Source organism: Oncorhynchus tshawytscha, linkage group LG19, assembly GCF_018296145.1.
Source record: "Oncorhynchus tshawytscha isolate Ot180627B linkage group LG19, Otsh_v2.0, whole genome shotgun sequence".
NCBI classification, from domain to species: Eukaryota; Metazoa; Chordata; class Actinopteri; order Salmoniformes; family Salmonidae; genus Oncorhynchus; species Oncorhynchus tshawytscha.
Genome location: NC_056447.1, coordinates 43,208,386 through 43,263,478, shown reverse-complemented (window position 1 = coordinate 43,263,478; position 55,093 = coordinate 43,208,386). Strand labels below are relative to the sequence as shown.

The 55,093-nt window shown below is 40.9% G+C and overlaps 1 protein-coding gene across 4 annotated transcripts; it reads left to right on the top strand.

Moving 5' to 3' along the window:
- Window positions 1-4,082: 4,082 nt before the first annotated feature.
- kiaa1549la (KIAA1549-like a) lies at window positions 4,083-49,434 on the top strand. Of its 4 annotated transcripts, none has more exons than XM_042301713.1 (23): window positions 4,083-4,655; window positions 13,362-13,709; window positions 14,066-14,692; window positions 14,876-14,991; window positions 17,670-17,892; window positions 18,030-18,163; window positions 18,268-18,436; window positions 21,460-21,519; window positions 21,986-22,146; window positions 22,622-22,793; window positions 23,436-23,596; window positions 23,815-23,850; window positions 27,079-27,269; window positions 31,117-31,244; window positions 33,012-33,139; window positions 33,423-33,637; window positions 35,997-36,135; window positions 37,508-37,879; window positions 38,072-38,169; window positions 40,258-40,400; window positions 46,613-46,764; window positions 46,888-46,961; window positions 47,062-49,434. In XM_042301713.1, the coding sequence occupies exons 1-22, from the start codon at window positions 4,433-4,435 to the stop codon at window positions 46,915-46,917; spliced, it is 4,026 nt and encodes a 1,341-aa protein (XP_042157647.1). In that variant the 5' UTR covers window positions 4,083-4,432; the 3' UTR covers window positions 46,918-46,961; window positions 47,062-49,434. The 4 variants fall into 4 exon arrangements, with proteins under 4 accessions (XP_042157647.1, XP_042157645.1, XP_042157648.1 ...); XM_042301711.1 differs by having other exon boundaries at window positions 4,084-4,655; window positions 46,613-46,773; XM_042301712.1 differs by having other exon boundaries at window positions 4,085-4,655; window positions 33,015-33,139; window positions 46,613-46,773.
- The last annotated feature ends 5,659 nt before the right edge of the window (window positions 49,435-55,093 follow it).

Below are 55,093 nucleotides of genomic sequence, written 5' to 3'. Positions count from 1 at the left end.
TTAGATGTCACTCCTGTGTACTGTGAGACTTACTACATCGTAACCTGTTCCCACACCTACTAGTGCCTTCAATATCTGAGGTTGTTAATGTTACTTCTGGTGTTTATAGATGTATCATGTACTGGACTGCAGCACTTGAATATCTGATTATTTTCACTCATATGCTTTTGCCTATCAGATAATCAAATAAGTAATACTTATTTGGGCTCATTGTATTTTGGGGGTAAAGATTCACTATGCAGAAATGACTCTGCCATTTCCTGGTTGCAAAAATTCGAATGGTTCGGCAAATTTCAGTTTGTGACAAAACAAGCAAGTATAGTGTAGAGAATCATTGTACCATCTAAACCGCTGTGAAATATCTTTTCCATAACCAAAAATATTGTATTTTTAGCTGTTTGAAGCTGGTGTACAAAAACTAAACTTAAGAATGGGAAGCATAGAAATAGCGCACATAGCTACTGATTCTTAGACTTGCTTTCAATGAGAAGGACCGATCTAGAACACACATTTCTATATGTGAATTTTGTCCGGTAGCCCAAAAAGATACATTGCAGCTTTAAGCTTATTTTATGCTTTAGGCAAATGTTTATTTGGTTTTGGACTTTTCCTGAATGAACTAATGCACAAACAAAAGGTGAATTATTTAACATTTGATCATCAATTTCTAGTCACTAAGTACTTAATTACTAACAGTATTGACACTGTTTATTGGAACTGCAATACAATCTACATATAGCCGCTGGTTTTCTGCGTTATTGTATTTACAGCCTTTTTCTTAGCGTAATACTGATGTGGGGCATGGCATTGACTATAAACAAACATGCAAATAGTTGGTTGATTCTTTGTATGATCTCATATATCTTCAGAAAACTGTAGTGTTTTGATATATCGTTTATTAACCTAGTGTATCATTGCTGGACTATGTAGTGCTTGACAAGGTGTATTGGTTAAGTGCAATTTCCGCATTAGACTTATACTTTATTTTATTGTTCCATTTGTTGAGGTTTGTTAATGTGTCAACTGCTTATTTTATACATTCTGTCAGGGAGGAAATATAATTTTGTGTGAATTGTTTTTAATTGCTAGTGTGTGAATTTAGGTTTTTGTTTTTTCTTACTTACAAATGAAAATGCTTTTTCAGCACCAAAGACTGTAATTCATCCCAAGCAAGGTAGCTACTCTTTCTTTTCCTGTTGTCTTCAAGTATACTGTAGTCATGAAGATGGAATATATTGAGAAAAATATATATTTTTAAAAGGTTTGTTTTAAGCAGTTTGGGCAAGTTATATCATATATCTTGAATGCATCATAGATGAGCTGCTATGTACTGATTACCACTTCAAAATAGCTGTGAATTTAGGGGATTATCTTAGTTCTTACTATGCATTCTTACTTTTGTATAGTTCTAATTACCATATACTAGAAGTGGGTTTTATTTGAGTATAGTGACTGGCATAAAGACTTGTTAGTGCCTCTGTATGTATATTTGCTTTGATGTTTGAAGTGTGATTGGAACTACTGTATTACAAGTAATGGAATTAAGTGTTTTGTTGTTTTTGTGTGCATATAGCATCAGTATTTTATATTTTTAATCATAGGTTGGGTTCATCATTGCATACAGTAGTTGTGTTGACAATTTTGCTTATCGATTTTAGTTATTGATCTGTTAACATCCTGAAAAGCCTAAAGATGATTCACATTATTGATTGACAGTTCTATATTACCATGCAGATATATTTACTGCAACACCTCTATTTGGTCCCCACCTTTACATTGGGTTGTAGAGATGCCTTCACGTGTGTAATATTTGTTATGAAACGCATCAGTAAGCACTTGTTAAACTTTCAATAAGCTCATCAGGTTTGGGTTGTGGCAAAATCCCACAGTTTTCATGAAATTGCTGTGGTCAATGAAGTGCTTGACTAATATGGATTTTTCTAGCCATCTATTTTAATTAAGACTATTAATTATTATTTTTGTATCTAAAGTGAATTGTGAAAGATTTTCTACAGATTATTCTTATCTATTCATAATGGATCGATTTGAGGCAGATGGGTGTGAATTATTAAACATTTTTCTGTCATAACTCATTAATCCAAACAAGGGCAACTGTCAAATGATGACAGACTATATTTTCTAATCTTGCTAGCCCTTTTGTAGTCTTTCAATACATTGTGGACTGTGAAAGATTGAATATGTTTACTCACTAGCCCCCCAACTCCAGACACACACATAGCATTTTTCTCACTCTAACAGTGTCTACAACTAGTGCCTTTTCAAATGTTGCTCAAGAGAACTGTTGGTTGATAACTCCATGGCCCCTAGCCAGTCCCTCTCCTGCAGAGTCCAGTGTGGCAGTAGAGTGAAACGTGGACGCTCCTCAACAGAGCGGAGTATTTTCCACCAGAGTGGTAGGATGTTAGGATTATGCAGCCTCATATTTTATCAGGACTTCTGCAGCCTGTTCAAATCCTCATGTTTCTCACATTTGCTACGAAGTGAGAAAGCACTCTGCTTTTGGACTCAAGTGTACAATTTAGTAGAGCTGACAAACACAATGCATTCTCCTTTCTGAGGAGCTCTTCTGGGTGCTGGCTGTTATCTTAAGATCACTCAATCCCAATGCTCAACCTTAACCATATGGTCTGAATCTATATAGCTTTTCTACAGAACATAAAAAGACAATTATTCTTAGTCGGGGAATATTTTATACATATAACACTCAACACAGTTTTGTCTTTTCTATTGAACATGACAAATGCAAAGCTTTACATACACTGTGAATGTATTTGTGGAGTTGAATTTTTGGGGGCTTTGCAGACATGACAATGTTTTTGTTGCATTTTTTGATGACTACAGCTATTTCTATTCTGTAAATGATAAACATCCATATAGCAGCATCTGTTTTGATTGATCACTTATTGGTATTTGCTTTAACAACCCACATACACACAGATTAGGTCCAAAGTTGTCACTTTTTAAGCCTATACTGCAACTAATGTATTATGTTATGTTATGCTATTATAATTAATTCAGGGTATTTGTATTGTCCAATATGCCACTGCATTAATCTTCAATCCTTTCCACTTGGTTTGATTGCTTTGGATCTTGTTTGCAGTTATTTCACCTGTTAGTATAAGTTGTATTACACTTCAAGTGATAGGGTAATACATGTAGTAAACACAGCATATAGACTTTATTGCTAAATTGGAAGTGTTAACTGTTTTATTGTGTAGTTTCTGTGGCTTTATTTTAATATGCTTTTGGTTTTATGCTACACTAGTTTGCCATGTAGCAACTGCACTGTGCAATATAATATGAGAACTGGGAAAATGTATTATTTTGGATGTAATGTCTCTTACAGTTTGCGGTCGTATTTCTCTCTAGTTCTCAGTGATTTCAATGTGACCAAGCCTTATTTACTTTGTCACAAAAAGCGGGTTTTCCTAGTGACTGTTGGTGTGTCAAATTTAAGAATTGATGGTGTACTATTGTAAAAATTCACTTTGAATAAAAAAAATATTGCTTCACCCTTCTTGTTTGTGACTTGTATTTTATGAGTAGTACAATACATTAAGTTGTTGATGATACTGGGGTCCAAGCCATTAGCACCACCCAGTGCAAGCAAAGTAGAAATGCAGTACCGATATTTTAACTTACTGAAAATGTGCATAGGGTAGGCTACACACATCACATTTGATTTACTTGACAACGTTCCTCAGCTGATGCCTGGAGTGTTCTGAATGGTAGCAGACGTTAATGTAGGCTGCCATTTCGAAACCAGAATGTTTAAAAAAAAAATGACATGTAGTTTATGTAATGCTCTTCTCAACCCTGATCTCAATGTCTCATCACTAATGTATGCGATGCCATTGGCTAACCCTGGCCCCAGCTGGTGAAGCTGTCCTTTGACGCTCAATATACATTTACAGATATTTATGCAAATCAAATTGGTAATCGAATTACGATCAATTAAAATGGGAACTATTTTGGGTCGGTTTAGGTTTACCGTCTATACCCACAAGAGGTCGTCTGTTACCGTGAGGAGATTGCGGTCAACTCTCGCGTCAAGCCGCGACGTGATATTTTTTCTAATGAAATGACGGGTTCGACTTGTAAATATTCCAACAAGGTAGCATAATTGATCACTTCTGCGTTTTGAACGGGAGCCGTTTTCCGTCCGAATCATTAAATGTACTTCTATGGTTATGAGTGCATCTTAGATTGTTCGTAAATAATAGCTTATTACGCGCTAGCAGGTCGACGTGGTGCATGGACTGTTACCTCCAGACGCATCACACACAAGGTTCAATGCTGCTGCTTTCTGTCAACCTCGGGGAGAGGCTTTCGGAGAACATCGTCCGCAGTGAAGGATTTATCAAATGTATTTGTCAATATTAAGACAGTTAGATGTATCAAGGATAAACAAATGGCTTCAAAACATGTGCATAACAGCCTCGATGATTTAATTGTCAGCGGAATAAACAATGCTCCCGCGATTGGCTCGATTGAATGGATAGGTGTGGGAATGGGAGCCACCTTATGTTTCCAGAAAAACGGAAAGACATTGGGACTGGATCGAATGTGGACTAAATATATTTTATCAGTTGGAATGGTTTTGCTTTTAATGCAGTCTGTCCTAGCTGCTGATGGTAAGACTTATTATTTGGTTGTTGACAACCTGTTCGAGTAGTATTTGTCTTGCTTGGTAGGACTAACTAATTGGTCTTCATCGAGATGTTAGGCTGTATATGACCTGCGGGTGGATGGGGATTGTATTGTATAAATATCTCAAATTGGTTGCACTTTTCTGGTGGAACTCTCCCTGTCCCTATAGTATGACCATCGCTGCACATACGCGGATAATGACCGCGGAGAAAGTAGCAGATCTTATGGTTATTTTTGTCAAAATAGGAAATTGTGATTTATTACAACAATCAAGATTCTTAGGAGACCACTGAATTTCGCATATTTGCAATGTAGTTAGTATATGTGGAGGGGACATTCTAAAATATTACGCACAATAATCTGATTGCGCCTATTTTAGCTTTAAGCAAACACATTCAGACAATTAGACATGCTAAATCAATATAATTGTTGATTTTGTAATGTGGCCTCACAGCCTCTTGTGTTTTTCGAAGGAAGAGAATCGCTGGTGTGGCCTTTGTGCCTGGAGTGGCCTGTGTTCAGCAGTCAAGACTGCAACGCTGACAATTATAATTACGCTTCTTGCTTATTTGATCGACAGTGATGGCAGCATTTGTGGAGGTCACTTACCTTCTTGAAATAACATAACGTGTCATCATTTTTAAATAATGGATTATGTTGTCATACGAAGCAAAATGCAACTAATGAGATATGTGTTTTTCTTTTCTGCCTTGGACCTGGTGTTTAAAAGGCTTAAGCCTATAATTTGACCATGGGTAGCAGTTTTCACCTAATTTTAGCTTTCCAATGTGTATTTTTTTTCTACATTCAAGTAGGAAAAACATATTGTGATTCAGCCATAGGCCTGCCTTAGCCTTTATATTTTCAAGTCCTCTCAGATTGCTATTATATCCCTCTTTTCCTCCATTCATGAAACCATATTTGAATACCTTGCCATTTGGCCGTGGGCATGGGCCAGATCCACTTGTGGATGTGAGGATGAGGTGTTTTGTCTTTAATGAGCCCACAGAGCTGTTGCATTGTCAACATGGAGCCAAATATGCTGTGTTGCCATGGGAACCGATCTGCCTAACATGAATTGTTTTCTGACAGGGAAATATATAGCCTGCCCTATAGCATATGAATAACCAGTACAAACTACAATTTGGTCTGCTTTTAGACAATAGTGTAAGATTGAAATGCTGTGTGATTTGAATAGTGCATGCAAATGAAATGCTTCTTCTTGTAAATTATGGCAGAAAGGATTTCACACTGCTCAACAGCAAACAGACATGTTTGAGGTAGAGTAAAATGCATGCCTAGGCCTATACCCTTTAATTAGCAAGAAAACACTATTTTGTGCTCCATTTAATGTCCAATATTTTTCTACCAATTACACACAAATACACATTTCTTTAACCAGGTTTTCCAAGCTGTGGTCACGACATGCAAAATCAACATTGGTGTGGAGAAAAGAGCAGCAAACTGCATTCTGGTGTGCTCATAAGAGTATGCTACTGGTTAAGTAGGTTGTATTCAGATGAAAAGCCCGTGTATTTATTTATCACTAATTATGACCACGGCTGCTGCTGGTCACAAGGCAATGAATGCCCAATAATAATGAATCTGTCTTCAATTACTGATCAATTATGCTAACCAGGATTCCCATTCTGCTGATAATGGCTTTCAGTGTTTCTGTGTTTTATGCATGCTGCTCCAGTCGGATTTCTCCTTGGTATCCTTTATAAAGAATTTGCTGCTCAAAGGATGGTGGGAAAATGTGGGCCCCTTTGTTATGTCCTGCTTGTTAGCCCCTTAAACAATCCCATAATAAGATGCCAACAATTAGGATTATGCCGCAATCAAATATTAACAGTTGGGTTGCTTGGGAACTCTTTTAAGAGAGTGGCCAAAACATGGCCTGTACAGCACCTTTCCCCATACACTCTTCTGTGCTTCATTAGGGTGATTGCCTGAGCTGTGGAAGTTAATTATGCATTGCTAGATCTTAAATAGATATTTCCCTTTTACATTAAATACATTATGCATGGAAAGCCTCTATAAAGCATGTGGGTAGGATGAGCTTGTTGGCTAATTTGATTTCTAATCCCGATTTAGGTATAGTACTTATTTATTTAGTACTTATTTATTCCTGATCTTTGGGGGAGGTTATCTATTGATCTGAACAGGACAGTGTTTGAAACACAGTTTGTTTATTTTTTTGAAAATTATGTGCTAACACCTTGATACAGAATACTTCATTTTATATGCACAGTACATTATACTGTATGCTTATGTAATGCATGTTAGTATATTATACTATGTGTGTGTGTGTGTGTTTTTCCAAACTTGGTCCTGGGGCTTTGGTTTTTGCCCTAGCACTACACAGCTGATTCAAATAATCAAGCTTGAAAAAGCAAAACGTGCACCCATGTGAGGCCCCAGGACAGAGTTTGGGAAACCCTGTAGATGCCTACTACTCTGCTGCATAGTCCAGTAACTGTGTGTTTATGTTCCCTTTTTAACATTGTAATTCTATCACAGGGACACAAATGTTTCTTTAACACTGTAATTCTATCACAGGGACATAAAAGTTTCTCAAAACTGTATGACAAGCTTAATGTCCCCGGAGATTGTCCATCAAAACGTTATGTTTTTTAAATGTAATTTCTGTCATCAGGGAATAACGTTGACCCCAAACCAACACATTAGGTAACAGGGATTTTACAGTAAGTCTTTCATGAAAATGTAATCAATCTTTTTAAGATTAAATTACGAATATCCAGATGGATTTATGTCTCCGTCTCCTTGAGCAGTTCTGAACTCACAATGTATTAGAACGCCCTTTCGTCATCGCTCACAGTGACTGCTGTGTGACGGCCTTGATAGTTGCTGCCTGCTGTGTAGCAGCAGTTGTTCAATTTGTGTTGGCCTGGGAGGCCTCAGTACTGACTGAAGAGAAAAACACAAAGAGAAGGGCTGGCTGTCTGGCCTCATTGTAGACCTGAGCAGACCAGGAGATCAAACTGAAAGATACTGAAACAGGAACAGACAAAAATAATCAATCAATCAATCAAATATATTTCTAAAGCCCTTCTTACATCAGCTGATGTCACAAAGGGCTGTACAGAAACCCGGCCTTAAACCCCAAACAGCAAGCAATGCAGGTGTAGAAGCACAGTGGCTAGGAAAAACTCCCTAGATAAGCCAGAACCTAGGAGGAAACCTAGAGAGGAACCAGGCTATGAGGGAGAAATAACTGCTTTCATTCATTTCAGCACTACCTTACAGTAGCTGTGTGTAGTTATTTATTTGGCACAACTTAATTAGAGGGCTTTGCAATAGTGCTGGATACCGTGACGCTAACGCAAACTAAACCTGTCTGGAACAACCCCATTTACATTTTAGTTTGCATCTTTAGTGTCCGTTTAGAAGCCACTTGTGTCCTCAACCTGCGGAGAGCTGCAAAGATGCTTCTCACTGTATGACTGTCTATTATGTCATGGGAAAGGAGAGCCAAGTGAGTTCTGGCCTTTTAGCTCATCTAATGAATACTATATTCCATGGAATCAGTGACACTGACCATAAGAGCCATTTAACAAATGTGTTTCCTATGAGAGTCACAGGATCATGGGTGACCTCTATCAGATGAATGCTTCTGATTCCCGAGACGATAATGAAATGGCTTCTGTGCTCACGCCATATGCACCTGCAAATCTCCCACTACAGTAGCTTATGAAACAGCTTTGAGCCACAGCAGGGGACGAGAAAGGGCAAAAAGCATGGCCAGTGGTTCGTTATTGGACCTGTGGAGTCACATTGGTTTGTGCAGCAGTTTTGGCATTTATTAAATAAAAAAATCAATGCATACTTTTATGTTCAAAGTCTATCAATCGAAGTGCTCACGCTTCCCTGGGATAGACTATAGCTAGGGGCTTCGTGATTTACTGTTTGGCCGCTTGAGTCGATATGAATTCATCATAAAAAATACCATTTGTAGGGCCTCCCGAGTGGCGCAGAGGTCTAAGGCATTGTATCGCAGTGCTAGAGGCGTCACTATGTTTCAGAGGACGCATGACGCGACCTTCGCCTCCCGAGCTTGTTGGGGAGTTTATACAATTTGTATACATGCCTGCCAGTGTGCTGTATGTGAGTGTGTGTGCATGCATTTAACACGTAGCTACACAAGGTCAGGTGACTGACTGTGTCCTAAATTCTTTCTAACTTTAGTGCCAGTTCTGACAGTTGATCGTAGTGACAACTGTGAATTCCTCACACGCCATCTGCATTTGAAAGAAGCTATTAGAAATGGATTGAAAAAACATTCTGATAATTACAATTTTGGTTTTAGGGCTACTGTATGCAAGTCAAATGTACACTTGCATTTTCTGTTGAATTATGTACATTTCTTTATGAAAATGTTGACAAAGTCTATATTTTTGAATGATCTTTAAGGCATATGCCCTACACTAATTGTAATTAAGGTCAATCATGTCAGTATCTTGTTTTGCCAAAAGGCCATACGCTGCTTCTAATTCATTGAGCTTTTAGTGTTGGTCTTGTATGTTTGACTTGCTCACATGGGACATGATATTGTCTGTCTCTGGATCAGTAGGCTACAGAGAACAATTCAACAACAACTAATGCAGAGTGAAACGAACTTTCCCAGTGCTTAGGTCTTATTTCTGGTCCCCTGAGGTCAGTTTCGACTCCTCAGATATGAGAAATACATTTTCTCACTGCTCTTTTGGAGGGTGGTGCTGGAAAAGCAAGACGCTCATCTACTTTTAATATGGTTGAGATTACCTGCTGCACCCCTGGGACTTTAAGCTGCTGCTGCGAGGCAAATGCAAGTGCATCATAAGGTGTTTCTTAGGATGCACTGAGGTGAAAATCTCACATGCTCTCCCTTGCAGGAGCTTAGAAAACTCTCAATATTTCAGTCCCTGGTAGCTGTGATGCTCACCAGAAGAGAAGGCTACATAGCCAAACTGAGCCTGACAGAATACAAAATAAACAAGGCCTGTTGAAATCCATGCTCCATCCATTGTTGTTATTCATTATCACTGTCACACAAGCCATCAGGTTTGTTGTGGAAGTGATCATGGCAGGATCAGTGTTTGTTTGTTTGCCAAAGTGGATTCAGGGTGATGTAATGGTATTTGCTGTGTCCCCTTTCTGTGTTGCTTTTCATGGGCTCCAGTGTTAGACTAGAGCTCCCCCAGCAACATCACATGACTGTCTTTCTTCTTCAAATCAAAGGCATGCAGCAGAAAGACCAAAGAGCCTCCTCAGTGCCCCTTACAGAGAGGATTATTGGTCACTGCCTGCCTGCCTGCCTCACCACAATATGCCCAGATTGTCAACTGCATAATTTTCCACTCTCTGCGCATGTCCTTATGTGGCCGATTTTAAAATTGTTGTGGCTCAGAATGTCACACTCTCGCTTTGTTTTTGCTAGACTGCCTGACCTACCCCGAGCCAGAAAAATGGTCACATGACTGTCTTATCTAGTCACATGGGACATGAGCTGCTAACCTTCTGCATCAGTGACATCACAACCAAGTTTTATTTATCACATTGGGAAAGCATCCTTCACTTGCAATGTGCTAGTTACCTTGTTCAGTCCTCCAATGGTATGCATTAACACCACACCTTGTTACTTTGTGGTTTAACTAGGCTTATTATTATTATTCTTTGTGTTATGATAATTCAGTTGTACTAATGCTTTTATAAAAAATCTTCAAAAATATTTTGGGTACTACCAATGTATGTATCATGAAATGACCTTTAGGAAATATGGCAGACTGTGGCTTTAAGTGTGTGACAACTGAAGTGCCAGAGTATGTCCATCATATTCTCCCAGGACCCAGGAGTGTGACCACTGCAATATAGGTCACACACAGAGCCTGGGCTCCAACAACACAGGAAACAGAATATGGCACTTTGTTTGTTCTGAATCTATTTTACAGCTGTCTTTACCAGCCTGTATGCAGCACTGTCACGTCATTGGCTTCTTTCAACCCTCTAAAAATGTTTAATACCCTCCTTAATCGTAAGCTGTGCAAAGCTCAGGCTCTGGTTTGACTTTTAGTTTAGCATTTATATGAGTTAGCGTGCAGTAAATGGAAAGGGTTTACTGCGATAACGTAATACCGTGCTCCTATAAGTCTGTCTTCAGCTCTTCATTTCTGGTAATGTCTTACCTGGGAGACAGTGCCACTGTCTTTCAATCACTGTAGCCTATGTGGTTTAATGCTTTTACATTTTATATTCATTACATTTTATATTCTACTGTAATATTTCATGACTACTAATTACAGTACTATTTAATTACTGTAAATATAATTCCATTGACTCTATGGATGGAATGACACCTCTTAGAAAGCAGTGTTGTTGCTATGCTGTGTCTACAGATGCGTGCTGAGATGCAGTGTGACCTCACTTAGCAGGTGTTTGTGCAGTACCGGTCAGTGTAAATGGAAGCCATTTCTGTTATTCTGTTGTGTTTGACAAACAAAACAGTGAAATATTAGCTGAACTTTCATATAACTCAGAGCACAAATCTGCCAGCCATAGTGTCACTGCTGTATGCCCTCTGTCCATACTTTATGATGACATTTCCTTATCTGCCTTATCTTCAAGTAAGAGGACATTACTGTGATAAAACATTTCCAAACATACTCCTTAGACTAGGTGAAAAATAAATGTGTCTTAAATTGGTGTTGCTTCGCTAAATGCAATACAATATGGTACATATTTTGACATTTTTCATATTCACGTTTCCTAGGTTTTGCTTGTGGAATAAATGGCTCTAATCAGCATTTAAGGTGAATATTTAATTGTTGCTTTTGGGCCCTGTAGTCTTCCTGAAAAACACTGTAAAAGTGTTATTTACTCTGTACTGTAGATGCACTATTTCACCCAGCGAGACAGATGGACACTATGAATAGTTTCAGGAAGTGTGTATCTGTCCATCCTGTTGGAAAGATGTCACTCCATGGAAAGCACACCACATTGTCTCAATGGGTTTCATTTCACTTGGACACTTCCCCAGCGCCCCCTCCTCACCACCTGCGCCTAGGATGGTGATGCACCACGTTTCCTACCCGAACGGATCAGTGTTCTGAATGGGCAGAGCTTTTTCATGAACCCCAGGATGGCTGGAGCAGTCGTGTTGTCAAATGAACCCAATTGCTGTCCACTGCCATGGCTCATACCTCTCAGTGAACTCTCAGTGCTTCTGATGGAGGGCCCCATATGTTGCACCCTGTCAGAGCAGGTGGCTTTCTGTGGGGGTTAGGATAGATATGGAAGAGGTCTTCAGTGTGTCCTGTCTTGAAGACACCAAATGCTGTCACACTCACACTTCTGATCTTATAGGGTATTTTAGAATGAATATCTACTGGTAGGGTTGGCAATAAAGAATGTGCAAGCTCATTGTCATATATATTCATGGAGTTCTTTTGATTATTGGTTTATCAGAGCTTTTTATAGGATTAATTGCTGCTAGTTATTGGTAGATCCATTGTTTGAGATGAACAGTTCAGTGGGTAGAGTCAATGGGAGACAGAGGGATTGCATCCTGGGAAATTTAGGCACAGGCCTGGTTGTACAAAGCCCGCCTGATTTGGAAATCCTTCTTTTTAAATGAAACAATCCTCCGATGAATAAGTTGAGAATGTGGGGGATGTTCAGAATGGAAGTACTGTACAAATGCGCTCTGGAGATTTGCCAGTATTTCACCGGCTGCCTTCCAGAAGACAATAAACCCTGCTAGCTGCCCAATCCTCATCGTTCGCTTGTACTGAGGAAAGGGGCCTTTTAAAACACCACCACTGTATCAGCACAGAATCCCAAGCTATAGCTTTCACTCGTAGGTTGAGATATGTTTTTAAATGACAGCAGCTGCTTACGTGTGTCCCAGATATGTACTTAACATCTAAATCTATTCCCTATGCTTATCCTGAACAAAACATAAGTGACCTACTTTAAAAAAAAAAATGTTTACCTTTATTTAACTAGGCAAGTCAGTTAAGAAAAAAATATTATTTTCAATGATGGCCTGGGAACAGTGGGTTAACTGCCTTGTTCAGGGGCAGAACGACAGATTTGTACCTTGTCAGCTCGGGTATTTGAACTTGCAACCTTTTGTTTACTAGTCCAACGCTCTAACCACTAGGCTACCCTGCCGCTCTAACCACTAGGCTACCCTGCCGCTCTAACCACTAGGCTACCCTGCCGCTCTAACCACTAGGCTACCCTGCCGCTCTAACCACTAGGCTACCCTGCCGCTCTAACCACTAGGCTACCCTGCCGCTCTAACCACTAGGCTACCCTGCCGCTCTAACCACTAGGCTACCCTGCCGCTCTAACCACTAGGCTACCCTGCCGCTCTAACCACTAGGCTACCCTGTTTCATAATGATACTCCTGGATGACTAAGAAGTGTTTGTGTACTCACATGTTCTGCTCCTTGGTGTGAAGTCTGTTTCTCCCTCCCTCATGTTGTTGACAGGAGGGCACGGCCAGGCTTCGTTTTGAATAAGAATATTTCATATTTTCAAGATGTAGTTATAGATTGAGGCGATGTTGATGAGAAACATGAGAGACAGTCAAGACGTCATCATCAGGCCTCTGGGATTGATGAGTCAAATAGAGAATAAATGCGTTCCTCCCTTGTTAAGCCCCATCTCTCTCTTTGTTTTTCAGATGAAGGGCACTACAATGGGTCATCAGGACATGCAGCTCTGCCTCAGGACCCAGCTGTGCCCTCTAACCTCTCTGCCAGGGCAATGCCAGTGAAGGATTGGCTCCTGGGCGCTCTAGCCGTGCCCACAGACCCATCAGGGGCGACAGCAGAGAGCACCAGAGAGCAGCCAGGTTTCTCCTCTGTACTGACCCTGCTGGCTAGCTCAGACCAAGAGCCACAGGCCCCAGTGCAACCATCAGTACTAGCTAATGCCTCCTCAGCCATCAACAATGACAATCAAACAGCAGGAACAACAGACCCTTTGTCGTTAGCCCCTGTAGCCAACAGCACCTCAAACACCAGCTCAGGTAGGACCCATGTTCAAACAGTCATCCACACCATCTAATAGAAGAATAAACATATCATACGTACAGCCTCCTGACTGTGGTTAATGTCTACAGACTAGATATTTTGTTTCCTTATCCATCATCATGCTCTGCACATTCATTCCCTCAAAATCCACCATTTAATTTTATTTTGGTCCAGCTCAGTTCACATCATCCTGCCCCACCCCCTCCATCGTCTACCTCCCCGGTGCCTGCTGCCTCTCCCGGTCTGACATCATCCTCACAGTATGAGACATCATCAAAATGGGGACATTATTCACCTGATATGAATTACCTGATGTGACATCATTCAAACGCTGTTTGTTGTCTCATTGCAGAGGAGGCGGTCAGCAGTTTGCCTGCAAACCCAGATTTACCAACAGTCCCAGTGTCCTCTCTGGCCACCCTGGGGGAGGGCGACTCCACCCTCCCAGACAATGTGACTAGTCCTTTCTCTACTCACACATGGAACACCACCAAACCTGCAAGGGCTGACAACTACACCACTATACCATCCACCACAGCGGCACACACCAACCCAACACCAGACACTGTGACTAATGACAGTCTACAGCTCACGACTGTGACCACCACGACCGTCACGCCCCTGACCGTGACCACCACAACTGTGACACCCCAGACCACGACAGCTTTGACCACAGAGGCGTTTACAACCATAACCCGGACCACTACGACCACACAGGAAGTGACCACCTTCCAAGAAACTACATTGATGACAACCACAACTGACCCACCCACCACGGCGACGACAACCACAAGTGCTCCCACTACCACAAACGCTCCCACTACAAGTACAACTACCACTGCACCGACCACCACTTTGACTGTCCCCACCACCACCACAGAAACCACCCATGGACCAACCACAACTGAATCTCCTCCCATCAGTGCTGAAGAGGAACGTCAACCATGTAACATCACTGAGAAGACCTGGGTCAAAACGGGTATGGGCTCACCGTTTACAGCTCAGTTTGAACATCCTTTCACTAACATACACTGTGTTGTTTCTTTGAGTTGTTACAGTATCTTTACAACCATAATACAAGTCCTCTGGTTCATTCCAAAGGATGTCCCATCCTTCACATCCAGAAGACTGACACACCTCATGTATGTGTTTTCCTCCACAGTGTTGTCTATGCAGTTGAGGAGGAACAGGCTTGATATCATTGTGAGGCAGAATCTGTCTAAAGGACTCACCCATGCTCTACAGAGGGCCTTCAATGACACCAATGTTTATGTCCAGGTCAGTATTTTACTGTACTCTGTGTTTGGATGCTGTTACTGCTGTACTGTACCTGGAGAACAACGTGTACACGACCATTCAAAAGTTTGGGCTCACTTAGAAATTTCCTTGTTTTTGAAAGAAAATCATTTTTTTAGTCCTTTAAATTAACATCAAATTGATCAGAAATACAGTGTAGATATTGTTAATGTTGTAAATGACTATTGTATCTGGAAATGGCATATTTTCTATGGAATATCTACGTAGGCGTACAGAGGCCCATTATCAGCAACCATCACTCATGTGTTCCAATGGCACGTTGTGTTAGCTAATCCAAGTTTATCACAAGACTAATTGATCATTAGAAAACACTTTTGCAATTATGTTAGCACAACTGAAAACTGGCCTTTTTTAGACTAGTTGAGTATCTGGAGCATCATCGTTTCTGGGTTCGATTACAGACTCAAAATGGCCAGAAACAAAGAACTTTCTTCTGAAACTCGTCAGTCTATTCTTGTTCTGAGAAATGAAGGCTATTCCAAAGTGAGAAATTTCCAAGAAACTGAAGATCCCGTACAACGCTGTGCACTACTCCTTTCACAGAACAGAACAAACGGTCTCTAACCAGAATAGAAAGAGGAGTGGGAGGCCCCAGTGAAAAACTGAGCAAGAGGACAAGTACATTAGAGTGTCTAGTTTGAGAAACAGACACCTCACAAGTCCTCAACTGACAGCTTCATTAAATAGTACCCGCAAAACACCAGTCTGAATGTCAACAGTGAAGAGGCGACTCCGTATGCTGGCCTTCTAGGCAGAGTTCCTCTGTACAGTGTCTGTGTTCTTTTTCCCATCTTAATCTTTTCTTTTTATTGGCCATTCTGACATATGGCTTTTTCTTTGCAACTCTGCCTAGAAGACCAGCATCCCGGAGTCGGACTTCATTGTTGCTGTTGAGACTGGTGTTTTGCGGGTACTATTTAATGAAGCTGCCAGTTGAGGATTGTGAGGTGCCTGTTTCTCAAATACAACATTAACAATGTCTGCACTGTATTTCTGATCAATTTGATGTTATTTTGATCTTTCAAAAACAAGGACATTTCTAAGTGACCCCAAACTTTTGAACGGTAGTGTACATCAAATATAGTATGTGCCATAGTCCCGTTCAAATATTGCATCATCCATCTTTGCGCTGTTGGAAAAGCATTTGGTATTAGTTCTAATTATTATTTTTGCATATCCCACTCCTCCTGAGACACCCTTGGAGTGTGGGGTCACGGCCAGGAGTCAGCTATTATTAAAGGCGACCCTGGAGCAATTAGGGTGAACTGCCTTGCTCAAGGGCACTTCAACAACAAAAAAATTCACCTAGTCGTCTCGGGGATTCGAAACCAGCGACCTTTTGGTTACTGGCCCAACGCTCTTAACTGTTACGAATGTTGAGATGGCCACTTCTAAAGGAACCATAGTGAGTGTGTTGACTTATTCTTCCTCTCCTCTTCACCCTATTATTCATGGAGTCCAATCTCTCACTGTGATAGCAGAGACTGAAGTGACTAATGATAAAAGGATTTCAATAAGATAATAAATGGTCTCTTGAATTGTGGATAGGCTTTGCATTATAGAGGCTGTTAAGAGTATGTGAAGAGAAAGACTCTTATGGACCCTACCAGCTGAATGACTACAACTCATTATTACCAGCGTTTCCTCTTCGGAAATGTCCATTATTCAGCTCTCGTTCTCTCTGTTTCTCTCTGTCTGTTCCTCTCTGTCTGATTCTGTGTGTCTGTCATATTCTCTCTGTATGTTTCTCTCTGTCTGATTCTCTTTGTCTGATTCTGTGTGTCTCTGTCATATTCTCTCTCTGTTTCTCCCTGTGTGTTTCTCTCTGTGTTTTATTCTATGTTTCTCTCTGTGTTTTATTCTCTGTTTCTCTCTGTGTTTTATTCTCTGTTTCTCTCTGTGTTTTTCTCTGTTTCTCCCTGTGTTTTATTCTCTGTTTCTATCTGTGTTTTATTCTCTGTTTCTATCTGTGTTTCTCCCTGTGTTTTATTCTCTGTTTCTATCTGTGTTTTATTCTCTGTTTCGCTCTGTGTTTCTCTCTGTTTCTCCCTGTGTTTTATTCTCTGTTTCGCTCTGTGTGTTTCTCTCTGTTTCTCCCTGTGTTTTATTCTCTGTTTCGCTCTGTGTGTTTCTCTCTGTTTCTCCCTGTGTTTTATTCTCTGTGTGTTTCTCTCTGTTTGTCCCTGTGTTTTATTCTCTGTGTGTTTCTCTCTGTTTCTCTCTGACTCTCAGTCCTCTGTCTCATCTCTCCCTGTCTTGGTCTCTCTTTCTCTCTCTCTCTGTCTAACTGATGGCTGACTCAAGTTTAAGTCCATTGATTTCCTGCCTGTGCTGTCTGTCTATCTGTCAGTCTGTCTGGGGTGTGATTCAGTGGCTGCTACTCTATCCAAGGCCTCTTCTCCTCTCCCCATCAGAACCCATGTATTATTAGTGAGCCTGGAGGTGATCAGCGGGAGACATCACAAACACCAGCTGTATAGTTAGTGTGTCTGTGGATAGCTACCTAACACATACTGGTAGAGACTGATGAGGAGTGGGTGGTACTACAAAGGACCAGAGACGCTAGCCTTGACCATTGCCATCGTATTGTCTGTTAACGATAGCGATCAAGATATTAACTACATGTTTTCACTTCTCAGATTGAACGGGATCTCTGCAGCCCTCATAATGTCACCCTTGGGTACTATGTAGCCAGTGGGAAAATGGTCTACATCGCATCTGTGGTGGTGGAGACAGTGAAGGCTTATGGTTTTGACAAAGTGCTAGCAGACATCCGGCAGCACAGTCCTCTGGTGATGGCTGTTCTGCTCCCTGTGGCCCCCTGGGCCCCTAGCCTCAGTGTCCATCTGCAGCTCAAAACAGGTATGGCGCATCAGGAACAACACAGTGACACTGCTGGATGATGTGACCATGATTGTAGACAATGTTGTACTGTGCTGTTGTGTACTGTAACTGAATGTGCTGTGCTGGTATATTGATTGGTGCTCTGCTGTTTTTAGTTCTCAGGTTCGTAGGTCCAGCGGACCGCATCAACTCCTGCAGTTTTGTTCAGATGATGGAACAACGGCTGGAGAATGCGTTTGAGGAAGCTCAGGACAAAGTGATGGAATCTTACAGCGGGCTTTCTGTTGAGGTACATTTATGACTTGGGATCATATTCAATAACACACAATTAGCATAGTTGTTTAGAGCGTTGTATTTACTTCAACATGTCTGGTTTTGTCTGTGTTTGTTCAGATCCAGAGCACCTCCCAAGTGATTGGCTCTCCTGCCGTATCTCTGGTCTATGTGGTCAAGAACCAGGCCGCGATCCTGAATGGAACCGTCTCCAGCGGTCTCCTGAATCAGCTGACCGCAGAGCTGGTGGGCTACTTCCTCTTCTTCCCGCCCCTCATCATTGCTGAGCGTAAGTGCCCCACTGCATCATGGGAAGGGTTTGAGTGGCATGTTTTGCCTGGCTTTTTCTCCTTATTTATTCATTTTCTGATACATGAATATTGATGTCATATCCTTCAGCGATATTGTCCTTCAACGATAGCTAGGGTTGAGGTTAATTCCACAAATTAAATTATAAATCAATTCGCTCTACCTGTAAATTCCATTTAATTCAACTCAAATTCCAGGTCAGTATTTTAATTCAGAGATAATTCAATTAGTCTCAATTATAATGTTAGTTAAATTCCAAGATTTCAATTCCATGTTCAATATTATCTCCAACAATTCCTCAATTTCCAATCTAATTGAATTCCCTCAGGCTTTTCTGGCTGTCCATGTCGCTGTTCAGACTATCTAGCTATACTGGAAATATAGAAATACAAATTGAAATGATTTCAAACTAATCCTGCGGTCCATTTTTAAACCAAGTGCATTAATTCCATTAACCCGGGAAATGTACAAATATTGAATTCCAATTAAATTCCAAATATTTATATATGTTTTTACATTTATATTATAATTCAAACAGTCCAAACTAGAGGTCGACCGATTCTGATTTTTCAACGCCGATACCGATTATTGGAGGACCAAAAAAAGCCGATACCGATTAATCAGACTTGTTTTTAATATTTTTTATTTGTAATAATGACAATTACAACAATACTGAATGAACACTTATTTTAACTTAATATAATACATCAATCTATTTAGCCTCAAATAAATAATTAAACATGTTCAATTTGGTTTAAATAATGCAAAAACACAGTGTTGGGGAAGTAAAAGAGCAATATGTGCCATGTAAAAAAGCTAACGTTTGAGTTCCTTGCTCAGAACATGAGAACATATGAAAGTTGGTGGTTCCTTTTAACATGAGTCTTCAATATTCTCAGGGAAGAAGTTTTAGGTTGTAGTTAATATAGTATTTATAGGACTATTTCTCTCTATACCATTTGTATTTCATATACCTTTGACTATTGGATGTTCTTATAGGCACTTTAGTATTGCCAGTGTAACAGTATAGCTTCCGTCCCTCTCCTCACCCCTACCTGGGCTCGAACTAGGAACACATCGACAACAGCCACACTCGAAGCAGCATTACCCATCGCTCCACAAAAGCCGCGGCCCTTGCAGAGCAAGGGGAACAACCACTCCAAGTCTCAGAGCGAGTGACGTTTGAAACGCTATTAGCGCACACCTCGCTAACTAGCTAGCCATTTCACATCGGTTACACCAGCCATTAGGCTGATAGGCTTGAAGTCATAAACAGCGCTGTGCTTGCGAAGAGCTGCTGGCAAAACGCACTAAAGTGCTGTTTGAATGAATGATTACGAGCCTGCTGCTGCCTACCATCGCTCTGTCAGACTGCTCTATCAAATATCAAATCATAGACTTAATTATAACATAATAACACACAGAAATACGAGCCTTTGGTCATTAATATGGTCGAATCCGGAAACTATAATTTCGAAAACAAAAAGTTTATTATTTCAGTGAAATACGGAACAGTTCGGTATGTTATCTAACGGGTGGCATCCCTAAGTCTAAATATTCTTGTTACAATGTACAACCTTCAATGTTATGTCATAATTACGTAAAATTCTGGCAAATTAGTTCGCAATGAGCCAGGTTGCCCAAACTGTTGCATATACCCTGACTCTGCGTGCAATGAACGCAAGAGAAGTGACACAATTTCACCTGGTTAATATTGCCTGCTAACCTGGATTTCTTTTAGCTAAATATGCAGGTTTAAAAATATATACTTCTGTGTATTGATTTTAAGAAAGGCATCAGTGTTTATGGTTAGATAGTCGTGCAACGATTGTGCTTTTTTCGATAATGCGCTTTTGTTAAATCACCCCCCTGCGTTGCATCGATTACATGCAACACAGGACACGCTAGATAAACTAGTAATATCATCAACCATGTGCAGTTAACTCGTGATTATGATTGATTGATTGATTGTTTTTTTATAAGATAAGTTTAATGCTAGCTAGCAACTTACCTTGGCTTCTACTGCATTCGTGTAACAGGCAGTCTCCTTGTGTAGTGCAATGAGAGGCAGGTGGTTAGAGTGTTGGACTAGTTAACCGTAAGGTTGCAAGATTGAATCCCAGAGCTGAGAAGGTACAAATCTGTCGTTCTGCCCCTGAACAAGGTAGTTAACCCACTGTTCCTAGGCCGTCATTGAAAATAAGAATGTGTTCTTGACTGACTTGCCTAGTTAAATAAAGGTGTAAAAAAAAAAAAAAAGAGACTCCGGCGTCCAAAAATACAGATTTCCGATAGTTATGAAAACCTGAAATCGGCCCTAATTAATCGGCCATTCCGATTAATCGGTCGACCTCTAGTCCAAACAGTCTTATTCAATTTCAATTCCATAACCTGAAGATTGTTGAAATTTGAATGAAATTCAATATAAATAATCCACTTCATGAGTGTGTGTTCTGAACATGAAAATGTATGCTGTCTTGATTTCATTATACCTGCAGAGTACTGATAATCAGATGTTGAACTCATTTACAAAGGAGAAGTTATGGCTGCTTGCATTTACTGTCATCCAGTATCTTGTTGTTGTGCAGAGAGGAGACTGACTAGTTTACTTCATGCTCTACTTCAATCATTTGCATCACCTACTGGGTGTTTTACTTCACATAATGGGTAATTTTATCATGAAGGGAAGATCAGATAACATTCTATTTATATTTACACACTACCTCAGGATCCAAATGAATCCTTTACCATTTGAATATTCAAGGCTCGTTCGTACATGATTACAGAGTGTCAAACAGAGTTATGAGGGATAAGGTGCCACTGCAAAGTCAGAGGCAACATCCCTGCTGGCCTCCAGCCAGCTGCATAATAGGACAGAAAATGTGGAATTTATCAGGCATGCAGCCTGGCACCCTCTATCTCTCTCTCGCTGTCTCTCTGTGTGTGTGTGTGTGTGTATTTGTTCACTCTGTCTCCATCTCTCTCCCCCCTCTTCCTCCACAGCACTAGAATACTACAACCTCAATACATCCACTGCCACCAAGCACTACTGGGTGATCACAGGTAATTAAACGTGTCATTGATTTTCACTAACTGCTAGTTAGTTAATGCTTCGCTCTAATGCTGTGTGTTGTGTACAGTTTTCCCCCAACATATCTGAGCTCCTCTTTCCCCTCTGAATGCTATTGCTGCATTATTTAGAGATTCCGGACATCTGCTTCTGAAAGATCACATCGGATCAGAGCTCAGTGTGAAGGAGGCTTTCTTTTGTGAAAGATCTCTAAATTAGCTTTAGCCTCTCCCTGTACCTTTCTGCTACTGTCATGATGAAACCACAGTGTGCCAAGGTCAGCCTGACAATATAATGGGACTTACAGGTTTTAAATTGAGGGATGAATAACCATACCTCTTTGTCCTCCACTGTCCCTATCCCACCTCTTCATCTCCTCTCTTGTCCTCTTACCTCTCTCTCTCTCTCTCCTCTCTCTCTCTCTCTCTCTCTCTCTGTGTGTACTCCACTGCTCTGCAGTAATTCAGGATGTTGACAGCTCATCTCTGGAGAGGAATTATCAGAGCTTTGCTAGTTTAATGGAGCAGCGGCTGGCTGAGCTGTTTTTGGTGGCTGGGCGTCAGGGGAGCCAGGGGAGCCGCTTTAGAAGGGCCACCACTGTTGGGGACTACACCGTCCAGGTGAGGTGGGCACACACACGGGTTGCATGCTCACTCCCCGATAAACAACCTCTGTTTTATGTTGACTTGCCAGAGTTTCACAATTTTTTGAAGACCCACAGAATTTCTATTCTCTCGTTTATGTTTTGCCACAGATGAATTGTTTTATGTAAAGTCACAGATGATCAGGTTTTATGAGGGGGAGAGAGCTCATGTAATGGATGTTGATCTCTTCCATTTAACACCCCCCTGCTTTATGGCAAGCTTTAATCACAGCCCTTGATTAAACCGTTATGATGTATTATGGACATAAAACATTTGATCTATAATAAAATCAGATTATTTCCACTGATTCATATTAATCCCACGTGTGGTCCCGGAGTGCTGTTATTTTCAAGTGTTTGCCCCTTCAGATAACATCAGTCTTATTATTGTAATAGCTCTTTTATGCAATATGACAGCACTGAATCCACCAATTTGTGTTGTTCTTGTTTAGATGGTTGGTATTCGTCGGCTCCCTGGGCCAAAGAATCCTGCCGAAATGACCTACTATGCCCAACTGAACGGTGCCCCCATAACTGGCACCACTGCAGCCAAGACTCTCAGTACCTTGGATTCCCAAACCATGGCTCTAACCCTGGGCTACTTTATCCAGCGCCAAGCCGATCGTAGGTTATCTCCACATCTTTACCAAACAGCTGTAACATTATGATCTTAGATGACGTGTATAGAACTAACTTTTCAGTCAGTCACACAGATGGATGCACACAAGTAATTGCAGTATATTTTTGTTTTGCTCAAACTGAAACACATATACAGTGAGTGCACAAAACATTAAGAACACCTGCTCTTTCCATGACATAGACTGACCAGGTGAAAGCTATGATCCCTTATTGATATCACTTGTTATTGATATCCACTTCAATCAGTGTAGATGAAATGGAGGAGACAGGGTGGTGTACAGTATGTGTGCCATTCAGGGTGAATCTTCAGTTTTCCGTTTGTATTAATAATGGTCCACCACTGAAAGGACATCCAGCCAACTTGACACAACCGTGGGAAACATTGGAGTCAACATGGGCCAGCTTCACTGTGGAAAGCTTTTGACACCTTGTAGAGTCCAAGGTGGGGGGCTGCAACTCAATATTAGGAAGGTGTCCTTAATGTTTTGTCTACTCAGTGTATCTGTCTCATAGACTGTTGAATAGCTAAGTGCCTCAATAATGACGTAATGATTGCAAACAATAACACATATTGATAGTTGGTGTGGGTGGGTGGTGTATCTTTTTTATCTCCATGATTTCCGACAGCTGTGGTAAAGGTCCCGCCGGCCAATCTGTGGATCATGGCCGTGCTGACGCCTGTTGCCCTGGTGATGGTTGTTGTTGTCATGGTCACCGCCATCCTGTGCAAGAGGAACAGGGTCATCTTCAAGACGGGCGCTTTCAGGAGCTTCAAAACACGCTCTAAGGTGAACTTTACATATCTCTTAACATCTTAATGTGCAATTCAGAGAAATGTCACATCTGGGCAAGTCTTGGCACTTTATCTTGTGTTCGCTCAATTACTTATAGCCAATGGTGATGGATGCTCAATGAGCATTATGGGGAGCGAAATGAGAATCCAGATGGTTAATGTGCTGGAATCGAATCCTCAGCTAAATGTCCCTTTAATTGTCTTCTTGTTTAGACGTCCTATCGGAGGGAGGGCAGTTATCACCACCAGGTATTGACTGAGTGTTATTGTCAGTAAATGCATGTGGCTGTGCTTGGGAGAGGACATCCCTCCTTTGTTGGCAGTGCCTAGGGGAAATCAATGGGATGGAGGGGTCTCACCAGGGCTCACCGTCTATGATCAATGGGCCATTCTATACATCCCTGTTCCTTTCAAATGCATAGTAATGATTCTTATCCACCAGGCGTCTTCTCATCCAGTCTCATCTCATACCAGCTAGTGGTTTCATGGTGGAATCCAAGCCATCAGTAATGTTGTTACTGGATTAAATATGGTGCCATTTTGATTCATAGAGATAATGTGGAGGAGCATAAACAAGATCCCCTACCCTAAACATTTCAGATTCATCATGTACCCCGTCGTTTCACAACATGCACTCATGAAGCAGCAGAGAAAGTTGGCTGATTTTCGTGTTATTTCTCAACGTCATTCCATCATCACTCCCCCCAGAGAGACAGATGTACTAAGGCATATTTTTGGATGGGAAACGAGGAGCACTAGCTCCAGATTATGTTGTAGGACAAGGTCAGAGATACACATGATTAGTACAAATAGGATAGTAGGATAGGACTTCTCTCCCAGAAACAAGGCCTGTTTCTATTAGCATAGTGTCTACTTACTGTATTTACATTTCAGAGTGCAGTGCTTCAAGGTTTGTCAAACTGTTGGTAAACATTAAATGTCACTGGGTTGTTTTGAATGTGACATAAATGATTTAAAGCGTTGCTAAATTGGGAGATTCACGCATGGCGCTGTAAGGCCAATTGTTCGGTCTTTCCCTTTCTGACCAGAGATGTGGCACGCATGCGCAACTACTGAGATAAATATTCTTAGAATGATTTGGTTTATGAATAGCTTGTGGCGATATGCTAAAGGACGTGGTAAATGGGTTGAGTTGAAATCTTTGGCTCCACTACTCCACTGCACATATTTGCAGTTTGTTGCAGTGTAATGTGTTGGTGTCCAAACGTTCTGGGAATGAAGACAGAATATCAAGCAGAGCCTAACCCACTAGGGAGATAGTGGGCTTCATGAACCTCTAGCCCACAGCACACAATTATCCATCAAAGTGGGACAACAACGTCAAGCTGCAAATCAATGGCATGGCTTCAGTCTGCATGTGTGCTTTTGCAGGAAATATGTGAATCTATTTCATTGCTCTCCAAATTCACTATGTGGTATAGTCCATCATGTGTCTTCATGCAATGAAGAGAAAATCATATCAATCATAATTTAGTTGTTCAGAGAGGTTCTACCATTCATTTTTTTATTTTTTATTTTTACATGTGGGTTTTATCAAACCTGTCCCCCTCTGTCCCGTGACTCCATCAGTACACTGAATGAGCCCAAGTCAAAACACAGAATCCGTTTTTGGGCGATTCCACGCCAGTAGGAGCGGAAAATATTTTGGGTAACCCAGATTGTTCTGGCAATTCTCACATAGAAACTTCATTAGGAGGAAGGATTTTTGACATGTTTTTAACATTTGTACCACCATTTCTTTATTTGTTTTATCATGATGAACGTGGACCTATACATGCCTCCTGTTAGTCCCTATGATCTGTAAACCGTACATGATACAGGCAACATCTTGATGTCATTATACTCCTTATGTTCTTAAACATGGAGTACGTCTTGATTCTGAAATATAAACATTTCACATGAATTTATTCCACATTAAACATATTCATATTAATATCTCAAAATGACCCCTATTAATTTAGCTTATTTTAAGACATATTGTTTGGAACAATATACTCTACAAGTACATCACATTTCCAGAGTGGGCTCTCTGCTAATTCGGAAGGTATGATCTATTTTATGAACACCACCAATACAGTGAATGGAAACGGGAACTCCCTCTGCATGTGACTTTCAGAATGTGCAATCCTAAAGTTGTGCTGTGATTGGTTAATGACCTATAATGTCAATATCTATATATAAAATCATTAAAAGGACCAGAGAGTCAGTCTGGAAATTTGACCTGTTTGAAGAGTATTTTGTTACAAACAAAATGTCAGAAACAAGCTAAATCAAGAAGGGTAGTTTTGTGATATTGATATTTGTAATATTGAATAAGTGAAGAATCTAGACATACTCCATATTTTAGAGCACACTATAAGGAGTATAATAATATAAATGGCACCAAGATGTTGTCTGTATCATGTACGGTTCACAGATCATAGGGTCTTACAGAAGGCACCACCCTAGAACAGTAGGTCTGAAAAGGGCCTAAAATAACCACTTTATCATGATTTTCTTTATCATTTTTTCCAAATAAGTTTCTATGTGAGAATTGCCAGAACGATCTGAGATATAAAAAATATTTTCCGCTCCTTCTGGTGTGGAATTGCCCATTTGTCAAATTCATCACAGAGAATGACAGCCTTGTGCAGAGTCCTGGACCAACTCCATGTCTTTATCAGACTGGGCAGTTGAAAGGTGACCATTTAGAAAGTCAACGGAATCTAGTGGACAGAGAGGCCTGCCTCTTGCCAGTAAAAAATATCTGTGTTGAGTTCAGCCTTTAAGGTTCATCTGTTGAAACATCCCCCTCTGTGAATGTCCAATATGATGAAGCCATAGTGTCTCTATACATGACTTCTGCCAGACTCACTGTTGTGAAATATCACTAACCTCAGGATGAGGTGAAGATGACTGCCTGGTACAGTGTATCGATTTCTCTCCTATTTAGCTGTGTGCTGCAACTATGTGTCATAATACACTTGATGTCACTGAGACTCTTTAATTATTAAAGCTGTGTGCAGTTATATTTTCCCTTCGTATCCACACATGCACTCAAGTAGAAATACATTGAATATAATGTATTTATGTATTTTGTTTTCCAAAAATAATATCTGCACTGTGATGCTCCTTTTTGCTGTTTTACAAACCTGAGAGGCTTCATGAAATTAGAGTAATTTGGTTATACAGAGAAACTGCCTAGACCTTGCAGACATAAAAAAATATAAATCATGAACCAATTACATTTTTCATGTCTTTCCTCCAATACATCTCAACTTCAAAGGTGCCATTAGATGTTTTGTTTAACATTTAGTAGAATCCCATTCTGTCTTTACTTGCTGACTGAGAGAAAACAGAGCTCACCGAGCCGACTGCTCATTTACCTTGTCTGTAAATGAAATGTCATTCTCTTAAAGCACTCCTTTACTTTACCATATATAATCGTAAACCCTTTCCCAACCTTCTCTACCCCAGCCTGTGCAGGGATTTGACTATGCCAAGAAGCATATGGGCCATCAGCAAGGTGAGGAGACCATCTCTGTTACCAAGGAGACGCTGGTCCTGGGCCTCCCGGTGAGAGATGCCCCATTGTCATTGGACAGGAAGGTGCACCCGGATGGGACCGCTTCTAAAAGACCCCCTTCTGCTGACATCATCCACAAAGGGTAAGAAGAACGCCGATTGAAATAGAAACCGAATTATAGGATCTCTATGAAGATTGATCCCTGTTTACTATAGATTACCAGACAACATTTGGATTTGTTTGTGCCAATACTTTAAGTCAAGGAAAATTCACAATAAGTATTACAGTCTTGGACAGATTGCATAGAATCTGCTTAAATCTGCTCATGTTGACTGGCTTACAGTTTGCCTTGGTGTTGCCAATTGCGCGATTCGTAGCCGTCTATCACTCAGTTTAGGCAATAGAAAGCTAAAATGTTGTTACAAAACATGAGTCATGAATGTGTTATTGCCGTGCCACAAAACGGATAGAGCCTGCTGTCTTTCCTCTAGTCTAGAAGACAAAGCCAAGCTTTTGCTGCTGTTTTGAGCCTTCTTTTCTTTGAATTTCCCACGCATTCAAATTCTCATTTTAACACAGAGACCTTTACAGACCACCAAAGCCTTGATTTTTTTATTTATTGACCCTGCCCAAGACATAAGTCATTGTCTTACAGCTGTCAAATGTAGTAGATCTCCCCTATCTTTGGCTGATTTAGACCCACTTGGGTTTTTTAATATTTACTGCTGCCAAGCTGGAGGTGTGACACGAGTCTGCTACAATGATCATTGGGTTTTGAAGGCACTGCAGTGTAGAACTGGGTTCAAATAGCATTGGAAATATCTCCAATGCTTTGAGTATTTGCTCTCTAGCCTGCCTGGAGTACCAGATTTGGGGGGTGGGGGTGGCAGTTTTTTAACTATTCTATTGGTCCTTTAAACCCAGTCAAGCTCAATCAAACACCAATAAAGTATTATTTTAAATATTATGTGAACCCAGGTCTGCTGCAGCGGCTGCTATTCCAGTCACTCTTTGGATGGACCGCAGGGCTCATTCAGACTGAGATTAGCAAGGCTTCAAAAGGCTACAAAACACACAGCTGTGCAGTGTGATGATTAAAGCATAAAACGCCTTTGAAAAGGTGCTGAGAATAATAATTGGTAAAACAAGCAGTCGGTAAACACACATGGTGGTGTAAAGTGAATAGAGGCTGAACACTGGGCATGGAGAGAGACATAGTGTTGTAAAGTGAAGAGACTGAACACTGGGCATGGAGAGAGACATAGTGTTGTAAAGTGAAGAGACTGAACACTGGGCATGGAGAGAGACATAGTGTTGTAAAGTGAAGAGACTGAACACTGGGCATGGAGAGAGACATAGTGTTGTAAAGTGAAGAGACTGAACACTGGGCATGGAGAGAGACTGGACATGGAGAGAGACATAGTGGTGTAAAGTGAATAGAGGCTGAACACTGGGCATGGAGAGAGACATAGTGGTGTAAAGTGAATAGAGGCTGAACACTGGGCATGGAGAGAGTGGTGTAAAGTGAATAGAGGCTGAACACTGGGCATGTGGTGTAAAGTGAACACTGGGCATGGAGGCTGAACTGACACTGGGCATGGAGAGAGACATAGTGGTGTAAAGTGAATAGAGGCTGAACACTGGGCATGGAGAGAGACATAGTGGTGTAAAGTGAAGAGGCTGAACACTGGGCATGGAGAGAGACAGTGTTGTAAAGTGAATAGAGACTGAACACTGGGCATGGAGATAGTGGTGTAAAGTGAAGAGGCTGAACACTGGGCATGGAGAGAGACAGTGTTGTAAAGTGAATAAAACACTGGGCATGAATTGGTGTAAAGTGAATTGAGGCTGAACACTGAACATGGAGACAGACATAGTGTTGTAAAGTGAATAGAGGCTGAACACTGGGCATGGAAAGAGACATAAAAATGAAGAGGCTGAACACTGGTGTAAAGTGAATAGAGGCTGAACACTGGGCATGGAAAGAGACATAGTGGTGTAAAGTGAAGAGGCTGAACACTGGGCATGGAGAGAGACATAGTGGTGTAAAGTGAATAGAGACTGAACACTGGGCACGGAGAGAGACATAGTGGTGTAAAGTGAAGACACTGAACACTGGGCATGGAGAGAGACATAGTGTTGTAAAGTGAAGAGACTGAACACTGGGCATGGAGAGAGACAGTGGTGTAAAGTGAAGAGACTGAACACTGAACATGGAGAGAGACATAGTGTTGTAAAGTGAAGAGACTGAACACTGGACATGGAGAGAGACATAGTGGTGTAAAGTGAATAGAGACTGAACACTGGACATGGAGAGAGACATAGTGTTGTAAAGTGAATAGAGGCTGAACACGGCATGGAGAGAGACATAGTGGTGTAAAGTGAATAGAGACTGAACACTGGACATGGAGAGAGACATAGTGGTGTGAAGTGAATAGAGGCTGAACACTGGGCATGGAGAGAGACATGGTGGTGTAAAGTGAATAGAGACTGAACACTGGGCATGGAGAGAGACATAGTGGTGTAAAGTGAATAGAGACTGAACACTGGGCATAGTGGTGTAAAGTGAATAGAGGCTGAACACTGGGCATGGAGAGAGACATAGTGGTGTAAAGTGAATAGAGGCTGAACACTGGGCATGGAGAGAGACATAGTGGTGTAAAGTGAATAGAGGCTGAACACTGGGCATGGAGAGAGACATAGTGGTGTAAAGTGAATAGAGGCTGAACACTGGGCATGGAGAGAGACATAGTGGTGTAAAGTGAATAGAGGCTGAACACTGGGCATGGAGAGAGACATAGTGGTGTAAAGTGAATAGAGGCTGAACACTGAACATGGAGTGAGTGAGCTACACAGCCTGGAGAGATCCTTCCAGGGCCATGTTTGATTCAGTGTTCCTCTGGGCTCAGGTTAACAGGAATACATGCATCCTCAATCTGTTCTCTCTCTCTCCCCCTCCCTCTCCCTCTCTCTCTCTTCCCTCTCTCTGTCTGACCATGTATCACAGGAGTGGAACTGTACCTCATTATAGAAGCCTCATGATTGCGAATGCTGATTCCATTTAGTATTTCTGAATGCATTACACCCTTAGAATAATCTAATCTTGTTTAACCCAGAACTAAAATCACGTATTTGGTCAGATGCTCGATTATGTTTAAGTAGTCTGTCCATGAGGGATTAAGAATAATCTGATAGAAACATTCTGAAGAGCAATGTCGATATGAGCTGACATAATGGGTGTGTGTGTTCCTAGCTGTCTTATCTGACATAACATCAGGCTCCTGTGTTAGTCACTGGTGTCAGTCTGTTGGTTACACCTGAAAAGATACCAGGGGAGGGTAGTTTGAAATTAAGATAGTATCTCTCACTGTTCCAGCCTGTGGCCTTGTTGTGAAGCACATAGCTTTAGATAGAACACAGCCTTTATCGGTGTCTCTGTCACCAGGGTTGAACAGTGACATGTTATATGTAATCCCATTGCAAAAAAACTAACTGTAATCAGATGCGTTACCATGAAAAAATATTGCAATCAGATTACAGATACTTTTGAAAAACTAGATGATTATGTTTGCGAAAAAAGACATGAAACCTTTTCTGTTTTCTCAATGACATTCAATTCATCATTGAAAAAAGGTGCCAGTTTAATTTTGTTCCACCTGATCGAGTCTGAAACCACTATGATGAAGCACCAAATGTGTTTAAAGGATTATTTTTGTTGTCTTCTAATGCTGTAATCTAAAAGTAACATTACTGAGTTTGGTTAATCCAAAAGTTGTTACTGATTACACATTTTGGGCAGGTAACTATGGTAACTTTAATGGATTATGTTTAAAAAGTAACCTACCAATCCTGTCTGTCACATACTGCAGTCAGATTTCACAGGTTAGAACTGGCCAGGGGGCTGTGTGATAGCAGCATTACCCTTGGATAATACTGTATGCACAAAGCTTACCACTGCCTGCCTCTGTTGCTATGGTTACCTGCGGCAGGTTGCCAAGCGAGGACGGCTCAGTTACAAGCAATGAATCCGGGAAACTCAACACGGGCAAGAGCTCGATGGTACGGAGGCCTGCGGTACAGAACAGCGCCAAGGAGGATCTACTACACAAGAGGAACGGTGAGAGAGAGGACAGAGGCCATACTCCGGCTACTGCTGCTTGTCCCTACTGCTGCTTGTCCCTACTGCTGCTTGTCCCTACTGCTGCTTGTCCCTACTGCTGCCCACCACAATATTGTGTCCTCACACAGGCTTGGTACACCATACGGCCATTAGAGAGAGCTAATGAATTGTAAATGAAAATAAGCACTTACTGTATATGCAGGGATGCATGCAGTGCACACACACACACACACACACACAGTATGCACCATGGAAACACACAGACACATACACACACACAAGTATCTTTCTATTTCCCTCCTATCTAACTGCAGTAGCTGTAACACTCAGGCAGTGTGAGTGGGGATGTGAGGAAGGGTCTGATGAATGATAAAAGGATGATACAGTGGCAGCCACTGAAAGTCCTCATTGTTCTTGAACTTCAGATATTTACCTTACTGGATGCATCAAATGAAAGGTGACAGTCTGGTAGAATTGCATTTTTACACAATGTTTCCATTGTTATTTGGAAGTTGTCTATGATGATTGATATGCCTTAATATCTCAAGGTTAGATTACACACTGCATTACAGTAAGCGTCTCAATTTCAGAAATTATGTTGAGACAATGTCCAGTCAATGTTGTTACTGTGGCATCAAGAAAGCTTTCATTTTCAACCGTCTAGCAATGGTTACCCAACATTTATTGGTGAGATGTATTATAACGTAGTATACATATTAACGTATTATAACGTAGTATACATATTAATGTATTATAACGTAGTATACATATTAACTTATTATAACGTAGTATACATATTAACGTATTATAACGTAGTATACATATTAACGTATTATAACGTAGTATACATATTAACTTATTATAACGTAGTATACATATTAACGTATTATAACATAGTATACATATTAACGTATTATAACGTAGTATACATATTAACGTATTATAACGTAGTATACATATTAACGTATTATAACGTAGTATACATATTAACGTATTATAACGTAGTATACATATTAACGTATTATAACGTAGTATATATATTAACTTATTATAACGTAGTATACATATTAACGTATTATAACGTAGTATACATATTAACGTATTATAACGTAGTATATATATTAACTTATTATAACGTAGTATACATATTAACGTATTATAACGTAGTATACATATTAACGTATTATAGCGTAGTATACATATTAACGTATTATAACGTAGTATACATATTAACGTATTATAACGTAGTATACATATTAACGTATTATAACGTAGTATACATATTAACTTATTATAACGTAGTATACATATTAACGTATTATAACGTAGTATACATATTAACTTATTATAACGTAGTATACATATTAACGTATTATAACGTAGTATACATATTAACTTATTATAACGGCAAATTCCTCGGGGGAAGTAGAAAATGAGTGATTGTATTATTTCCCTCTCAAGACCTTAGACGTACATTTAGAATGCCATTTACTTTCCCTTGGGTATAAGCCATCTCCTATATTTTCTAGTTTTCATACATGAATACTTTCCCCACGTCTACAGTATATGCAGAGTGATCTGAGCACTGAAGCAGTTAACCTAGAACAACATCTGCTCTGTTTGATTGGTGCTGATGAGAGACGAATACACCATTAACCCCACTGTAGCCAACCGCCATATGACGTCAGTGAAGTGCTCACAGCAGTATCAGTCATAGCTGGGCTAGCTAGCGCTGTGCTAATTAGCAATGTCCTCTCATCCCAGCAGATCCCTATGAGGACCACACTGGCTCACTGCGACTCATCACCATCAAGCCAATGGCGGCCCAGCCCACATACTCCTACCCATCCTCCTCCAGTCACAGCCAGGACTCAGTCGTCCTCAATGGGGAGGTGAGACACCACCCCCAGGCTGCTGGTTACATTGTGTCTGCCAGATGAAGATTCTAAAGATGAATGTTCTGGATGTGTACTGTCAAAGCAGTGTCGAAGTGGAACTATATTTCTGCAGACATCTAAGGGTTTGGGCCAATGGGAAGTAGGAATGGATTTGGAACCGATTGTTTCTTTATAGAGAAGAGGGACCTCAGTAGATACCTCACCACGTTTACTTCAAATACCAAGTAATGTCAAACTAGAATCAATACTAATGTAATACAAATTACTTCGTCTACAGGCAAATGTGGGGCTCAAGCAGAAGTCCGACATCGAACACTACAGGAACAAACAACGGCAGAAAGCCAACAGAAAAGGCTACTGTGATTTCCCTGTTACAGACAATGGCATCCACCCATTCAACCCCAGAGAGAGGCACAGCAGGCATGAGAATGCCAAGGAGCCAATGACTGCTGAGGAGAAGAGGGCATCCTATGCAGGATGCCACATCAGGAGGTGGGGGAGCAGACAGACACATGCCTCTTTTTGCATCCACATTATGTAGTATGCCAAGAGACATACAGGAAGAATTGCTTTCATGTTTGAGTGGGCGTTCAGTGGGCGTTCAGTGGGTGTTCAGTGGGTGTTCAGTGGGTGTTCAGCGGGTGTTCAGCGGGTGTTCAGTGGGTGTTCAACGTAAACAGATCCACTGGTTTAAAAGTGACTTTTCAGAATGCCTACATGTACCGGTGACTACAGCACCGGGACATGGTTAATGTGACAAAATCTTTTGCAGGGGGATGCCAAGCATCAAGTTTGTTTACAATCATATAACAACTTATGTATTGAACACTAGTCACTTTAATAATGTTTACGCACTGTTTCCCCCACTTTATATGTACACCGTATATACTGTATTCTAGTCCAGGCTCATCCTATGTACAGTTGAAGTCAGAAGTTTACATACACTTTAGCCAAATACATTTAAATTCAGTTTTTCACAATTCCTGACATTTAATTCTAGTAAAAATTCCCTGTTTTAGGTCAGTTAGGATCACCACTTTATTTTAAGAATGTGAAATGTCAGAATAATAGTAGCGAGAGTAATTTATTTCAGATTTGATTTCTTTCCTCACATTCCCAGTGGGTCAGAAGTTTTTGGTAGTATTTGGTAGCATTGCCTTTAAATTGTTTAACTTGGGTCAAATGTTTCGGGTAGCCTTCCACAAGCTTCCCACAATAAGTGGGGTGAATTTTGACCCATTCCTCCTGACAGAGCTAGCGTAACTGAGTCAGGTTTGTAGGCCTCCTTGCTCGCACACACTTTTTCAGTTCTGCCCACAAATGTTCAAATGGATTGAGGTCAGGGCTTTGTGACCTTGGCTTTGTTGTCCTTGAGCCATTTTGCCACAACTTTGCTTAGTGTCATTGTCCATTTGGAAGACCCATTTGCGACCAAACTTTAACTGATGTCTTGAGATGTTGCTTCAATATATCCACATAATTTTCCTACATCATGATGCCATCGATTTTGTGAAGTGCACCAGTCCCTCCTGCAGCAAAGCACCCCCACAACATGATGCTGCCACCCCCACAACATGATGCTGCCACCCCCACAACATGATGCTGCCACCCCCACAACATGATGCTGCCACCCCCACAACATGATGCTGCCACCCCCGTGCTTCACGGTTTTGATTGAGTTCTTCGGCTTGCAAGCCTCCCCTTTTTCCTCCAAACATAACGATGGTCATTATTGCCAAACAGTTCTATTTTTGTTTCATCAGACCAGAGAACATTTCTCCAAAAAGTACAATCTTTGTCCCCACGTGCAGTTGTAAACCGTATTCTGGCTTTTTAATGGCGGTTTTGGAGCAGTGGCTTCTTCCTTGCTGAGAAGCCTTTCAGGTTATGTCGATATTGGACTCGTTTTACTGTGGCTATAGATACTTTTTTACTGTTTCCTTCAGCATCTTCACAAGGTCCTTTGCTGTTGTTCTGGGATTGATTTGCACTTTTTGCACCAAATTACGTTAATCTCTTGGGGACAGAATGTGTCTCCTTCCTCAGCGGTATGGCGGCTGCCTGGTCCCATGGTGTTTATACTTGCGTACTATTGTTTGTACAGATGAACATGGTACCTTCATGTGTTTGGAAATTGCTCCCAAGGATGAACCAGACTTGTGGAGGTCTACAATTCTTTTTTCTGAGGTCTTGGCTGATTTCTTCTGATTTTTCCATGATGCCAAGCAAAAATGACAAGAGTTTGAAGGTAGGGCTTGAAATACATCAACAGGTACACCTCCAATTGACTCAAATTATGTTAATTAGCCTATCAGAGGCTTATAAAGCCATGACATAATTTTCTGCAAATTTTCAAGATGTTTAAAGGCACAGTCATAGTGTATGTACACTTCTGACCCACTGGAATTGTGATACAGTGAATTATAAGTGGAATAATCTGTCTGTAAACAATTGTTGGAAAAATGACTTGTGTCATGCACAAAGTAGATGGCTTAACCAACTTGCCAAAACTATAGTTTGTTAACAAGAAATTTGTGGAGTGGTTGAAAAATGAGTTTTAATGACTCCAACCCAAGTGTATGCAAACTTACGACTATCGACTTCCAACTGTAACTTATTTTAGTATTTTTCTGGATGATGTGTATTGTATTGGTGGATATTGGTGCATTGTTGGAAACATCTGAAAATGTGTGTACGCGACCAATCAACTTTGATTTGAAATACACATTTGAAATGTCTGAAATATTCCTGTGATGGTGCAAACCTATGCTGCAGAGCAGGGCCATTTTTACTGATGAGGATGATGATGGAGATTGTCATGACGATGGCAACTATGATATCCCTATTTCAGGCATCCCCCATCCAGAGAGCCAACCTACTGGAGCCGTCAGTCCCTGGCTGCCAGCAGCCCTGGCCCCGTGGAGACCGAGATGGACCTGCTGGTCCTCAGGGAGAGGTCTAGAAGAGGGATCCGCAACAGCGGCTATGACGTGAGGCCTCACTGAGTATCACTGCTGAACATTGTCCATTTTAAGACATCCATGAGATGTAAAACAGGGATGGTCAATTCCAGTCCTCACGGGCCGGAGTGGTGACACACATCCCCCCACACATTCCCCATCCCTAGCAAACACAGCTGATTAAACTCATTGCATTCTAAGCTAAAGATCATGATTAATTGATTATTGGAGTCAGTTGTATTAGTAGCTGGGGCAAAAGTGTGACACTAATCAGGCCGCCGAGGACTGGAGTTACGCATCCCTGTCCTGAAATGTACACCATACTACTGGAGTCACTGCATGGGCAAAAGGGGTTGAGCATAGATACGTTCTGACACTGGGGTGCAATAACCTAAAGAAAACCCTAGAACAAAGCCTGTCGCAAAATGCCTATCTCTCCCAATCCTTATTCTAAGCTCTATGGCTCAAATGAAGAGGATTACCTTCATCCAAACTTTAAAACCAACCTCTAGCACAGCGAAGGAGCTCGTTCTTAGAGCTATCATTTTATGCTGCATGCACAGGCACTACATTGCTGAATGTCAGTGAACGTGAACATGATTATAGCCTGTTCAGTGATTCAGATGTGAAATTCGATACCAGTTAATATACTGAACAAAAATGTATACGCAACAATTTCAAAGATTTTACTGAGTTACAGTAATATAAATCCAATTTATTTATAAAGCCCTTCTTACATCAGCTGATATCTCAAAGTGCTGTACTGAAACCCAGCCCCAAACCCCAAACAGCAAGCAATGCAGGTGTAGAAGCAATATAAGGCCATCAGTCAATTGAAATAAATAAATTAGGCCCTATCCTATGGCTTTCACATGATTGGGTGGGGGACACTGGAGAGCCAGGCCCAGCCAATCAGAAAGAGTTTTCCCCCACAAAAGGGCTTTATTACAGACATAAATATTCCTCAGCATTTCTTGCAGTCAGCATGCCAATTGCATGCTCCCTCAACACTTGAGACATCTGTGGCATTGTGTTGTATGACAAAACTGCACATTTTAAAGTGGCCTTTTATTGTCCCCAGAACAAGGTGCACCTGTGTAATGACCATGCTGTTTCTTGATATCCCACACCTGTCAGGTGGATGGATTATCTTTGTAAAGGAGAAAAGCTGACTAACAGGGATGTAAACTAATTTGTGTGAAAATTGAGAGAAATATGTTTTTTGTGCTTATGGAAAATGTCTGGGATTTTTTTATTTCAGCTCATGAAACATGGGATCAACACTTTACATGTTGTGTTTATATTTTTATTCAGTGTAGCTCTGAATGTGCTGAGCCTTTAAATTGCAAATGGATAACCCTGTGTGTGTGTGTTTGTGTGTGTCCGCCTTCTTGTGTGTCAGGTGGAGCCGCTTGAGGAGACCAACGTGGACCGACTGATGAGCTCCCTGGGTTATGGTGGAAGCCATCAGGTCAAGGGTCTCTCAGACTCGTCCACTCTGAGCTCTCAGCCTTCCATCGGTGAGGTCCGTCAGCAGATGCAGCTCCTGCTGGGTAATGCCTTTGGGCTGGCCCCAGATGAGGCCCTGCCCTCCAACCACCACCACCCCCACATTCACCCCCACCTCCACAGTTCCTACAACCCCAGTCACACCAGCCCCTACTCCGAGGGAGTGACCAGTGCCCCTGGTACCATGAACCACCCATGTGGAGGAGGCCGCCAGCATGGGTCTGCCTACGGGCCGGAAATACACCAGTGTAGCTTACCCAAGCCTGTGAGTGCATTGATTAGATCATGCAATAAAGCAACAACAAAAAATGTCTATGTTTACGGTGGTGTTTTAAACCAAAATCCTGAATGCTATTGTAGAACATCCACATAATAAGATGGTATCTGTATAGGACATTATGTTTAAACACCCACACACTGATTGAACTGTGTCTGTGTGTTGTGTTTGGTGCTGCAGGGCTTCAGGTTCACTCAACTTCCTGACATGTGCGTTGGACCTCCGCCCACTCTGATCCCCTCCAGACCTGGACCCCCTCCTGGGACCTCAATGAGGCGGTACGAAGCTCCCTCCTCTTCCCTTCAAGCTGTTAGAAAGACAGTAAACGGATGCAAATAACATTCATTCCAATATATGCACATCCACACAGTGCTAAACATACTCAACCTACTACACTGAACAACAATCTAAATGCAACATGTAACAATTCAAAGATTTGACTGAGTTACAGTTCATATGAGGAACTCAGTCCATTGAAATTAATTTATTTGGCCCTAATCTATGGATTTCACATGACTGGGAATACAGATATGCATCTGTTGGTCACAAGAAGTAGGGGTGTGGATCAGAAAACCAGTCAGTATCTGGTGTGACCACATTTTGCCTCATGAAGTGTGACACATCTCGTTCACATATAATTGATCAGGGTGTGGATTATGGCCTGTGGAATGTTGTCCCACTCCTCTTCAACGGCTGTGCGAAGTTGCTGGATAATGGCGGGAACTGTCGTACACTTCGATCCAGCGTATCCCAAACAAGCTCAATGGGTGACATGTCTGGTGAGTATTCAGGCCATGGAAGAACTGGGACATTTTCAGCTTCCAGGAATTGTGAACAGATCCTTGCAATATGGGACAGCGAATTATCATGTTGAAACATGAGGTGATGGCAGCGGATGAATGGCATGATAATGGGCCTCAGGATCTCATCACAGTGTCTCTGTGCATTCAAATTGCCATCGATGAAATGCAATTGTGTTTGTTGTCCGTAGCTTATGCCTGCCCCATACCATAACCCCACCGCCTCCATGGGACACTCTGTTCAAAACGTTGACATCAGCAAACCGCTCGCCCACACAATACCATACACACGTCTGCCATCTGACCGGTACAGTTGAAACCGGGATTCATCAGTGAAGAGCATACTTCTCCAGCATGCCAGTGCTATTGAAGGTGAGCATTTGCCCACTGAATTCGGTTACGACGCCAGTCAGCTACACTGAGATAGAAGTTTGGCACAAACTGTCAGAAACGTTGGTTATGCAAACCCACAGTTTCATCAGCAGTCCGGATGGCTGGTGTCAGATGATCCCGCAGGTGAAGAAGCCGGGTGTGGAGGTCCTAGGCTGGCGTGGTTAAGCATGGTCTGCGGTTGTGAGGCTGGTTGAAAGTATTGCCAAATCCTCTAAAACAATGTTGGAGGCGGCTAATGGTAGAGAAATGCACATTCAATTCTCTGGCAACAGCTCTGGTGGACATTCCTGCAGTCAGCATGCCAATTGCACATTCCCTCAAAACTTGAGACATCTGTGGCATTGTGTTGTGTGACAAAACTGAACATTTTAGTGGCCTTTTATTGTCCCCAGTGCAGGGTGCAGCTGTGCAATGAATATTGCTGTTTAATCAGATTCTAGATATGCCACACCTGTCAGGTGGATGGATTATCTTGGAAGGAGAAATGCTCACTAACAGGGATGTAAATACATTTGTGAACCAAATTTAAGAGAAATAAGCTTTTTGTGCGTATGGAAAATGACTGGGATCTTCTATTTCAGCTCATGAAGCATGGGACCAAGACTTTACATGTTGCGTTTATAGTTTTGCTCAGTATACTTGTTTTGAAGGTCTATTTGTAACTAGCGTACTGTATCCTTGTAGCGTTTCCTATCCTAACTTTTGTTGTGCTACTTTAGATGTTATGCTGCTCATGTGTTATTGTATTTCTACTCTACTGTTATTCTGCATATTTTAAAACAGGGATGGGAAAACCTTTTGATCAATACATTTTTTGTTTTTGTTTAACTCATTCGGGTGTCAACTTACTGTTGCAAGTTAGAATAGTAGAATACACAAGGTGCAATTTAGAAATTTGGTTGTGCATCAGCAGTTTCTCTCTTGTTATGTCAGTCACTGATAGTCACTCCATTAGCCCATGTCAGCAAACATTTTTTAGATTGGTAAGCTATCTAAACTTCGTAATCATGGTCGAATTACCAGCTGGGGGCCCCCCATTGATTTTGTTAGCCGTCTCACTCATATATCATATTAAAAATGGCTAAACATTTCTCTCCACCCTATTTCACAATGTGTAGAATTGCAGGAAAATTGTTGTAAAAGCTCATTTTGTCTTTGTCTCCCCTTCTGCAGTTCTACACCCGACATCAGCCTGAAACCTCGCATTTCTGAGGCTTCTGAGATACAGAATCAGCACAATGGTGCCACCTACCTGCCTATCAACAGAGCGCCCTTCCCTGCTGTCACTGTTGACCAGTCCATGACCAGCTACTCAGGTCAAAATATTAAATATGATATAATTATTCAGATATGGACTAGTAAATATACAGTGAGCACCATAATTCATTGGACAGTGACCATTTTTTTTGTTATTTTGGTTCTGTACTCTTAGCACTTTGAGTTTGAAAGGATACAATGAGGGTGAAGTGCAGACTGTCAGCTTTAATTTCAGGGTATTTTCATACATATCGGATGAACCGTTTAGAAATTATAGAAGCTTTTGTACATGGCCCCCACCCATTTTCGCGGCATCAAAAAACATTGGACTGTTAATGTAATGTAGAATAAAGTAATCATTGTTAATATTTGGTCGCATATCCTTTGCATGCAATGACTGCTTGAAGTCTGCTATGCATCGACATCACCAGACGCTGGGTATCTTCCCTGGTGATGTTCTGCCAGGCCTGCTTGTTTCGGGGACTTATTGCCTTCAGTCTCCTCTTCAGTATGTAAAATGCATGTTCAATGTGATTCAGATCTGGTGATTGACTCGGCCAGTCAAGGATTCTCCACTTTTTGGCCATAAAAAAACCCCTTCGTTGCTCTAGCAGTATGTTTAGGGTCATTGTCTTGTTGCTTGATGACGTGCCGTCCAATGAGTTTGGAGGCATTTGGTTTTATCTGAGCAGATAAAATATTTCTGTAGACTTCAGAGTTCATTGTTCTACTTCTGTCTGCAGTCACATCATTGATGAAGACAAGTTCCCTGTTCCACTGGCAGCCATACAGGTCCAAGCCATAACACCCCCTTGACCATGTTTCACGGATCAGGTGGTATGCTTTGGATCATGGGCATGTCTTTTTATTCTCCACACTTTCCTCTTTCCTTCACTCTGGTACATGTTAATCTTTGTCTCACCTGTCCACAATACTTTTTTTCTAGAACTCTTGGGGCTCTTTTAGGTGCTTTTTAGCCAACTGTAATCTGGCCTTTCTGTTCTTCAGGCTTATCAGTGGTTTGCATCTTGTAGTGTACAAGATAGAAGACTACACCAGCAGGACTATGTATGGTAGACTTTGACACATCTACACCTGCATCCAGGAGAGTGTTTCTGATCTGTTGGACTGTTGTCAGGGGTGTTTTCTTCACCATAGAGAGTATTCTCCGGTCATCCACTACAGTGATTTTCCTTAGTCTACCGGGTCTTTTGCCATAATTGAGTTCACTGGTTGTTTTTTTCTTGTTAATGATGAACCAAACTGTTGACTTGGGCATGCCCAGGGTTTTTGAAATGTTCCTGATTGATTGATTTTCATTTCTGAGCCTTATGACGGCCATCTTCATTTGCATCGACACTACTATCTTCGTCATGTTGTCACACCCCAACAACAACCTCCAAAGGCAATAGCAACGTCTAGAATCAATACTATTCATCAACAGCTCTCCTGCATTCACTAACGACACAAAGGAATACACCTGCCTAACAACACACATCTGTGAAACCAATTCAACAAATACTTGTAGTACCTTAAAATGGGGGGACCATGTACAAAAGGTTAAACGGTTCTAAACGGTTCATCCGATATGTATGAAAATACCCTCAAATTAAAGCTGACAGTCTGCACTTCACCCTCGGTGTCATTGTATCCTTTCAAACTCAGTGCTAGTGTACAGAACCAAAATAACAACAAAATGGTCACTTTCCAATTAATTATGGTGCTCACTGTAAATACACAAAGTACCAGTCAAAAGTTTGGACACACCTACTCATTCCAGGGTTTTTCTTTATTACATCAAAACTATGAAATAACACATATGGAATCATGTAGTAACCAAAAAAGTGTTAAACAAATCTACAAATATGTTATATTTGACATTCTTCAAAGTAACCACCCTTTGCCTTGATGACAGTTTTACACACCTGGAATGCATTTGAATTAACAGGTGTGCCTTTTTAAAAGTTAATTTGTGGAATTTTTTTCCTTAATGCGTTTGAGCCAATCAATTGTGTTGTGACAAGGTAGGGGAGGTATACAGAAGATAACCCTATTTGTTAAAAGACCAGGTCCATTTTATGGAAAGAACAGCTCAAATAAGAAAAGAGAAACGACAGTCCACTACTTTGAGACATGAAGGTCAGTCAATACGGAAAACGTCAAGAATTTGGAGTGATGATTGCTAATAATGGGCCTATGTACGCCTATGTAGGTATTCCATTAAAAATCTGCTGTTTCCAGCTACAATAGTCATTTACAACATTAACAATGTCTACACTGTATTTCTGATCAATTTCATGTTATTTTAATAGCAAAACATGTGCTTTTCATTCAAAAACAAGGACATTTCTAAATGACCCCAAACTTTTGAACGGTGGTGTATGTGTACAGTGGGGCAAAAAAGTATTTCGTCAGCCACCAATTGTTCAAGTTCTCCCACTTAAAAAGATGAGAGAGGCCTGTAATTGTCATCATAGGTACACTTCAACTATGACAGACAAAATGAGAAAAAAAATCCAGAAAATCACATTGTAGGATTTTTTATGAATTTATTCACAAATTATGGTGGAAAAGGTATTTGGTCACCTACAAACAAGCAAGATTTCTGGCTCTCACAGACCTGTAACTTCTTCTTTAAGAGGCTCCTCTGTCCTCCACTCGTTACCTGTATTAATGGCACCTGTTTGAACTTGCTATCAGTATAAAAGACACCTGTCCACAACCTCAAACAGTCACACTCCAAACTCCACTATGGCCAAGACCAAAGAGCTGTCAAAGGACACCAGAAACAAAATACCTAGTGAATGACCTAGTGAATGACCTGCAGAGAGCTGGGACCAAAGTAACAAAGCCTACCATCAGTAACACACTACGCCACCAGGGACTCAAATCCTGCAGTGCCAGACGTGTCCCCCTGCTTAAGCCAGTACATGTCCAGGCCCGTCTGAAGTTTGCTAGAGAGCATTTGGATGATCCAGAAGAAGATTGGGAGAATGTCATATGGTCAGATAAAACCAAAATATAACTTTTTGGTAAAAACTCAACTCGTCGTGTTTGGAGGACAAAGAATGCTGAGTTGCATCCAAAGAACACCATACCTACTGTGAAGCATGGGGGTGGAAACATCATGCTTTGGGGCTGTTTTTCTGCAAAGGGACCAGGACGACTGATCCGTGTAAAGGAAAGAATGAATGGGGCCATGTATTGTGAGATTTTGAATGAAAACCTCCTTCCATCAGCAAGGGCATTGAAGATGAAACGTGGCTGGGTCTTTCAGCATGACAATGATCCCAAACACATCGCCCGGGCAATGAAGGAGTGGCTTCGTAAGAAGCATTTCAAGGTCCTGGAGTGGCCTAGCCAGTCTCCAGATCTCAACCCCATAGAAAATCTTTGGAGGGAGTTGAAAGTCTGTGTTGCCCAGCAACAGCCCCAAAACATCACTGCTCTAGAGGAGATCTGCATGGAGGAAAGGGCCAAAATACCAGCAACAGTGTGTGAAAACCTTGTGAAGACTTACAGAAAACGTATGACCTCTGTCATTGCCAACAAAGGGTATATAACAAAGTATTGAGATAAACTTTTGTTATTGACCAAAGGGTAATATAACAAAGAAAATTATTGAGATAAACTTTTGTTATTGACCAAATACTTATTTTCCACCATAATTTGCAAATAAATTCATTAAAAATCCTACAATGTGATTTTCTTCTTTCTTATTTTGTCTGTCATAGTTGAAGTGTACCTATGATGAAAATTACAGGCCTCTCTCATCTTTTTAAGTGGGAGAACTTGCACAATTGGTGGCTGGCTGACTAAATACTTTTTGCCCCACTGTGTAATATATATATATATATATATATATATATACACACACACACACACACACACAGTTGAAGTCGGAAGTTTACATACACAAGGAACCGGAACTGGCTGTGCGCGTGCGCCATCGTGCATGAATTTATTTTGTCCCCCTACACCAAACACGATCACGACACGCAGGTTAAAATATCAAAACAAACTCTGAACCAATTACATTAATTTGGGGACAGGTCGAAAAGCCTTAAACATGTATGGTAATTTAGCTAGTTAGCTTGCACTTGCTAGCTAATCTGTCCTGGGATATAAACATTGAGTTGTTATTTTACCTGACATGCACAAGGTCTTCTACTCCGACAATTAATCCACATATAAAACAGCCAACCGAATCGTTTCTAGTCATCTCTCATCCTTCCAGGCTTTTTAATCTCTGAACTTATGTGGTGATTGGCATCTACACTTTTACCACGAGAACCGGCAAAACATTTTGTCTTTCAATCACCCACGCGGGTATAACCAATAAGGAAATGGCACGTGGGTACCTGCTTCTATAAACCAATGAGGAGATGGGCGAGGCAGGACTTTCAGCGCGATCTGCATCAGAAATAGTAATGACTTCTATTTTAGCCCTTGGCAACGCAGATACTCGTTGATTTCTAAATTTATTTAAATCTAAATGTAAATTTAAATCTAAATTTAGATTTCTAAATTTATTTTGCGACGCACGCACACGCGACGTGTCCGGTCTGGTCAGCATGTTAGCCAAATACATTTAAACTCAGTTTTTCACAATTCCTGACATTTAATCCTAGTAAAAATTCCCTGTCATAGGTCAGTTTGGATCACCACTTCATTTTAAGAATGTGAAATGTCAGAATAATAGTGGAGAGAATGATTTTTTTCAGGTTTTATATCTTTCATCACATTCCCAGTGGGTCAGAAGTTTACATACACTCAATTTTTATTTGGTAGCATTGCCTTTAAATTGTTTAACTTGGGTCAAATGTTTCAGGTAGCCTTCCACAAGCTTCCCCTAATAAGTTGGGTGAATTTTGGCCCATTCCTCCTGACAGAGCTGGTGTAACTGAGTCAGATTTGTAGGCCTCCTTGCTCGCACATGCTTTTTCAGTTCTGCCCACAAATGTTCTATAGGATTGAGGTCAGGGCTTTGTGATGGCCACTCCAATACCTTGACTTTGTTGTCCTTAAGCCATTTTGCCACAACTTTGGAAGTATGTTGGGGTCATTGTCCATTTGGAAGACCCATTTGCGACCAAGCTTTAACTTCCTGACTGACGTCTTGATGTCTTGTTTCTTCAATATATACACATCATTTTCCTGCCTCATGAAGCCATCTATTTTGTGAAGTGCACCAGTCCCTCCTGCAGAAAAGCACCCCCACAACATGATGCTGCCATCAACGTGCGTCACGGTTGGGAAGATGTTCTTTGGCTTGCAAGCCTCCCCCTTTTTCCTCCAAACATAACAATGGCCATTATGGCCAAACAGTTCCTTTTTGTTTCAACAGACCAGAGGACATTTCTCCAAAAAGTACGATCTTTGTCCCCAGGTGCAGTTGCAAACCGTAGTCTGGCTACTTTATGGCAGTTTTGGAGCAGTGGCTTCTTCCTTGCTGAGCGGACGTTCAGGTTATGACGATAAAGGACTCGTTTTTCTGTGGATATAGATACTTTTGTACCTGTTTCCTTTGCTAGGTCCTTTGCTGTTGTTCTGGGATTGATTTGCACTTTTCACACCAAAGTACGTTAATCTCTTGGAGACAGAACGCATTTCCTTCCTGAGTGGTATGAAGGCTGCATGGTCCCATGGTGTTTATACTTGCGTACTATTGTTTGTACAGATGAACGTGGTACCTTCAGGTGTTTGGAAATTGCTCCCAAAGATGAACCAGACTTGTGGAGGTCAAATGATTTTTTTCTGAGGTCTTGGCTGATTTCTTTTGATTTTCCCATGATGTCAAGCAAAGAGGAACTGAGTTTGAAGGTAGGCCTTGAAATACATCCACAGGTACACCTCCAATTGACGCAAATGATGTCAATTAGCCTATCAGAAGCTTCTAAAGCCATGACATCATTTTATGGAATTTTCCAAGCTGTTTAAATACACAGTCAACTTAGTGCATGTAAACTTCTGACCCACTGGAATTGTGATACAGTGAATTATAAGTGAAATAACCTGTCTGTTAACAATTGTTGGAAAGATTACTTGTGTCATGCACAAAGTAGATGTCCTAACTGACTTGCCAAAACAAGAAATTTGTGGAGTGGTTGAAAAACGAGTGTTAATAACTCCAAACTAAGTGTATGTAAACTTCCGACTTCAACTATATATATATATATAGTATATATATATATATATGGTTTTCTGTCAAATTACTTAAGTTCACTCATTTAAGCCTCTGATTGGCTAACCACACTGCTCATCTCTACAGGAAACCCAATGACAGCAGTCTACGCCATATCAGCCAACCACCCTGGTTACTCTGACTACTTTGTCATGTCTCCACCATCGTCGTACGGAAGCCCATCTTGGATGTCCTACCCACCTGAACCTGAGGACATCCCACACCAGTGGAATGATACTGTAAATACTGTTAGTATCTGAACCAGAACAATGTCCCCGTATATTTAGCTTGTATAACACAGATTGTTTGATCTGGATTCCTCACTATTAGTCCCTGTTTAAACCAGTCTCTTCTCTTTTCAGAACCCGTGTCATTTAGAAACCATTTGTTGAGATTACCTGATCTCTGTCACTGAGTGGAAACAGCATATATCTTGGTGGGCACACACACTTAATATAAGACAGCATTTTCTATCAATGATTTGGGTTTTTGTGGCTCATTTCCTTTCGTTACATTTCTTTCTCTTTGTCTTCCAGGTGTCCTATCGGTTGGGCAGTAGGGCCTCCCTCCCTCACAGTGAGTACACCTGGACTAGAGCACCCTGCCCTCACTGTCACCCCTGGCACCTGCTGGCCTCTGGCCTGCCTCCTCAGCCCATCCAGGCCTCCCATGGTCTCTGAGCCCCAGGTCACACAGGCCTCACAGCCTCCATGTCAACTGCCACCAGCCAGCGGAGGATGGCCTAGAGTAGAGCAGTAGCATGGTAATGCCACATACAGCCTCTGCCCTGGTCCACACCATCCAACGACAGAGCTGGACTGACTGTGCTTTTTGATGATCCAAATTCTTTAAAGGAAAGAAGAGTTTTACCTACTAAACTGATGGTTTATGTGTATTTTTTAAAATGACAAAAAAATAGTATCTAACTCGTCTTGAGCTGTTTCAGTTTTTGGATATTTGTGTGCTTTGTCATTTACTTTTGTGCATTACTTCTTATTTTGAACGAGTAAAACATTTAATGAGTGTATCTTGTGCGCTCACCTTAATTTAAGGAAGACATTTGTGCAAGAAAAGCTTTGGTGTGATTGGCATTGTCATTCTGTATTTCTGAAATGTACCCATGACCTTAAACCCATCAGATTACAGTGTTCTGTCATTCATATGTTAATGAGGTCTACTAACCATGATTATGAAAAGCTGAATAGAGTCATATATTGCAGCACACAAATGATCTTACAATGGTTCTTTACTTGCAAGTGTTATTATGTATTTGTATTTGGAGATTCTGACTTATATTGTGTCATATTCATTCACTGGACAGAGTGGTAATTAATCAGATGTGTTGGATGGGCCACAGGAGTATTTATTCAATTTATTATGTAACATGACAGCATTAATTATTGAAGAGACTTTTACAAGCAGTGAGAGAGAGAGAGATATTTTCTGTGTATATTTTGACACAATTTTCTTGACATGTTGACTTGCTTTAATGCATTTTGAATTTGAAGGACGGTCAGATTGTTTTGAATCCTATTTTCAAATATGTCAAGTGTACCAACACTTAGATGTCTAACTACCAGGATCATCTAGTGTAAAACATGACCACATTTCAAATGTATTCATTCATGTAAGTGCATATGCTGGTATATGCATATACACAAATACTCACTGGGTCATAACATAAACAAAATGATGCATAATGCTATGTTTTACTAGTATTTACTGAATTGCCTGGATTTCAAAACAAGGATAATGTGATGGCTAGGGCTCTTTACAATGTATATGCTACTAGTTGAGTTAATCAGTGCAGTTTAGTGTAGATCAACAACCACCAAAACATGTAACCAGACTTGATTTGTATTACTGTGATATTGCTGATATTGAATATCTAATAATGACATAGCATTGGAAAGGTTTTTACATTTAAAAATGGTGACAGAATCAGGTTTAATGTGATGATATAAAATAAAATACAGTTTGATCCATCACAAAGTAGGGACGTTATTAGTTTAGTCTGATATTAGATGAACAGAGCAATTTCTCATCCTGAGTTCCTGACCCCACAAAACTGCAGTATCAATGCAAATACTTTGTTAAGCATGCAATATTAATATCGAAAATATTAGAATAACTGCTTTTTAACAAATTATGAGTCATACTCAAAATTATAAAAAGATGCAAATGCATAGTCAGTATCTAGTCCATTCATTTGACTGGGTAGGTGTCTTCAAATGGATACCAACTGTTTCTACCTAGTTTGAAAAAAAATATTTAACTATTTTTCTACAAAAATATGAAACCATTATTTTTACGTTGAAGCGTAATATTCCAAAGGAAGTATGATAAACCATGTAAAAAGCCCAAATGCAAAGACATTTAGAGAATCTGTGTGATTTGCTCTGTAATACTACATAAAATGTCTACTTTTTCTGCTCTACACATACACTGGTAAAACATTCTTCCTCTACTAGATTTAGTCACAGTAAAGTTTCACGAAACAATGTTGATGAGACTTGAAAAATAAGTAAAATGGAGCCTATGAGTTGAACATCTTTGCCTTTATCAAGCACAATCTGGTTGATGCTTGGAATCGTCGTCATTGTAACTTGTATCGCTAAGAGACAAAAGGCACTCCCATTTGTTGAAAATAATATCATTGGTATGTTCAGTTACCCATATTTGAAGCTAATGAAGGGGAAAATGTGATTGAGTTGAACAGTCAAAAGGAACATAATGAAAGAGTTGACATAAGTTGATGTACTCCTGATGCTTCTTTTACCTCATTTCTCTGAGATTAAATGTGATGATTAGCCCTGGAGGTTTCTGAAGGCACAGCAGTTTGAATCATGTTATGAAGAATGCAGTTGAATGTAGTTATGCAGAATTTTGGTGAAATAAAACCCAATAAATTACAACTTGGAATTTGTTTCTTGAGTGGAACATTAGTTTTACAACCCTGAATGAAGAATAGATACTTTCAGTAGGAACCTGCACGCGAGGGAGATGGGAGTCCGTGTGTGACATTTTCTACTAGTTCAGTGAATAAATGTCAGGGTCTCACAGCCATCTGACAGTGCAATGTTCCCATTGTCTAAGGAGCTGAACGTCCCTAGAGGGAAACTCATTTGACCAGTGACGTTGAAGGATTTATAAAGACCACAGACCGCAGCTCCAGCATCTAAAATGACTTTTCTTGACTTTCTACAAGCAATGAATCCTGAATACAAAGCTTTTACACTGAACAATTTATTGTCCTCAGAAAGCTTTAAAATTGCTATTCTTTTCCCACACATTATGATTAATTGCCGTATCAGTCCTCCAAGGAGATGGTAACCACGTCAGGACTTTGACTCTTCAGTACAGTCTGAGACTACTGAGCTACATTAAGATAAACTTGTTTTAGGGACATCAATCCATATACAGAGATCTAAAGTAATATTGGATCAGTTCCTCTTATAGAGGCAGATTGTCAGTAAGCCTGTGAGTAAACCTTCAGGATTTTTTTTGTACTCAAGGCTTACCCCTAAAACATCAGGTCAGATCACGCATTGCTAATATGGTAAATGTGTGATCAACTGGCAGTTCATCTTTATCCCCACAAGGGGGAGGCAGAATTCCTGTAACTCATTAAGGTTTTCACAAATCTCACTCCATCTCCATTTTACAAAACCAAAGTCTCTGGCATTAATGGAGGTCTAGATGCTTTTATCTCCCATAATGCCCCTGGATTTTTTCTTAAACATGTTGTAGTGTTATTCATACACGGCTCTCATCTAAGGGGCCTTCCCAGCTGGCAACACTGTTTGGAATGATGTCATGGCCTGCTCGCTAGCCTGCTGCTGGTGAGACAACCCTGTTTAACAACAACACATTACCCAGGTACCCCAACCTCTGCGGCTCTGGAGCCAGGCTGATGTCCCTACCTGCTGAGGAGTCTGTTGTACCTCATCCCGCTAACCATGGAACAACCCCCCAGGCCCTGATGCAGTGACAAGAACAATCCCCTCTCTTCGCCACAGGAAATAGACCCTGTTCAAATAGTTCTCATCTGTTTCTTCCTCCTCTCCTACTGAGGTAGTCAACACACAGAGCACAGCCTCCAGGACCACTGGTTGTGCATAAGAAAAAGGTTTATATCCAAGGTAAACAGTTCTACTTAGTGGCAGGTAGCCTAGTCGTTAGGAGCATTGGGCCAGTAACTGAAAGGTTGCTGGTTCAAATCCCCAAGCTGACTAGAGCAATGCACTTAACCCTAATTTCTCTGGATAAGAATATATGCTGAATGGTGATAATGTAAGCCAACCATGAGATTTGTCAAGCTGAAAAGTTCTGTTCCACTGGGCACAAACTGGTTGAATCAATTTGTCATTGTATTGTGGCATGGAATCTACACTGAACAAAAATGCAACATGCAAAGTGTTGGTCCCATGTTTCATGAGCTGAAATAAAAGATCCTAGAAATCTTCATTACGCACAAAAAGCTTATTTCTCTCATATTTGATGCACAAATACATCCCTGTTAGTGAGCATTTATCCTTTACCAAGATAATCCAACCACCTGACAGGTGTGACATATCAAGAAACTGATTAAACAGCATCTTCATTACACAGGTGCACCTTGTGCTGGGGACAATAAAAGGCCACTCTAAAATGTGCAGTTTTGTCACACAAAACAAAGCCACAGATGTCTCAAGTTGAGGTATTGTGCAATTGGCATGCTGACTGCAGAAATGTCCACCAGAGCTGTTGGCAGAGAATTTAATGTTAATTTCTCTAACATAAGCTGCCTCCAATGTCATTTTAGAGAATTTGGCAGTACGTCCAACCGGCCTCACATCCGCAGACCACGTATAACCATGCCAACCCAGGACCTCCACATCCGGCTTCTTCACCTGCAGGATCGTCTGACACCAGCCAGCCAGATAGCTGATGAAGCTAAATATCTAAAAAAACAAAAAAGCATTGTTTTTGGGACAAGTCACTCGCTCAATGTTAAACCTTGTTAAGATCTTTTATTGAATTATGCAGCTCTTGAGCAAGTTGAGGAGACTAAACTGCTGGCTGTAACCCTTGATAGCAAGCTGTCATGGTCAAAACATATAGACACAATGGTTGCTAAAATGGGAAGAGGTCTGTCCATGATAGGGCGTCTTCTTGACATCTCAGTCAACCAGACAAGTCCTACAGGCCCTATTTCTGTTACACCTGAACTACTGCCCAGCTGTGTAGTCATGTGCGGCAAAGAAGAACATAGGTCAATTTCAGTTGGTCCAGAATAAAGCAGCACGTATCACACTTAGATGTACACGAAGTGAAAGTGCCAGTAACATGTATGTCAGTCTCTCCTGGCTCAAAGTTGAAGAGAGATTGACTACATAACTATTGGTCTTTGTGTGAGGTGTTGATGTGTTGAAGATACTGAACTGTCTGTTCAAGCAGTTGGCACACAGTTCAGATACTCATCGGTACAACACAAGACAAGCAACCAGAGGTCTCTTCACAGTCCCCAGGTCCAGAACAGAGGTTGAGAAACACACAGTTTTAAATAGAGCCGACATGAGACTCTGCCAGCTCAGGTAATTCAAGCTAGTAATAAAACCAGATTCAAAAAACAAATGATACCTTACTGCACAAAGGGACACAGCCATTTTAAATATATTGTGTTGTAATTTGCACTTTATTATGTATCAGACCTAGATATTCTGTGTATATACTGATGTGTAAGCTGTGTGTGACACTTTAAATGTATGTATTTCAGTCCTTGACTAATTGTGTTCCATACTATGTATTATGTCATGTTTCATGATCCTAATAAATACCAAATACCAAACTGTTGGTTTGCACAACCAAACAATTTCTGCACAAACTGTCAGAAACCGTCTCAGGGAAGCTAATCTGCGTGCTCGTCGTCATCACCAGCTTCTTGACCTGACTGCAGTTCGGCGTCACAACAGATTTCCATGGGAAAATGCTCACCTTCACTGTCACGCTCTTCACTGATGAATCCCGGTTTCAACTGTACTGGGCAGATGGCATGTATTGCGTTGTGTGGGAGAGCGGTGTGCGGATGTCAATGTTGTGAACACAGTGCTCCATGGTGGAGGTGGGGTTATGTTATGGGCAGCCATAAGCTACTGACAATGAACATAACTGCATTTTATCAATGGCAATTTGAATGCACAGGTGCATACTCACCAGACATGTCACCCATTGAGCATGTTTGGCATGCTCTGGATCAACGTGTACGACAGCGTGTTCCAGTTCCTGCCAAAATCCAGTAACTTCGCACAGCCATTGAAGAGGACTTGGACAACATTCCACAGGCCACAATCCTTTGCCTGATCAACTCAGGCGAAGGAGATGTGTCATGCTGCATGAGGCAAATGGTGGTCACACCAAATACTGACTGGTATTCTGATCCACTCCCCTACATTTTTTAAAAGGTTTCTGGGACCAACAGATGCATATCCCAGTCATGTGAAATCCATAGATTAGAGCTTAATTTATTTATTTCAATTGACTGATTTCCTTAAATGAACTGAAACTCAGTAAAATCTTTGAAATGGTTGCATATTGCGTTTATGTTTTTGTTCAGTGTTGTGTTGTGTAGTGGGTTTGCTGGCATGCACAAAATAATATACAAATGTGGCGATTTTAGCAGGCATATTTATTTGACATTTTTATGCATGCCAGCAACACAACACAATATTTTAATTGCACTATAACGGTGACAGACAGTGCCCACGTAAAGCTGTCTCAACAGCAGAGTCCCAACAGCAGTTTCAACACCTTACCACTGGCTATCAGAATACCTGCTAGTGAAGGTGTCAGGAGCTTGCAGGGATTTCTAGTCTTGTATGATGTCTACTCTGATACTAATTAACATTTTCAAATCTGAGAGTAAATAGAGCTGAATCTTGTCTGACATGGTTATCAAACATCACGCCAGGGGAAGCCTGCACAGGAACACAGCCCTTATTTTAAGTGTTCCAAAAATCACCATTGGGAAAAATGAATGGTGGAAATATTATTCGAACTATTTTTCCCTATATATGGTGACCAGAGTATGGGCGAGTGGATCTGTTGAAAGGAGAGTGTGAAAAGCGGATCAGCTACAGTCAATATTTGGACATTGACCAAGTTATCATTTGGCTCTGTACGCCACCACAATGGATTTGAAAGGAAACAATCAAGATGAGCTGAAAGTTTGAGGGTAATTACATCCAACTCGGGTGAAAGATGTAGGATTTACAGCACTTTTTATATGTGGTCTCCACAATTTTATTATCTCAAAATTAATTGGAGAAACTAACAATCATAAATTAAATTGTGAGTTATAATACTTGGTTGCAAATCCTTTGAGGTCAATGACTGCCTGAAGTCTGGAACCCATAGACATCACCAGATGTTGTGTTTCTTCCCTGGTGATGCTCTGCCAGGCCTTTACTTCAGCTGTCTTCAGTTCCTGCTTGTTCTTGGGGCATTTTTCCTTCAGTTTAGCCTTCAACAAGTGAAATGTATGCTCAATTGGATTCAGGTCAGGCGATTGACTTGGTCATTGCAGAACATTCCACTTCTTTGCCTTAAAAAAGTATTGGGTGGCTTTTGCAGTATGCTTCGGGTCATTGTCCATCTGCACTGTGAAACACCATCCAATGAGTTTTGAGGCATTTGACTGAATCTGAGCAGATAATATAGCCCTAACACTTCAGAATTCATCCTGCTGCTTTTGTCAGCAGTCACATGATCAATAAATACAAGGAAACCAGTTCCATTGGCAGTCATACATGCCCACGCCATAACACTACCTCCCCCATGATTCACAGATGAGATGATGATTTTGGACTGTTTAATGAAGAAAAATACAATTCCCTTTTGATTTGAACTAAATCAGAGGACCGCCCCTGAGCCCAGTTAGGGTCAGACATCCTGGGACAGCCCTTTTCGGCCCTTCCAAATAAAACCCCACTCGGGTTTTCGATCAGCAGACTGAGCTTACCTCAATTATGAGATGGCTAAAGGTTGCAGACCATGTTTTTCTCCATTAGGAGGACAAAGGTTGTAGACCATTGCTGAATCTTTTAACCATACCACGTGGTTAAACTCTTAGACTATCGATACCGACAGAATAAGAACAAGTCTTTGATGTTAATTACTAGTCTGCAGATAGGAATTCGGTATCATTGAATGCGAAGAACGACAACCGCCGAAACATGAACAATCCCCTCTAACCACAACCGAGGGAGAGAGATGGACAATTCTACAAAATAAATGAACTTTTCACCAGCGATCAAGACGACACACGGAGTGTAAATATGAGCGTTCATGTGCAAAGGATTAGCATTTCAATTGTTATAATTATCACTCTGTAGTGACTTCTTAGTCGACCCCCCCTTCCCCTTTTGTCTAAATAGCTGCCATGCCGGTTTAGCCCACTAGGGCACATTCTCCTATCATTTCTTGTAACCACATTTACCTTGTTTGTTTACGTATTTCTGTGAATTACTTAGTTAGTAATAAATAAATGATTTAAGACAATTGATGTATGGATGACTCATAGTGAAGACT

Coding starts and splice junctions, on each gene's coding strand:
- kiaa1549la (XM_042301711.1), top strand. CDS start 4,433: ATGGCTTCAAAACATGTGCATAACAGCCTCGATGATTTAATTGTCAGC. Junction 4,656..13,361: donor GTCTGTCCTAGCTGCTGATG/GTAAGACTTATT, acceptor TTTGTTTTTCAG/ATGAAGGGCACTACAATGGG. Junction 40,401..46,612: donor GTCCATGACCAGCTACTCAG/GTCAAAATATTA, acceptor TCATCTCTACAG/GAAACCCAATGACAGCAGTC.